Here is a 72,089-nt window from a genome sequence, read left to right as displayed (position 1 = left end):
TAGTTGTGTTCTTGAGAATGCTACATGTGATCTTGTTTTATTAATCTGATATTGCTACGACTCAAAAAGAAATTAGTCAAGGATCCGAGAGAGGGACGAAAAGCAGAGTAAGTTATTGAAAACTAACGCTCAGAGGACAGTAGAAGATCAAGAACATTTTATCAGATATATGCATGTAAGCAGTTCAAATGTCAACGTATTTCATATTCTGATATTATGCGAACTTACTCTGTAGATAGGTTAACATTTATTTTTATAATTTATTTAGTTACAAAATGTTACGCTTCTTCTTACCACGTATTTCAGTCATCTCCTGAACAACTGCCTTAGACCTGCCGCTCTCGTCGCGCAACATTTGCGTTAATTCTTCCAATCCCGCCAGTACTGTTTTGTCCATCTCTCCCCAGTCTTCAAGTAGTTGATCATATCGCTCTTGTGTTTCTTCGTCAACAGTGTCAGTTTTAAAAGCATCTATTTTTGCTTGCAGATTTGAAATGCTATTTGTATTATTACCATTTAATCTTAAAAGTACCTGAGAAATATAAACTAGAATTTCAGTATCATTTTAAGAGGACAATAAATACACAGTGCATAGTATTTAAAAAGTAACTTTTAACAACTTCTCCTCCTTTAAACATTCTGCCTTTTATTTCTAATTACGTTATATCAATATTTTCATTTTTGGTATAAGCAATTATCATTCATATATAAAAGTGCTTGAAAATATAAAAAAAACGTATGGCCAAACATAAAATGTATCCCATACACATATGTAAAACATAGTACTGTGAAATCATTTTTATTCGCGTAGGACTAATTTTCGCGTATTTCGCGCTAGGACCGATGCGCGAATTTAAGACCGCGCTATTATTATTTTTTTTTTCATTTCTTAAATTGAAAATGCGCGAATTAAAACCCGCGCGAAACAGTCCTTCTTTTACGTTTGTGCGAAATTTCATGCCAGCGAATTTTAATGATTTCACAGTATTTAACACAATGTTATCGCATATGCTTTTCTTATCGTTTTATTATCTAATATCGGTAAGAAAAAAAGAACAGTTACCGTCTCAATTTCGCTCCACATAGTACTGAAATCTTGCTGTGAAAGCGGGATAGACATTTTGTGTGCAAGCTGTAACAGAAGCATTTTAAGACTTTGGTGATCGGAACATAAAACACAGGTATGAAACAAGCTTTATGGAACTTTGAAGTGTGCGTGCCTCAGAAATAGCCTCAATTCTCTGACAAATCTCTTTTACATATTGTTTTTCATTCTACTACTGAATGGTAAAAAAGCGATAATTCCGAACAACTAAACCCTTATATAATATCCGATGTTTATATTGGCTCTATCACTACTATTAATAGATGTAAAGCGTTAAATGACCTAGATTGTGTCGTGGTGAGTGAAACCAAACAAAAACTAATATTCCATGCTCATTTGATAACATTCCATCATTTTTACTAAAATTATGTAACAGAAAACAACATTTGAAAAGCTTATCTGACTTACCATAACACAATATTTTCATTGGGGAAACTTCTTTCATTTTCAAAATTTCAATTTGGCTACTTTTATCATATAATGGTCTCTCCAGAAAAATATTTTGTACAAAATTTGACTTAATGTTTCAGTCTTACCCACAAATGTTTGTCTTTTGACCGTCTTTCCACTTATGCAAATACTGATACTTTTACTTGCATAAACTAGTCCGAAAGTAGTTCCTTCCTTGTAACTACGAATGAGAAAAATTGCTGCTTAAAATTCCCAGCCATATCAGAGTGGTCATATTTCAAAAAGCATAAAACACATACCTCATTTCGAAAATGTCTCATTCTGACAATTTCAGCTTCAAGTGATGTATCAGTCTGGGCAGGAGTTGAAAACCAAACACTGTTTGGTGTACTTTTTTGAAGACCACATGTATGCTGTAACAAACAGGTCAACAACGTTATGTCTAGGTCTGCAGACGTCAGTGTCTTCGGAAGACTAGGTGTTGAGAACAACGTATCATATTGCTTTTTATTAATAATCCGTTTTTCTTCAGTTGTAGTATGGTGGTGTGATTTTTGGTTAGGTGGAGAGTTAAAGGCATGTTGATCTTCTGGTCAAAAACATTTCTGATAACTTCTGTTCCGCCATCAATTAAGAGGGTTTGAAGACGGTAGTAATACACGCGCTTTTGTTTTTGTGTATGAGACTGTACTGTTGCCATCTTGAAAACAAGTCAGTTTCACAATGAATCTGTAATTACAAAATTGATATATCGAATGAAAAAAAATAAATTTATTTGATAGAGATATATATAAAAACATTTTTGTTGCAACATTATGTAGAACGATTAACATTTTACATTGTGTAAAATATACTGAAAGTAGATTAGAAATTACAAATTATATCAACGTAGCGTTACGACGTTAATACATCGAGAATTTACCTGGAACGTATAATTACACGTTGAGGTAAAACACGTTTTATAACAGATCAATAACAGAGCAATGTCAGTCCGCTCTCAAAACATGTATGTATTCCAACGCATAGGAAGAAAACTGAAAATGTTGCAACATAAAATGTAAACACAATATTCTCCTATGTTTATTAGCTTCTAAAGATAAGCACACAGGTAATCAGACAGTATAAAGTCTATTTAGAGTACATGCAGTTTAAATATTTGTTCTAATCACAGCTAAAATCAAATAGCAGCCGATAATTTAGGTCAGATATTTGTATTGAAACGCGGCTTTGGATTGTTTAAAAAAAGTGTAGGGTCAATGAGACGTAAGCTGACTGGATAAAAAAGTAATGTTGACAATTATAAAATTTGTGTCAAAATCAAGCAATACTACGTTTCCTGTCAAGTGTCTGGCTGAATGCTTGACTTTTTAATTCTCTCTTTAGAATAGTGGGTGTCAGTGGGCATTTTGCGAGCAAAGGGGTTAGGTTTGTCTGAAGAAAAATGGATTGGATAATCCAATATAAAATTAATATTTTTATGTGTCTGAAATGCTGTCTTACTAAAAAAAAGTCACATTTTAATGGTCATTTCTCAATTCTAGGGTATGTGGCAGGGTCATTTCCTATAATGAAAGTCTATGGAAAAACAATAATAGCTCTGCCTAACCATGATAGATTGTCCACCGGTCCAGTAACTGTAAGATTTATCCGGAAACCAGCCATTTATTACTAAATACGTTTTAAACTAAACAATTATCATTTCTATAAATACATTTCTGCGACATTTCATTCTGCAAAACGCTTACTCTTAAGAAAATAATGTGCAGACTGAATCTTTTTAAATTTCTTTGCAGTCGGTACGAGGAAAGTATTATTCTGCAGTTTTTGATATAATATGTTTCTTAGAAATATATTCAAATCTCCAAACTTGCATATGTCGCAGTTAATCCACAATATATAGGTATCTATAACGTATCGCGTCAATGAGCTACGGAAAGCATAAAATGGGCTTTTATTAGGCTTTGCATCGGCAAGTGGCCAGATTACGATGCGGCTGCGGATCATGTAACAATTAGAAAATGCTTGTCAAGAACAGTGAGCGGGTATCCCGGGAAAGTATCGCTACTGTGATATCCATGTTAGTGATCGAGGATCACTGGTGTGTAATGTCTCTCGAGAGTCATTGAAATGCGTGTGCCGCGATGGGAGTACCCGAAGTCCAGTGCATATACCTCACTTTTCTCATAAATATTACGTATAAGTTTGTTTGTTTGTATTGGGTTTAACGCCGTTTTTCAACAGTATTTCAGTCATGTAACGGCGGGCAGTTAACCTAACCAGTGTTCCTGGATTCTGTACCAGTACAAACCTGTAATTGCCAACTTCCCCACATGAATCAGAGGTGGAGGACTAATGATTTCAGACACAATGTCGTTTATCAAATAGTCACGGAGAACATACGCCCCGCCCGAGGATCGAACTCGCGATCCCGCGATCCGTAGACCGACGCTCTTCCTACTGAGATAAGCGGGCGAGTTTATTTCGTATAAGGTACATGATCGATGTTTTGCAAAACAAATTATAACCCATATTGCTTTCTAAAATAGTTCGACAGTGTATGATATAATGTCAAAGCTTGCACTGATTTGGGTACCACTGAAGTGCGTGTGAATAGCTGAGCATGTCAGATGTCCCGAAGATCACTGAAGAGCGTTTACCAAGGTAAACGTGTCTGAAACCTAGCGATTTATAATCGTAATTTTTAATTCTCTTCACGGCATTGCTTCGTCCGATTCATGCCAGTATGTCGTGAATGAGGTCTCTGGGTGGTTTCAAAATGAGTGTGCCCGACTTATTAAATACAGCGTACATGGACCTTTATTAACGTGCCAATAGCATAAAGCCGATAGTTATTCGTAGTAAATTACTTCGCCATTTGTATTGTATTGGAGAAATCCATGATGGCAACCTCAACCTGGCTTCGCTGTACTGACCGAGCTAAACCATGAATTAAACCCACAAGTTGGGTTTCGCAAGACCGCTGGGTTCGGAAACCATGCTGTGTGTCCACCAGGATATTAAATTTATCTAACTGATCTAAAATATTACTAACTACTACGTGCTCTAAGATCTTACAAGCTATGCAGATTAAAGAACCTGGCTTATAACCTGAAGTTTGAAAATTTTCACCTTTTTTTAACAAGAGGGTCATGATGACCCTGGATCGCTCACCTGAGTAATATAACTACATGTTTCAAATGTCAAACTGATGCTAAAATATTAAGAAAGTAGGTCAGTAGGTCACATTCATGGCCACTGAAAGTTTTAAGATCGGTGTGCAAAACTGTACATGTCATCCAAATTTCAAGGCTGTATCTTAAAAAACAAGAAAGTAGGTCAGTAGGTCAAGGTCATAGTCAGGTGACCCCTAATTACTTGGGATCATCAGGTAATTATAATTAAACAGTCTAGGAAATATGATCTGATAATTATTGAAGTATTTTTTCCTATATAAATCATATACAAGTGACCCCAGGGGCAGGGCCTCTTTTCACCCCAGGGGCATAATTTGAACAGTCTTGTTAGAGATTCACTAGGCAATGCTACATACCAAATATCAAAGGCATAGGCCTTGAACTTTCAGACCAGAACATTTAAAAATAAATCCTATATAAGTCTATGTAAAACTTAGGACCCCCAGGGCAGGGCCTCTTTTCACCCCAGGGGCATAATTTGAATAATTTTGGTAGGGGACTACAAGGCAATGCTACATACCAAATATCAAAGGCCTAGGTCTTGTGATTTCAGACAAGAATTTTTTCCTATATAAGTCTATGTAAAACTTGGGACCCCCCTGGGTGGGGCCTCTTTTCAACTAAGGGGCATAATTTGAATAATCTTGGTAGAGGACCACTATGCAATGCAACATACCAAATATCAAAAGCCTATGCCTTGCAGTTTCAGCCAAGAAGATTTAAAAAAAATCATGTGTGTCTATGTAAAATTTGGGACCCCCGGGGCGGGGCCTCTTTTCATCCCAGGGTAATAATTTGAACAATCTTGGTAGAGGACCACAAGGCAATGCTACATACTAAATCCAAAAGGCCTAGGACTTGTGGTTTCAGACAAGAAGATTGTTAAAGATTTTTCTTATATAAGTCTATGTAAAACTTGGGACCCCCGGGGCGGGGCATCTTTTTACCCCTGGGGCATAATTTGAATAATCTTCATAGAGGATCATTTAATCATTTAATGATGTCACATTCGAAATATTGAGGCTCTATGCCTTGCGGATTTGGACAAGAAGATTTTTAAAGTTTTTCCTTTCGGTTGCCATGGCAACCAGAGTTCTGTGTGGAATACAATTCTTTGAATAACTTTGGAAGGGGACCACCCAAGGAATATCCAGGCCATGTTTCAACAACTTCCACCAAACGGTTTCAGAGGAGATGTTGTTTAAAGGAAAGTGTGGACGGACGGACGACGGACGGACAGACGACGGACGGTGAGTGATCACAATAGCTCATCCCAAGCACTTTGTGCTCAGGTGAGCTAAAAACAGGCGGTACATAGGCCTCGGACCAATGTGAGGGTACAGAACCAGTTTTAAGGAATTTATTGAATAAGGCAGTAAAACTTGATGCTATCTCATTTGCACATTCCTTTACAATTTTAGGTTTAATCTGATCTGGACCTGATGCTTCGTATGGATTTAAGTTTTTGAGAATTTTCCTAAAACCATTTTCTGTTACTTTTATTTCAGACATGCTGGCAAAAGGGCTAGGTTCAAGGTTCGGTAGATTATGATCTGGATCATTTGTGAAAACAGAAGAATAATGTCTGTTCAAAATTTCAGACATATCCTTGGAGCTAGATTTTAAAACACCATTTTCTCTTAATGGAGCAACGCCACAAGAATCATTTCGTAAACTTTTTTATAAAACCCCGATCGTTTGGTTGTGCCATGTTAATGTTCTTCAGGACTAAAAATATATTTATGTAATCCCAGTAAGCATTTCGAGTTTTCTTCTGAATCATAGATTTTATCTTTTTACGTTAGGAAAAACAAGTGAGATGTTTACTTTTCATAACTGTACTGTGTAGCCTGTCACGTTTCTTCACCAACTTTTTAATTTCAAAATTCAGCCGTGAAAGGTTTTGTTTACCAGAAAAAATCTTACTCGATACATGACTTAATTCGGATACTGATGCTTCTTTTTTAGATTTACATCCCTCTATTTATGCCAATATTATACATACCAAAATTTATGACAAGAGGGATAATTTTAATTTTAGCATTGTAAATTTTCCCCGTTTGGATGGGGATGTACCTCAGGCTACATCTTATGGGGTATATATTTCTCAATTAATTCGGTTTGCCAGAGCGTGTAGTCATGTCAAGGATTTCAATGAACGTAATCAATTCATTACAAGTAAAGTTCTTCAGCAACGCTACCGTTATTACAAATTGCGTAAATATTTTGCTAAATTTTACTATCGTAATTCTGATTTGGTTTTAAAATTCACTAGTAATTTAAAGACACTTCTGCGAGAAGGTATTTCAAAACCCGTTTTTATGGGGATGTGGTTTACAAACCTCGTAAGATCTTGAGTTATGGTAATTTTCCAACTGTATTTGGTAAAATTATAAAACGTTTTATTAAAAGAGGTTACAACCCAACTGTTTTCAGACATACCGCATGTGTAGTGTTCAACCCGTTTACAGTTGGACCCTACGCTTCCCTCTTTGATTGTGTCTGACGGAAGCTGGGGAGGACTCTATGATAAGCAGTTTTTAAATCCCACCAGGACTGAACTGTTTTGATATCTGTCTTCAGTCCTGTTTCGTCGGGCCCTTAAGTGTGCTTCTCTTGTTGCTCTGTCTTCTGCCATGGCATTGAGTACATACGTTTTGGGGTCTTAAGGTTTGCTTTTTATATATTTATACACGAGCATTTTTGTGTTTTACATGCCATGCCTTTTTGTTTCCATTACGTGTGTTAGAGATTCACCTGGAGGGGATTACTTTTATTTACACTGTCCCGTGTCTTGGGAACATGGTGGGGGTAAGAGTGAGGTTGGGTGCGCACTATAAACCGGTTTAAGCTCCCCAGTGGTGTTTTTGCCACTGACCGTTCCAAGGCGGTGCCCCACTGTGTTCCTTTGTGTGTTCGTTTTGTCCTCGTGTGTTGGCTTTGTGTGCAAGTATCTGTGTGTGTATGTGTTTGTGTTTGTGGTGTGCACGTCTGCGTGCTGTGGGTTTCGTTTTGGGGAGGCTGCGTTTTTGGTACGTGGCATTCCCTATTTGATATTTGTTTTTGTTTTTTTTTAGACTAATTCTTCTAACTTATTCTTAAAGGAGTTCCATAAATCTTGTTCATTTTAAGCTTGCAGACAATTTTGAGTGGCAATATTTCTAAAGCCTCTTTTGAATCCGGACCAGTTTGCCTTATCAAACCGTAAAATTCTGTGTTTTGCTTTTGGCTGATGAAAGAATGCCAACAAAAGGAATGCAGTTTCCGCTAAAGTAGGATTTGACAAGAGTACAATGTCAAGTAGATAACTAGTAGCATCAGTTATCATCGGAGTGAAACAATAGGAATGAACAAAATCTAAAAATTTGTTACATTGCTCTGGGTGGGGGTACCTGTGTTTACAGTTTTTGATTGCCAGTTTATATCGCCAAGTTCAGGTCCCCGCCGATGATAGATGTGCTGTTTAGTTGATCTGTAAGGTTAATTGCACGTTCTAATTCATCTATGAATAGGCCTGTATGCACAACAAGCAAGCAAATCTTTCTTTCTTTTTGAATTAAGATACCAGGATGGATGTGCCTCTGCATTTGGGATTCCATGAAGTCTGTTTGCGATGACAAACGTGTCAAAAGCCGCTATCATTACTGCAACCCATGTGCCGAGATGAATGTGCCTAATGTTTCTAGTATTGTAACAAGTCAAAAGATTTTCTGCCGCCAGAAATGTATATTCAGATCACTCATAATGAATGTCCTTTTAATGATCTCAAAAAGAATTGGGGTCATCTGTAGGTCATGGCAATCTAAATATATTAAATTATATCCTAAAAAATCTAATATCTATAGTTTATGCAAACTAACCACACTCCTAACAAAAGTAATGTAAACACATTGCCATTTACTCATCTCTATCTAAGGTTATCAGCTCACTGAACAGCTGATTATTTGTTAACATGTTATGAACGCGATATTGATGACGTCATACACAACCTGTTTTTACAATTTAATACATGTGTTAAGAAAAAGCATAATTTCACAAATCTCCGATAATCGTGGTAATCCTACATCACCACCAAATTACAAAATTCTTGTATCTAAGTCAAATGTACCACATGAAAGGCGAAAATTGTAGAAATAAAAACGTAAACAAAAGGATCGTATGAATTAGGTCACGGTCATCCGAGATGGTCGTAACTTGCGGTGTGTTACGAAGATGGTCGAAACGTGTCACGTGACCCAAGTTTTTTCTTATTTAAAAAAAAAATATATAGATCTCTCTCTCTCTCTCTCTCTCTCTCTCTCTCTCTCTCTCTATATATATATATATATATATATATATATATATAGAATATTTTATCATTTAAATAAAGTATTAGTGTATCACACATCTACGAACAAAAACAATCTGTACAGGGTCGAAAACCTGTCACGTGACTTGCTCCATGTCCCACACGCGAAAATGTTTTAGCATACCTGCGGCGGGTAATAAATTAATAGTTTCCACCTAAACATTTAGGGGTGCTTAAGGTTAGTGAAATGACAACGCAAGCTCCTCAGTCGATCATCATACAACCTATCATACAGTGTCTACTCATGCGATTGCATCTAGTGTGCACAAAATTTCGCGGGATTCTATTTTTACTTTTTGTTAAATTGGTACTATAATATTGAGGCATATTTCTGCCAAAAGATAGCTAGGTAGCTATTGCGATACTTCAAAATATTATATTGAAAAAAGAGAAGTTGTCTGAAAAGTTATCTCAATAGTCGAAAGTTTCCTTGAAATATTATTTTGATAATATACATTATTATTTCGAGACCTTGTGTGTATGTGCCCACAGCTGTCATTTATTATCTAGATACATTTTGTAGCTATCTCGATACTTTCAGAAATTATCTTGATAATCTTGATAATTTCGAACTTTTCTGAAAAGTTTTTCTCAAAAGCCTTAAGTTTTATTGAAATAAAAAGCATATCTAGAAAACGAAATATTGCAATAATGTTTTCAGACAAATGTACAACATTGAAACATTATTGTGATAGCTACCAAGCATCTCCTGGCAGTTCCAAGCATTGACGAGAATTTCACGCTGAATAAAAAATCTAACAAATAATATTTACTACGGAAACGTTTATGGGCCTCGCAATGTCGTGTAAGATAACGCAAATATCGACATATTTTCGCGAGAAATCAACATATTATCACAACAAGTCGTTATATTTTATTGACATATTGCATTCATTTTTTCATCGTTTAATCATTTTTTCTCGAGATCCGCGTAAGCTGTAATGATATCTCGACATATTATGTCGATATAAACCATCCATTTCTTGATTTTCTAACGCAAGTTCTCGACTTAACCCGACTATATGTATACAAAGTCACTTCAATAACAGTGAGCAGGGGCGTAGGAAAGGTGTGTTTGGTTAGGATTCAGTATGTATGCGTGGATCAGGGGTCTCGTCAAGCAGATTATACGAATACACAGTGAACATAAACATAAAATAAAAACGTGTAGTATCTCTAGAAAAAAATGCGGATTCACTGTATAGGCAGTTTACGAGTACTTAGGTACCAAATTTTAAGTGCTGATTTATAATTGTAAAAGTACAGTCTAACCTGCCCTACGGTCACTTTATACTGGCGGTAAGCCAGGCATCTAGGAACAGGGTCAGTGCAACAATTCCCGAAATAATTTCCAAAATTGCGTTTATTCTACTGATTAAACTTCCAGCTAGTTGATTTGTCTTACTAGCACGGTATTGGAAAAATCCACCCAATATGAAAATACTTCGTACGGGCCTGTAAACCCAAATTCCATATTTCAAAAGAGAGCAATTATTATATATAACGAGAACTCATTTAGTAAATCAAGAAAAGGTCGTTTCATATCGTCATTATATGTCGAAATATCTTTATAGCTTACGCGGATCACGAGAAAAAATGGTTAAACATTGGAAAAATGAATGCAATATGTCAATAAAATATATCGACTTGTTGTGCATGATAATATGTTGATTTCTCGCGAAAATATGTCGATATTTGCGTTATCTAAAGCGACATTGCGAGGCCCATAAACGTTTCCGTAATTTACTGCTGAAATGTTTTCGGAAAAAAGGCACGCATTTTCTGGAAAGTTTACTATATTATCGTGAAAGCTACCTATCTCGTGGCAGAAATATGCCCGCTATTAATCGCGAGACCGGTAAATATAACTATGATAAACTTCGGATGTATAAAGAAACTATGCAAAAAATAAACAATAACCAATTTATGCCATAAACAAGAAATAATTATGGAATTGATTTACTTACCATAAAGGCCCCGAACTAGACTAAAGTCGACTATTCACCATTACATGGTTATATGAACACGTTCTTTTTTGCCGTTCAGTAACCACGTATACGCTTTATCGTTCTCAAACAGACTGAAAATATAAATTATAAACCATTATAATCATTATTTATCAACAAAAATTTTCAAGTTCAAGCCATTGGTTCTTCCCCAAAATGACCTCCATTTGCTAAGAATGTTAAATTATCCAAATAAATATAGATATGGTACAATGGAAAAAAATATTTGAACTATATAACATGCAAAATCAGATTCACAGGAAATGCCACATGCATTAACATCGACCTTTTTTAGAAAGATAACCAAACCCTCAATCTAGAAAAACACAAAACAGAAATTGCAAACTATAAAAATTAATTGTTTTCAAATCGGATAAAAATATGAAACTGTTAAAACTATATAAAACCAAGTAAAAAAGCATCCTTTTGACCTTGTGTTTTGTTAACCTAGAGTATACAAGTAATATAAAACCAAAATTATTTTTAAAGGAACAGCAAAACATCAAAATGAATCTAAATTTAAAATGTCGTCATAACTATACTACTTACTGACGATATATAACTTAGAAACAAAATATTATTTAACTAATACCAAAAAAAAAAATGAGTGAGCAGATAACAATGTACCGGATATTTACAAACATTACCATTCAACAACTAAACCTCTCCATACTACCAGAAAAAAAAGAGGAAAAAGAAACAGAATTAAATACTCAATCGGACCTTTGAGAAGTCCGATGAAAAGTGCATTTCTAACATGTATTGGTCTACCACTTGAACAAGGAAGAAACTCAAGCCGTGTGTAGTTCTGCGATATATAATGGGAAGAGAAATAAATAACGTATATAACGACGTCAAATCGCCACATGACGTCATCAGATGAATAAAGTTCAGTATATCTTAAGCGTTATATTTCAATGAGCACGTAAGAAGGAAACATACAAATGTAAGTCCTTCTCGTGGTTTATTGTCTGATATATCACCGTGGTTATTTCAATATCCTTCGTTCAAATGCTTGGTTATCTATTCATACGGATTTACGCCCTCGTAGCTCTTTCCTACGTATTTTAACTCAGAACCGTGGGAATCAGACACTAATCCCAGCAAATACCTAGATTATTTCATAAAAACAGTCACAACTTAGGGCGGAAGAGACAGCATCGTGCAACTCCAGTCCTGTCGGGGATTTACTAAGAAACGATTCATTGAGTCTTAATTACCTTTAGCCGTCGGAATGTAAGAAAATTGGTAAGAAACACTTTCATGAACTGTATTGGAATCCGTTGCACTTCTAGTCTACACAACTGATTTGTAACATCATTTTAAAGGAATCAGTGTGAAGAATTCTATTTTGAAATTCAATGCAAACTGTATTCAGTCTTCCTAATGACTGACCACGAACACCAAACAGCAAATTGCTTAAAACGAACTTACTTGCTTCCGTATTTCAGTTGTTGTGTACATTATTATGAAAATTTACTCAAGACCATATATAAAAGCGTTATCAATCTACGATGAGGTAATATCAGTGCGTTGAGATTATGCTATGCAGGAATGTAGTAGAGCTACATATCATTTTAATAGCAACTAGCGTTACATCGTGAAGATAAATGCACGAGAAATGGCATATCAAATACATCTGAAACACAGAAGGTCCTCGTTTCATGTGCTTTTTACTGCATTTTCTGCATTTTGGCATAATATGAAATATGGTTTCCCTCATATTATGTTGAAAACATATTTGTTTAAAAATTTTGTGTTGTCCAAAGACAATATGATTAAGGATAGTAACTGTTATTGACTCTCATAGGTCAGCTACTTTTATCCCCCGCCGAAGGCAGAGGAATATACTTCTGGCGTTGTTCGTTCGTCCGTCCGATACCATATCTAAGACATGATGTTGAGTATTTAAATAAAACATGGTAGAAATGTAAACTGCTATAGGGAAATGCAGCCCTGCAAGTTTCGGTCAGATTAAATGAGTATGACAAAAGTTATGGCCCTTTGTAAATTAGTAATATAGCGTTTTTATCCGTCTGGAGATAAATCTCAGACGTGTTTAGAAGGATTTCAGAAAACATGGTAGAAATGATTGGCTGAGGACAAAATGTATGGCCCTTTTTACTTGTATATGTTATTTCAGACAGTATATTATGATATTTTCCAACTCAGCAAAATAAGCCTGTCGTTATTGAAATGTCGTTAACATAACTATTAAATCCAATTTAAAGGTGATGCATGGGTTATTATTATTATCAGGGGATCTCCACCTACATTGACTCTTGGCTATCCGAATTAAATAATCTAACTAACTTTTATCATTTTGTTTATTAAAGATTACACAGTATTTTCCGTAAGTATTAACATGACACTTATGAATATTCCGTAAATAATTTTTCGGTATACATATGAATGTGAAAAATCAATAAAAGATAAACGTTTCTTTAGCACCAGGTCGTATCCATAGGTATAGTTGTGAGGACAAAACGTTAAGCTACCAATCTCGAGGTTGTGAGTTCGAGATACCTGTCTGACCATATAGCTTTTTTCATTGCATCTGTAAACTTAAAAGGCGGGAAAATTGCCACACTTTTCAGATTTATTGTTCATTTATGGAAAGAAATACACAAGTATTCGACATTTTTCAACGTACATGTTACTATTAGATATATATCTAACAAACCATTGTAATATCAAAAGCAATATCGCACTGCATTAATGAAAATAGGTTGAATTGAATTCAAACTTGTTTACTTGTATTGAAATTCTAAGTAAAAAGGGAGATAATGCATGAAATATTGGTGTTAGAGTTATGGCCCTTGTGTCATATGATGTGAGTAATGGTGAGGAATACCTATTTCAAATTAGAAGCAAATCCATCGACTAATAACAGAAATAAAGAGGAAGTGCATCTAACCTTTAACCAAGGTGCGGACGCTGAGGTTCGAGTAGGATAGCTCTCCATACTTCGTATAGTCGAGCTAAAAACGAAAACTTAGATGCATCATACAGTTTTGTGTTAGAAAAATATCAAATAATCTAAAATGTCAACTTCATGACCATTTAGGGGCCCCACGATGAATACTATTTTCATTACCCACCCATAACTTTAACATCAGCTTGATTAAACTTAACACTCATTAAAAGTTTAACTGAACAATCAGCTAAGGATAGAATGGACACAACCTGTAATTACATTTCCCAAAGAAAGTGTATTCGCTGCTAATATTTAATTATAATTCAGGTAAACTAATTTATGAAATTAGCCAAAAGTTTTTAAACCAAGTGTTACAGTTGACTGTTGATAATTTTAGTCACACCATTTTCTTCAGTGGGAATCCGAATTTCAAATAAGATAGATGATTATCCAGAGGACTGGTATCTCATTCTGTTTGACCTGCAGCAAGAAAACAACACAGGTTAAAACTGTCTAGTACCGTAATTCTATATTCAGATTTTATACTGTATGGACAATAAAATCTGGCCTAGCCTGGCCCGGTCGAAAATTTGGCTCATCGGGCAAGGCCGGGCCAGGCAAATCCAGCCTAGGCCAGTCCAGAGATCAGAACGTGTAAGTTTTAATAGGTTCTGAATGTGATACTGAACATGCCAAATATTTTGCTTTATTATACTAAATTCATCTTGTTAACCATGATTTAATCGAAGCAAACGACCCACATCCCTTAGAAGACCCTGGTCCCTGTCCCTTTAGCGAAAAGGACTGCCCTGTCACATCAACTATCTTTGAGATACCAATGAATAACACAAAGACAGTTGTTATACATCAGTTAAAACGTTTTTCTGCTGTTTTCGAAGGTGAATTTAATCCATTAATTATAAAGTTTTAGTCAAAAACGAAAGAGGAAGTAACGTTGTGTTGTGTGCTTTATAAATGGTTTAATTGATATTTGATTTACTTAAAATTATTTAGTTTTAAAACAAAAACTAGAATGATTGAGGATACATATTTATTAAAATCGAGAAAATGCATTTACAACTTACCTGTGTAAAATGTATTGTTTGAAGGCTGACATCTTACCTGGTTTAAATAATCTTATCCTGTGAAACATATCAGCTGCGCATACTTTAAAGATATGCTCAAAAATTGTTTTCCGCCTATGACAAACAATTATCTCCGCATGACAAATACGTGATACATGGACATGTCCACAGAGCAAACTGAAATCTACAGAAAACAAACAAGTAAACCTACAGCAAAAAATCTGAAATGCACATAACAAACTGTTTGGTTTACGTAACGAACTAAGATTTGCACAGAATATATTGCAAAAATTACATGACGAATCATTAAGTGGACAACACAAACTACTGAATGCACAGCACAAACTAAAAAATGTACAGGATAAACTAGTAGACGTACATAAAAACTGTTTTATCTACATAACTAATCATAATTTGTACCGAATATATTGGAAAAAACTCATAACGAACTACTATTTGGACAACACAAACTAGCGAATGCACAGCACAATGTAAGAAATGTACTGGACAAGCTAGTAAATGTACATAACAAACACTTTCATCTACAAGACAGATTATTATTTGTACCGAATATATTGGAATATGCACATGACGAACTATTAACTTGACAGCACAAACTAGTGAATGCACAGCACAGACTAAAAAATGTACCGGACAAACTAGTAAATGTACATAACAAACACCTTTATCTACAAGCCAAATTATGATTTGTACCGAATATATTGGAAAATGCACATGACGAACTATTAATTGTACAGCAAAAACTAGCGAACGTACAGCACAAACTAAGAAATGTACAGGACAAACTAGTAAATGTACATAACAAACTGCTTTATCTACAAGACAAATTATGATTTGTACCGAATATATTGGAAAATGCACATGACGAACTAATAATTGTACAGCACAAACCAGTGAATGCACAGCACTAACTAAAAAATGTACAGGACAAACAAGTAAATGTACACAACAAACTGCTTTATCTACATAACAAATTATGATTTGTACCGAATATATTGGAAAATGCACATGACGAACTATTAATTGTACAGCACAAACTATTGAATGCACAGCACAAACTAAGAAATGTACAGGACAAACTAGTGAATGTACATAACAAACTGCTTTATCTACAAGACAAATTATGATTTGTACCGAATAAATTGGAAAATGCACATGACGAGCTAATAATTGTACAGCACAAACTAGCGAATGCACAGCACAAACTAAGAAATGTACAGGACAAACTAGTAAATGTACATAACAAACTGTTTTATCTACAAGACAAATTATGATTTGTACCGAATAAATTGGAAAATGCACATGACGAGCTAATAATTGTACAGCACAAACTAGCGAATGCACGGCACAAACTAAGAAATGTGCTGGACAAACTAGTAAATGTACATAACAAACTGCTTTATCTACAAGACAAATTATGATTTGCACCGAACATATTGAAAAATGCACATGACGAACTATTAATTGTACAGCACAAACTGGTAAATGTACACAACAAACTGCTTTATCTACATAACAAATTATGATTTGTACCGAATATATTGGAAAATGCACATGACGAACTATTAATTGTACAGAATAAACTAGTGAATGCACAGCACAAACTAAGAAATATATAGGACAAACTAGTAAATGTACAAAACAAACTGCTTTATCTACAAGACAAATTATGATTTGTACCGAATATATTGGAAAATGCACATGACGAAGTATTAATTGGACAGCACAAACTAGTAAATATACACAACAAACTGCTTTTTCTACATAAAAAACTTTTCCTTTGATTTGACCGGTTGACCTCGTTTTCGACCCTACATGACTAATAATTATCATGCCAAGGCAGTCTAGGCGTTCCATATATGCTTGTAATCAATTTTGGTGTTTAGATGATATATCATGTATTACAATTACAAGTGGGTCATGATGACCATGGATTGCTCACCTGAGTAACTGGGCCTACAGCCTCTAGAATGCTAACAGGGTTTTCCCTCGATTTGACCAGGTGACCCAGTTTTTGACACCAAATGACCCAGTTTCCAACTTGGTCTAGGGATCATCAAGATAAACTTTCTGAACGAGTGTAATGAGGATAGGGTGATAAATATGGCCTCTAGTGTTAACAAGCTTTTCCTTTGATTTGTGCGAGTGACCTTGTTTTTTATTCAAATCACCCAGATTCAAACTTCGAATCATCAAGGTACACATTCTGACCAAGTTTCATGAAGAGTGGGTCAGAAATATGGCAACAACAAGCTTTTCCATTGATTTGAGCGGGTGACCTAGTTTAAGACCCTACATGACTCAGTTTCAAACTTGGCCTAGGAGTCACCAAGGTAAAGTTTCTGACCGAGTTTAATGAGGATAGGGTAATAAATATGGCCTCTAGTGTTTACAAGCTTTTCCTTTAATTTGAGCGAGTGACCTTGTTTTTTTTTTAATTCAAATCACTCAGATTCAAACTTGGAATCATCAAGGTAACATTCTGACCAAGTTTCATGAAGAGTGGGTCAGAAATATGGCAACTACAAGCTTTTCCTTTGATTTGAGCGGGTGACCTAGTTTTTGATCCAACGTGACCCAGTTTCAAACTTGACCTAGGAGTATCAAGATAAATATTCTGACCAAGTTTCATGACGATAGTGTCATAAATATGGCCTCTAGAGTGTAAGCAATCTTTTCCTTTGATTTGACCGGTTGACCTCGTTTTCGACCCTACATGACTAAGATTCGAACTTGACTTAGAGGTCATCAAGAAAAACATTCTGGGAACCACCGTGGCCGAGTGGTTAATGTCACTGACTTCAAATCACTTGCCCCTCGCCGATGTGGGTTCGAGCCTCACTCGGGGCATTGGAATTCTTCATGCGAGGAAGCCATCCAACTGGCTTACGGAAAGTCGGTGGTTCTACCCAGATGCCCGCTCGTAATGAAATAATGCACAGAGGGGCACCTGGGCTCTTCCTCCACCATCAAAGCTGGGAAGTCGCCATATAACCTGTTATTATGTCGGTGCGAAGTTAAACTCGGAAAATACAAAAAAAAACATTCTGACCATTTCTCATGAGTTTCAAACTTAAACAGTGGACTCTAGAGTGTTATGATCTTCCATAGTGACCTATTTTATTTTACCCCATATAACCCAGTTTCAAACTTGACCTAAAGATCATCAAGACAAACATACTGACCAAGTTTCATAAAGAATGAGTCAGAATTGTGGCATCTGGAGTGTTAACAACCGGTCACATTAAGAATGACATCAGAGATTTATTTATAGAATGACATCAGTTTCTCACTTATAAAAAATGAATGACATCCCCCCGCGACTTAATGATCAATCACGGGGACATGTAGGCTGACAACAATAATAATTGATGTTCATTAATTGTCTCTGTTTCTTTATTATGAAAAGCACCAAACTGACTTTTTATCAAATAAGGTTGAAATTATAATGCTCTGCAAATTTATTTGATTGCATCTTTTATTACATAAAAGAAATTACACTGACTAATCGTTTTATTTTGAGTAGAGAAGCCATATTACGAAAAAAAAAGAAACACATTAACTGGTAGAATATCTGACAGAGATAGAACAAACATAGTACTGTAATAAACATTACAAATAATTTTCTCTCCAGGTAGCTGGCACGAGTACAGTAAGAAAATCTGTCACAGTACTTGAATTTAAAGACCCACCACGACCTACTTTTTTCGCCCACAAAAACTTCATGAAAATCATTATTATAATACAGGTAATATACAGCTTTACTACAAGTTGTTTTCAGGTGGACAATTTAGGCCCTTCCTGAATAAATGTGTTTTCACAACTTTATCTGCAAACTTATTCAGTCAATCTCTTTTCAGCATAGTTTTAAGAATATAGATGAATAACTGTCTTACACTGTAGAAACAAAATGTGATTGAAATTTAACTACATACGCTGATTTATGTACATATTGCTATATTAATTCAATAAAATGTTAAGACATTAAACACATTGTCTTGGCCAAATATATGTCACTGTCAATTTTTAACTAAATTCTTGTATATCTCATATTTTTCATGCAAATAATGTATAATTACCATCATGGAAATACAAAAGAATACAGTTATTTTGTGGTGCCTCTTTAATGACACATTAAATTAAATACAATATCTAACGGTTCCAGTCTTGTACCAAAATGGTCACATTCAATTCATGCTGTTTTATAACATGATGATTAATTATTAATAAACAGACTGCGGGTAAGATCCAATCTGATAGCAACAAAAACATTTAAAAAATGAGATGTAGTTATAAAAAGTTATAATTTACCTGTACATATATTCAGAAATAAAGAAAACATGTTTTTCATAAAATTAGAAAAAAATTGCCATGGCAAAATGATAATATTTCTTGCCGTGGCATGGCAAAAGGCCGATTTGCCATGGCAAAATTGTTTTTGCCATGGCAAATGCAATCTTTCCATACACATTTACAAAAAACTAGTACTGATATGAAATCAATTTATACTAACTTTGAAGCAGGCTAGTGAATACAACAATTTAAAACAGTTTTCATTTTTGTGAAGCGCGTATAAAAATAGGCTGAATTTGCCAAATACCGGCTCATACAAAGATAATGTGTTTAATTACGACATACAAACATCTTTCAAAGTTTCAAAGATACCGGGGAGGAAGTGCTATACCATATCTGAACTGAATTTTCAGTCTGTTTTATAAAAAAAACTTTTCAGAATCAAAATTATATAATAGAACTGTGTTGAACTTAACTGACACTCTCTAAACCGATTATTTGGAAAAATGGTCTCACCTGAGAGGTTATTCTTAAAGGTGGTTACTCAGATTTTCCGCAAGAAACGGATTTGTTCGAAACTTTAGCAGCTGATCATTTACACTTGTATGTGTTCATTGAGTGGAAGTATTTTGAAAATTTGATTCTCCTATCCTAGTTGCCTAACCAAGACAGAGTTATTTTAGCATAAGTTTTAATTTGATAAACACACTTTGCATGAGGAATGATTTAGATATAAGAACTATTTAATTGTATTTTTCAAAGAATTGCATTTATATTCATATATTTAGCTAGAATTCATTAGAAATACAAGTTTGTAATATTATTGTTACCTCCGTTTGCCAATCTTGGTTGCGCAGCCAAGAAAGGAGAGGCTGCAAATCAATAAATTCTAAGCATACTTACAGTTTCTGTACTTCCTTTTTGTCTGGCATTTATTTCTCCACATAATTTCATCACCAAAATGATGAGACGTAGTAATACTTTTGTATAATACTGGAGGCAGAAATCCGGTTAAAAGTTGAAAACCGAACAGTTTGAATGACATTTCAAGATCATGGGTGCGTCCCTTGCTGATTATTTCGTATAACACGTGCATGTTTAAATACTGAAATAACTTGAAAGTCTAGAATGTAAATAATTAACTGACGATACAAAGATAATGAGTTATCGACTACATTTTGTAAACTATGGTTAAATGCTTATTGGTGGATTTCCTTTAATAAACTTTCCAGTATCTGTTAAATGCAGATGAAAAGCTAAACATTACATTGTATATTGAAATTTGAAATAAAAAAGGTCTGTTTTTAAATTAATTTAATATCAAAGAGTGTAATTACAAAACTTCATAAAAATAAAAATGAAACTCACATTTCTAATAGGGATGTTACTCTATACAATGTTTTTTTTTTTTTTTTGTTCCTTAGATAAATTTGTAAACTGAGAAAATCCTAAAATGATGCTTAAATTTGAGTGACCAGTCCTTTAATGAGGGTTGTAGCAATATGTTCCACCCAGGCATGTCGTCAAATTTGTTATTTTACGTGTATTCGATGAATGTCGATAATTGTGGTATATTTCAGATAACATCAATGTCCACAAGTGTTAGACTAGCCACTAGAAAGATAGCTCTAATAAAGAAATTGTAATATGATATTGGACATAGGATATAGACTGGCTATATTCCCAACTTTAGAAATAAAAATTAAAAAAATAATATATCATAGTCTATGAGCTAGTCTACACCAGTGTCACAGAGACGTTTTATCAACAGCCATTGATCTGTCACAAAAGAACAGAGCCTGAAGAAAATGTGTTACTGTTGTACATGTTAATATGTATCTATTCTTAAATTGAAGTTATATTGTAAGGCATGGATGTGATGTGACATGTAATGGCTAATGGCCACATATTTGTGTGTAAAATTTTTTAAATATTCACTGTGCTAGAACTTGTTTCACAGATCATACAGTTCTTGGGCTAAAAAAAGTTGCACTTGCTTTAAACTATTTTCTATTGACTTTATGTTGCAAGAAATCCTATTTACTTCATGTTTAAAGAAATCATTGAACACCGTTTCATTTTCACCCTAGACAAGCCCAGTAAAGTTAGAGAGAAATAGAGAGATGTTACTGCAATAAACTGAGGAATGATTGTGGTTCATTGCGCCCTTTCTCTGATTTTCATCCATTATATGTGAATGAAATGGCGCCATTAGATTCTCTTATGAAGTCCAATATTTTCAAAGTTATTGCTAAAAGTTGAAGAAAAATATAAGTACAAAAACTTAGTCAGCACTTCTTGTTAATAACTGTCTTTTTTCCAAGTTTCATTGAAGTCTCTTCAGAACTGATGATTTTGACATGGTGCTACTGTATGTATATCCTTATTGAATGGCTTGCCAGTCTGTAGTCAGAACTGTTGGCTGAGATCCAATTCAATGAGTGTTTAATTACATGACATCAGAGTTTTATTTTCAGTTCTATTTTTAATTATTTGAATTATTAGCACATTAAACATGTGTTAACTATAAACAGATCATATCTAGCATAAACTATGGACCTGTGGCTATTTATATAAGAAGTCATGTAATAATAAGTTATATGAAGCAACATCAAAGCTAATGATATGTGCACCAGCTTTGATAGTGAGGTTCGATGAAATACTCAGTGAGAACTATTAAGTCTCTGTGTAAAATATAAAAATCAAAGGGCCATAATTCCGTAAATATTATTTCACCGTAAAACCCATAACGTATGTGCAACAAGGCTTTATATCAGTTTCATTAAAGTTCACACAGTAGTAAAGGAGCAGAGCATACAATATTTTTAAGAAGGAGCTGTTTGTAAAACACCTATGACCCCATGGTGAGCTGGGTCACATCAGACGACAAGCAAACATCCTTTGAAATTAGACAGTCAAATCTAAAAAAATCAAAGGGCCATAATTCAGTAAATATTATTTCACCGTGAAACACGTAACATATGCGCAACAAGGCTTTATATCAGTTTCATTAAAGTTCACACAGTAGTTAAATGTAGTGTATTCATTTTTTGAAGGAGCTGTTTGTAAAACACCTATAACTCCATGATGACCTATGTCACATCAGACAACAAGCAGACATCCTTTGAAACTAGACAGTAATAAGAAAAAAGGGGCTCCAGATATAGATTGGAAAGCATTTTCAGTTTCAAGGTCAGTTTAACCATGACCTTTTACACGCTGGCCCTTGAATAACCAAGGCTCATGTACTGACCAAAGACAATAATTACATGAAGTTGGGTAGCTATAGTAATCAGTTACTGGTCAGACGCTATTTCGACTTTTAACCTTATGATCCCCAAAACATAAGGGGTTACCTGTTGATCATGGGCGATCATCCTATGAAATTTGAAGTTAGAAGACGGAAGCTCTCTTATGTTTTCAGTCTTGGGTCAACATGACTTGAACCTTGACCTACTTACCCCTAAAACAATATCGACCAACCAGGCATCTACTGACCATAGACAGTCAAAAAGCAGTTGGCACTTGTAAGCGAATAGACACTTTTTCGGATGGAGACACTCGAAAGCATCTCGGGGGAATTTCTAGTGGCAGCGAAATGGGGGGTTCAAGATTGAAATCCCATTAACAGAACAAGATAAATATTGCTACATGAATTGATTGTTTTAGCTAACCTGAGCAAGCTGTCGTGATCGCTCACCGTCCGTCCGTCTGTCGTACGTCCGTCCGTCCGTCCACACTTTCATTTAAACAACATCACCTCCTAAACCACCAGACCAATTTTAATGAAATTTCATAGGGATGTTCCTCTTTAAAAATTGTTCAAAGAATTGATTTCCACACAGAACTCTGGTTGCCATGGCAACCGAAAGGAAAAACTTAAAAAATCTTCTTGTCCAAAACCGCAAGGCGTAGAGCTTCGATACTTGGCATGTGACATAATCTAATGGTCCTCTATAAAGATTGTTCAAATTTATGCCCCTGGGGTGAAAAGAGGCCCCGCCCCGGGGGTCACAAACTTTAAATAGACATATATTAGGAAAAAATAAAAAAATATTCCTGCCTGAAACCACAAGACCTAGGACTTTGATATGTTGTATGTAGCATTGCCTTGTGGTCCTCTACCAAGATTGTTCAAATTATTACCCTTAGATTAAAAGAGGCCAAGCCCCGGGGTCCGAAGTTTTACACAGACTTATATAGGAAAAAAATTAAAAATCTTCTTTTCTAAAACTGCAAGGACTAGGCTTTTGATATTTGGTATGTTGCATTGCCTAGTGATCCTCTACCAAGATTGTTCAAATTATGCGTCTGAGATGAAAAGAGGCCTCACCCAGGGAGTCCTAAGTTTTACAAAGACTTATATAGGAAAACACTTTAAAAATCTTCCTGCCTAAAACCACAAGACCTAGGCCTTTGATATTTGTTATGTAGCATTGCTTTGTAGTCCTCTACCAAGATTCAAATTATTACCCTGGGGTGAAAAGAGGCCCCGTCCGGGGGGTTACAAGTTTTACATAGGCTTATATAGGAAACAACTTAAAAACTCTTCTTGTCTGAAATTTCAAGGCCTAGGCCTTTGATATTTAGTATGTATTATGTTAGTATGTTGCTTAGTGGTTTTCTATCAAGATTGTTCAAATTATGCCCCTGTGGTAAAAAGAGGCCCTGCCCCGGGGGTCACTTGTTATACGAGTTATGTAGTAAAAAATATTTCAAAAATTATCTGACCATATTTCCTAGACTATTTAATTATAATTACCTGATGACCCCAAGTAATTAGGGGGTCACTTGACTATGACCTACTTTTTTGTTTTTTTAAGAGACAGCCTTGAAATTTGGATGACATATACAGTTTTGCACACCGATCTTAAAACTGACTTTCAGTGACCATGAATGTGACCTACTGACCTACTTTCTTAATATTTTAGTATCAGTTTGACATTTGAAACATGTAGCTCATATTACTCAGGTAAGCGATCAAGGGCCATCATGACCCTCTTGTTTCAAAGATTACATTTTAGGGATTCGGCAATAAACAAATGCCAAGCAGGATATCCCAATGATATGCAAAACTTTGTTTAAATTAAATACAAATCACTTCTCTGAAGTTTAAAAAAAGTCCTGCCAAAAAAATGTTTTGGGAAGTATAATGGATTAGTAGACTGAAAAAAACCTTACAATCATAATAAAGTTTCATATGGATATAACAAGAGGGCCATAATGGCCCTATATCGCTCACCTGTCATCATTGCATTTAAGGACAAGAAGGTCAAAAAATCATAATCAAGATCGATCAAAAGAATCATGAGAAAATATAGTTGAAATTTTCTTAAAGATACAGATATGTGAAAATACACTTATAAATTGGAGATACCATCCATGTTGTACCACAGGAAAGTGGTCTCGGTTTTTCCCTACGGCCAATAATAAAAATGTTACTAAATAAGCTATTTATAGTAACATAAATTGGAAGTAATTAAAAAAAAATATTGCAAGTGAACAAAAGGATCTGCCAAATAAAAACAAGAGCACTGCAATGCAACGCAAATGCAGAAAATATACACACAAAACAAAGTCATATGACCTTTGATCCCTAAGTGTGACCTAGACCTTGAAGTGAGCCATCCAAAACATGCGCTTTGCACATCGTTTTGATGAGGTGAACATTTGTGTCAGGTTTCTTTGAAATCCTTCAAAGGGTTCAAGAGTTACAGAGCAGAAGGGAAATTGCTAACCAACAGACAGACAGACAGACAGACGGACACCGAGGCGATAACATAATACGTCTCTTAGGGTGTATAAAAAGGAATCGAGATCTTTTGGTGATACAAGTTGTGTGCAAGTTTGGTTAAAATCAAATCATAAATGAAGCTGCTATTGTGCAGACAAAGTCAAAATAGCTAATTCTGGCCCTATCAGGGGCCATAACTCTGGAACCCATAATGGAATCTGGCCAGTTCAAGAAAGGAATCAAGATCTTGTGGTGATACAAATTGTGTGCAAGTTTGGTTAAAATCAAATCATAAATGAAGCTGCTATTGCACAGACAAGGTCAAAATAGCTTATTTTGGCCCTTGCAGGGGCCATAACTCTGGAACCCATTAAGGGAACTGGCTGGTTCAAGAAAGGAAACGAGATCTTACTGTAACACAAGTTTTGTGCAAGTTTGATTAAATTCAAATCATAAATGAAGCTGCTATTGTGCAGACAACGTCAAAATAGCTAATTTTGGCCCTTTCAGGGGCCATAACTCTGGAACCCATTTAAGGATCTGGCCAGTTCCAGAAAGGAACCAAGATCTTATGGTGATACAAGTTGTGTGCAAGTTTGGTAAAAATCAAATCATAAATAAAGTTGCTATTGTGCAGACAACGTCAAAATAGCTAATTTAGGTCCTTTCAGAGGCCATAACTCTGGAACCCATAATGGGATCTGGCCAGTTCAAGAAAGGAACCAAGATCTTATGATGATACAAGTTGTGTGCAAGTTTGGTTAAAATAAAATTATAAATGAAACCACGATCGTGCAGACAAGAAATTGTGGACGGACGGATGGACGACGGACGATCACAAAAGCTCACCCTGTCACTACGTGACAGGTGAGCTAAAAATCATGACAAAATCTCATAAGAAAATATTATTTTATTGAGAGTTTCAGTGCATACAAAGAACATAGTTATGATATGTCAGCTTAATAAAAGACCAATATAACAAAAGAAGGCATACTAAAATAAATATATAATGAATACGAATCTCTGGAATGTTTAAAGTAAATATTAGAATACTGCAAAATTATCAATTCGTAGAAAACATATGAAGAAAGAAACTGCAAATGACTGAAAAAAAAACAACAAAAAAACAATTACATAATACTTTAAAATCATATATTTTCATGAAGAATTAATTTTCGCGGATTTATGGTTGTGTCAATTCATGAAATTAAATCCTAATTAATAAACAGAGTTTCTTTCATTTAACCATGAAAAACCAAATTCCACGATTTCACATCCCCAAGAATAGCTATTTTGGCCAAAATCACAAAATTGTGTTCCCACGAAATTAAATGATTCAACAGTACGTAAAATATTTATTGAAAAAATACAAAAGACTTGCAAAATTGCAAAGATTGTCTAGTTTCTAAATAACAGTAAACATAATATTACTACAAGGCAGTAAGTGATCTTTTTCTATTTAGTTTTGTCACTGGTTTAAACGTTAAATACTGAATGAAAATTCTTCAACTTGATTAAGGCGTAAAAAAATCGACCTCCACTAAAAGCATTGCCTTAAATGGTGCTTTTCCCCCAATTTAAGTTTCTCACATATTCTGACTCTTCTGAACCTTATAAATGGTAATTGATTTCGAACATGCAATACCATCATCACTGTGAAATTTTCTTAAGTTTGAAAAAAAAAACACACAAAAAAAAACCCACAAAAAACATAGCAGATGTTAAATAACATGCGAGGCAATCTTGCCAAAACAAATTAGTAATTATTTCCCCTAACTGAAAAACCTACTTACCTTGGCTAGAAAACTTTATGTAAGTTTGTTCAAAACAATATAAATTTGCTATAAGAAATCTGTATTTAGCATCACCATACCACATTTATAGATGTTTAGAAACAACAAATTTTAATTTTCTATCAAGAAAATATACATTTGCCTGAAACTTCAATATTTACAAGTAATTTTTGAAAACATCTCTGAAACATACATTCTGTGAAACTAAATACCTTAAAATCAACAAATCATAAACCGGTGGTCTTAGAAATAAAATTTCATAGCAAAATACAAGTAAGAAAAAATGTATATCACAGACAATAGAAACTGAGACATGGTTATCAATACATAGTGTAATATTATGCTATAAGATTGCAAAATTATTAAATGTTTGTGTACAAATGTACAGGTACTTTGTGCAATATATGTATATGGCACATTGACTAAATCTGATTTACATTTTTTCTGTCTTCTCAACACTTCTCATGCAAATAACAGTTTTTTTTTATCGCCATTATTTGTTAACATGTAGGCCATTACTTGTTTCTCCAGCTCTCCATCATGTGTAAAGAAGTTGGCCATTCATGTTTTTATACTTGGCCATTATTTGTTAACATGTAGGCCATTACTTGTTTCTCCAGCTCTCCATCATGTGTAAAGAAGTTGGCCATTCATGTTTCATACTTGGCCATTATTTGTTAACATGTAGGCCATTACTTGTTTCTCCAGCTCTCCATCATGTGTAAAGAAGTTGGCCATTGATGTTTTTATACTTGGCCATTATTTGTTAACATGTAGGCCATTACTAGTTTCTCCACCTCTCCATCATGTGTAAAGAAGTTGGCAATTGGTGTTTTTATACTTGGCCATTATTTGTTAACATGTAGGCCATTACTTGTTTCTCCAGCTCTCCATCATGTGTAAAGAAGTTGGCCATTGATGTTTTTATACTTGGCCATTATTTGTTAACATGTAGGCCATTTGTGTTTCTCCACCCCTCCATCACGTTTTAACAAGTCGGCCATCTAGTGTTTTTTTTACACTTGGCCATTATCAGTTAGCATATAGGCTATTAATGTTTTTATACTTGGCCATTATTTGTTAACATGAAGGCCATTACTGTTTCTCCATCTCTCCATCATGTGTTAACAAGTTGGCCATCTAATGTCTTTTATACTTGGCCAATTTCTGTTTTCATGTCAGCCATTACTGTTTTTTCTGACCATTATCTACTAACATGTAAGCCATTGATGTTATTCTTCATGGCCATTACTTGTTAACTGTTAGGCCACTAATGTTTTTTTACACTTGGCAATTAAGCTATTCATGTCTTTAATAATCCTTTTACAATTTACAGACTGAAACATTATACGGTGGTGATTTTGATTAAGTAAATAATATCAACATTATCAATTTTCTGTTATTAACTATTAATCTTTTAAATATGCTTAACAATTTTAGCAAATACTTTAAAATCGAATTGTCAAAATAAACACCCTGGTTTCAAAAATAGGTTTCTCCCCACAATTTTCATTAGTTAAAGCTGAAGGTAAGTTTTTTGTGGTTTAATGCAACATAGGTGCTGATTTTTTTTTTTGTATTGGTATTTATTTTGTATAGCTCATTAACACCAACAGCCAGCTAATTTACAATTTCCAGTTCAATGCAGGTGAACATATTTTGATTATATTGTTATTATTGACTAGATGTGAGATACTGTATCATTTCTTAGACCAAACACTCCATAAATCCTGCCTGTACAAAGAAGTACGAGTTGTGTCCATTACTCCAGAGTTTAGTTTTCTCTTGAATACTTTTAATATCAGTGAAGTCTGGTAATAAATAACTGCAGAGCAAAATAAAAATAACGTCTATAAAAACTTGTAACCTAAATGTACATAATGATCGAACCAAAAAAATTCTTTTGTATTCTTTACAAAATATGACTAATAATTCACACAAACATAAACAAGTTTGGTATAAAAAATTCCTTTAAACATAAAAAGATATGTTATTATTGCCTACAAAAATGTATCAGAAATCTATCAGATCTTAATTTCCAAGCTTTACAGTTTACTTAAATATAATTATAATCAATTATTAAAGAATCAGATTTTCACATTCATGTAAACGAGACTGAAAAATACAAATACTATAATTTCAAGCATTCAAAAGTGTTATATTAACATTAAGTTAACATGACTATATATATAAATATAGAAAATTCACGCAGAAAACCTAAAAAATTTAAAAACTAAATCAATGATTTGCAGAAATATAGGCAGTGGTATGATTTCACTCCAATCTTATGCCACATTGCATATAAATATATTAAGTAACAATAACAAAAATGAAAAATAGATATATGTAATACTACTTATTACAGCCATGGAAATGGTACTGTTACAGTGTTAGTGTTTGCAGGATTATAAACCTTGTCAAGGAATCATACATTTTAAAGATAGCTATTATGGCAATGTTAAACCAATGTTCAACTTTCTAAACATTTAATAACTCCATAACACCAATCTACTGCACATCTACAAAGATTTTCAACATTTTGATTATAAATAAACCATGACATGTAAAATGAATAAAAAGAAAACAGCTGATTAGAAGTAAACAAAATACAGAAGACAAGCTACAAATTGTCTCGTTTTAAAAGACCTTTTGCTACCTACATGTAATACTCAAATTGCTTTAAACAAATATACTTGGTATAAAATCAATATGCATCCTTTAACTTTTTTCAAACTTACTGATTTCTTAATATCAATCAACTCGTTAATATTCATTAATTTATGATATAAAGTCTATTGTGAAAAAGAGAAATTACTGCATAAAATATATGCCAATTTAAAGGCATAACTCTTAATATACTTGATATTCATGTTGTTTTTGTACTTTTGAGAGGGAAACAAAGAAAAGACACTTGAATAAAAATAAAATCAATCAACTTTTGAAACACAGTTACAAAATTATACAAGAATCTTAAGTTGTACCAGCAATTGAATAAAAGATGTCACTCTTTCACAGCTTTTCAATCAAAGAATACGTTCTTAACAGTTGAGCAATCAAAGAGTATTTTTATAGCCTCACATGCACATCTATGCATGCACTTGGATCATCCTGGGAAGAGATCATCTGTGACAGTCCGAGAACAAGATACAGAGTTTAATGCAGCCCTTCATAATAGGCGTTGTACCAAATCTCTCCAGAATCCTCTAAAGATCTGTAGAAAATAAATACCAGAAATTACTTGTAGTTCTATACATTTTGTTTTATGTCAGTCAAACAGCTTGAAATTTATTTGCATTTAGACAAACACTTATGTTATTCCCAGTTTCAAAAAACCTTTCACCAAAGTAACCTACTCTCCCAATCAGTATCCCACTCCTATTTGAAGAGTTTTTCAGGGGAGACTATAAGAAGATCTTACATTTCTTACTGTTTAAGACAGGGTTTTCCCTACCTGAGTGACAGTGTAGAATGAAAAACCAAGCATTAGCCAGGTGTTTATCCATGCTGTACCAAGGGTTGGGATAACAGCTGTCATTTACAGGCAGATATGTAAGATAATTTTTCTTGCCTATCACGTTTGAAATATATTGCAATGACAAACAGATCATAGTATTTCTTGGCATTATGTATAGTTTACTGCATCGTAACAGAGCAAGTATTATGTGAGTCATTTAAGTGCACACTATTTCAGAAAGCAAGGACAGGAATATCCTTAACTTGTAAATGATTGGACAAATATATACTTTCTCCACTAGGCTGTGTTCCTTTACAGGCTGGACTTTAAAAGGGGCTTTTCCTTTTTGTAATTTACATGTACAATGTAATTACACTAATTCCAAAAACAATTCTGATAGTCTGAGTTTAGACAACATGGAGAATTTCTAACGTTTTTAAATGAATTTTGTTTCATTACATTGTGGATGCTATTTCCACTACATGACGGCTTAACATTAAGTTAGTGGAGCAGTAATGATAATCGGCAAATAATGTGTTCCCCATAAGCAATTTCAGCATTTTCTGTTTTTATATGGACAGTTATATATGCGCTGAAGTATTTTACATCCGAAGAATGCTGAATCGTCTAACTCGAAATGCTGAATCGCCTAACTCGAAATGCTGAATAACTCGAAATGCTGAATCGCCGAACTCGAAATGCTGAATCACCTAACTTGAAATGCTGAATCACCTAACTCGAAATGCTGAATCGCCTAACTAGAATAGGTAAGTGTCATTACAGGCCCACTACCTTAATATGAGAATCTATGTAATTTGATTCAACTCCTAATTTCAATCCACCCCCACCCACTCAAAAAATGAAAGTTTGTGCCAAAGCAGTACAACTACCTCAGGCAAGTGATATACCCCAGGAAGGCTGGAAAATTCTCCAGGTAATATTGCTAGCAATAATTGGCAGCAGGAAATTGTATCTAACTTACTATGAAGTGTTAATGTATTTTTAGTAACATTTCTGTTAAACTGACCTAAGGCTTTCATATAAGATGGTAAAGCTTATCTTTAACAATTCATAATTTTTTTTAAAAACATGTCCGAAACAGAACGATACTAATTTCACTTGTGTAAAGGTTAAATTTTTCACAGACTTTTACATAAACTCTGTGTGTAAATATTAAAGTCAAAATATCAAATCCAAATAATTATAAAATGAAAATTAAATGCTTTGTTTTACCCAGGTGCAGGTACTTGAAAATGCAGCTCTCTGACTGGTCAGTTAGAATTCCTAATGTCATGTTCAAATTATGAATATGTAACTTATTCTTTTTCCATACCTGACCACATCACCAAATGCACTCAGCAGCGATGGTTTACATCTGTATTGTATGTCATGTTTCTTGCATAGTGACTCAACCAGAGGTGCAATCTTCTTAAAGTTGTGTCTTGGCATCATTGGCCACAAACTGAAAAGAATATATTTATACATATATATATATATTTTGGCATCACTGGCCACAAACTGAAAAGGATATATATATAATATAAAAAAAATTCTGGCATCATGGGCCTCAAACCGAAAAGGATAAAATTATATATATTTTTCTGACATCATTGACCATAAACAGGGAAGGATATATAAATACTTAAGTTGGTTATAACTGATACAGATACCTTCTGATATCTTTATTTAAAAGGGGTATGACTCAAGATGTGCTGCAAAGCAGATTGTTTGTTTGTTTTGGGTTTTACGCCATTTTTCAACAGTATTTCAGTCATGTAACGGTGGGCAGTTAACCTAACCAGTGCTCCTGGATTCTGTACCAGTACAAACTTGTTCTCCGCAAGTAACTGCCAACTTCCCCACATGAATTAGAGGTGGAGGACTAATGATTTCAGACACAATGTCGTTTATCAAATAGTCACCGAGAACATACGCCCCGCCTGAGGATCGAACTCGCGACCCCGCGATCCGTAGACCGATGCTCTACCTACTGAGCTAAGAGGGCGGGTTGAAACGTCTATAAAATATCAAAAATCATAATTGTTCATATTAAAGTATTTTGAGTTAGCCTTAAGGTAGTTCTGCACATTGTCTATGAGAAAACCACAATTCACAAAACAGTTTCAGTCTCAGTTAAAGCTGATAATGAAACTTTATTTTTCACATATATCAGAATTGCATGTATAAAGTTAATTTTAAATTAATGACTGTTTTCAAATGACTATCCAGTATTGATGGTATTTATATTATATTTATATGAACCATGGATACACACAATATAATAAACATATGTTTCTCTATACTAGTCCATAATGAGAAGTGCTTACTGGTGTTCAATCTGGTAGTTTAAGTGTCCTGAGAACCAGTCATTGAAAAAGCTTGGTGCCACATTACATGTTGAGTCCAACTGAAGCTTGAACCAATCTTTTGAAGCATCAAAGTCAACTTCATTAGGTATATGAGACATCTGAGTACACCAAACAAACCAGTGACTCTCTATTGTCCTGAAATGAAAAATCACAGAAGTTTAGATCTGGGTACACCATACAAACCAGCGACTTTAATTTTTCTGAAGGAAAGTAAAAGACAGGTTTGCATAATTATTTGTTTGATTCAAGTTTAAATGTACTTTTCAAAACTTGAAGACGCTTATGTAGAAAAGCACGTGTCTCCCGCAAAGCATAGTAGTAATAGGCAAGAAGAGTATAGGGGACAGGAGCGAAAATAAAAGAGACACTGATGGTTGGCTTAGTGACTGAAATGCAATCATCTACTCGGCATGTCCTGGATCACTCCGTGAAGTTTCAATGTTCTGGGTCCTCAAGTGTTTCTCAAGTTATGGAATGGAAATGGTTTTCCATGTCTGGACCCTGTGGCCTTGACCTTTGATGGAGTGATGCTAAAATCAATAGGGGTCATCTACTCTGTATGTCCAATCATACTATGACGTTTCTGGGTCAAATGGTTCTATTGATCGGAAACAGTTTCCCATGTTCAGGTCCCTGTGACCTTGAACTTTTGAAGGAGTGACCCCAAAAACAAGAGGGGACATCTACTCTGTAAGTCCTATCAACCTATGAAGCTTGAAGGTTCTGGGTCAAATGGTTAACAAGTTATTGATCGGAAACGGTTTTCCATGTTCTGGACCCTGTGACCTTGAGCTTTGATCGAGTGATCTCAAAATCAATACGGGTCTTTTGCTCTGCATGTCCAGTCATCCTATGAAGTTTCAACATTCTACGTCAAGTGGTTGTCAAGTTGTTGATCAGATATGGATTTCCATGTTCAGACCTCTGTGACCTTGACCTTTGATGGAGTGACCAAAAATCATTAGTGGTCATCTGCTCTGCATGTCCAATCATCCTATGAAGTTTCCACATACTGGATCAAGCGGTTCTCAAGTTATTGATCAGAAACGGTTTTCCATGTTCAGGCCCCTGTGACCTTGACCTTTGATGGAGTGACACAAAATCATTAGGAGCCATCTGCTCTGGATGTCCAATCATCCTATGAAGTTTCCAGATTCTGGGTCAAGTGGTTCCCAAATGGAAATGGTTTTCCATGTTCAGGCCCCTGTGACCTTGACCTTTGATGGAATGACTCCAAAAGCGAAAGGGGCAATATATTATGTAAGTCCTATCATCCTATGAAGTTTGAAGGTTCTAGATCAAATGGTTCCCCAGTAGGGGGGAGACATAAATATTTCAGCTGAGTGTTAGCAGTCAGTTAACATAACTAGTGTTCCTGTATTCCTACCAAGACTAACTTATTCACCATAAAATTAAGTATAATTATGACAATATTGCCCAAATGAATCAGAGGAGGAGGACAAATGGCTTTAAACAGAGACATTGTCTTCTGTCAAATTGTCTATGGTAAATATAAGACAATTAAGTGAAATTTAAATGTCTTCATTTTATCTTTTAACCGTTAGCCTGCTGGCGGCAAGTGATTCTGCCTTTGCGACCAGTGCAGACCAAGATCAGCCTGCACATCCGTGCAGTCTGATCATGGTCTGCACTGTTCGCTATCCAGTCAGTAAATTTTTAGTAAACACCCCTTCATATGATAAATGGTACTGCCCAAATTGAATGATGAACCAGTCCATTATAGAAATTTAGCTGGCTAAAGGTAATATTAATCACATTTTTTCATAACATACTTAAGCCATATCTACATTTTTCTTTCTAAAAGCGATGTCAATAATCGGCAACATATATTAAAATATAGAATCTGCTTAAACTACTGAACTTTTAGCCTGCTGGCGGCAAGTGATTCTGCATTTGCGAACCAGGGCAGACCATGATCCGCATGCATGGACGTGCAAGCTGATCATAGTCTGTAAAGTTCACTCGCTATTCAGTCAGTTAATTTTCTGTGAACACCCCTTTGAATAATAAATGATACAGCCCAAACTGAATGATGGACCAGTCCATTTTAGTTAAGCAAGCTAAAGGTTAAGGTGGCAATTTGGGTCTCTGAACTGTAAGGGAGTCCACTTTGAAGGAGACTGGACTAAAACTGTCAAGAATTTAAACTTTTAAACTTTGTAGTGAGAATTTACTGATTTGTCTTATCTTATTTATTCACAGAATGTTGAATTAGCAGTGTTTTGAAGTGAAACTTGAAAGGTGTTTGGGTGCACAATGTATATAAAGTCAAATCTTTCATGAAAACTTTGAATACACAAGTGATTAAATATTACCAAACTTTTCAGGAAATGAGGTTCACTTGAAAAAGAAATGTTTTACAGTAAGTTATACAAATTCATTTTGCTATGTATAATATTCCTGAAAATCTTGAAAGTACCATAATGTACCTTTGTCATAATGAAAAGAATATGTCTATATATTTACCTTTCAAACACAAAAAGTCCAATTACACCCCACACTCCAAGAATTGGCGTCAGTGTGGCAAACATTCGGTAGAAAAATGTAAGAGTGAAGAACAGGTCCTGTTATAAAAGAAAGTATATTTATTAGTAAGTACTGTCAATTATTATCATTTAATTTCTTTCTTTTGTAAGGTTTTTAGTCCACAGATCAAATGCAGGTCATATGGTAACTTTCCTGCTTTTGCGGCGCAGGAAGACCCCAGATGCCACACAAGGCATTATTTCAAGCAGGGGCTAATATCTTGGCTTAATCAGTGACAATTTGCAAGCCAGTTGGTTGGATTCCTCATATGAGGACATAATGAACCTACTTTAATGTTCAACTTGTCTTAAGCATCCACCTGTCTCAAGCAGTCATCTGATCTCAGCAGCCACCTGTCTCAAGAAGCCATCTGTCTTAACCAGCCACCTGTCTCAAGATGCCACCTCCTGTCTTAAGCATCCACCTGTCTCAAGCAGCCATCTGTCTTAACCAGCCACCTGTCTCAAGATGCCACCTCCTGTCTTAAGCATCCACCTGTCTCAAGCAGCCATCTGTCTTAACCAGCCACCTGTCTCAAGCAGCCATCTGTCTTAACCAGCCACCTGTCTCAAGATGCCACCTCCTGTCTTAAGCATCCACCTGTCTCAAGCAGCCAGATTGTGTCGCTCCCTTGGCTGACCGCTTAATAAAGGTTTGACTGTATTCATTTACAATTTTTTGTAATATGTGTTCAGCAAAAGTTTGACAAGGATTTTATCAAAAGCAACATAAATGGCTGTATCAATGCTAGTTTGAAATTAGATTATAGATGTATTATGGATTTTAGAAAAACTGTGAACTCACCCAATAATCTCTTCTTTTGACAACAAAATACAGGTTCTCATACACAAAGTAAGTCGGCAGTAGAAGGGGTGTAACTGTGAAACAGATAAACATTTAAATAGACAGTGTGCGTGAATGTGTGTTCAGGCTCAGTGTCTTTTTCAACAATTTTTCAGTCGTATAAATGACATTGTTTTTTTTTTGTAGCAGTGAGCACAATGCCAAACTTTATAGTGCTGCCTCACAGGAATATCACACCACAGACATACAACATGATACCCCACCCAGTCACATTATACTGACACTGAGCTGACCAGTCCTAGAACTATCCTCTTAATGCTCAGTGCCAAGCGAGGAAGCTACTAATATTGTCTAACACCAATTTTCACATATAACGCAGCAGTGTAGCAAACCAATGATATTCCACACTCATAGCAGGTGCTCAACTACTTGGCTACCGAGGCAGTGAAATTCTACATTAAATAAAATTGCAAGTCTCAGACTCAGCACATCACCATATTTACAACCATGCTGAGGTGACTTACGTTGATTGGGGTATTATCAGACAAAGGGGTCCCCAATCAACATTAACCATTACCCTGCTGAAGTTCTATAATGAACTTGTCCATCTTTCAATTTGGACAGTACCATTAACTGTTAAAAGGGGTGCTTACCAAAAATATACTGACTGAAAGGCAAACAGTGCAGATCATGATCAGACTGCATGGATGTGCAGGCTGATCTTGATCTACACTAGTCTCAAAGGCAGAATAAATCATGTTTTGGGATTTTAAGATGAAGCACGGACAAGCTACATATGGAAGGACAGATATATATACAGAGAGACAGCAAAGCAAACAAGAGATCACAGAGTGATCTTGGCGCCCACCAATGTGCCATTTTTGAGTGTTCCAAATTTCAAGACTTTCTGACTAGCTCAAGGTCAAATTTCATTTCCGTACACAACACTGTGCATGTGGTCCATGCATGAAAGTTCTTTGTACACAAGACTATGCATGTGCATCAAGTTTGAAGGCTGTAGTTTGAGAAATTTGAAAGTAGGTCACTAGGTCAATCTTAAGGTCAAAGTTTATTTCGGTATACAAAACTATGCAAGTGGTCCAAATTTGAAGGCTGTAGCTTGAGAAATGTGAAAGTGGGTCATTGGGTCAAAATCAAGGTCAAATTTTATTTTGGAACACAGAACTATGCATGTGGTCCAAATTTGAAGCCTGTACCTTCAAAAGTGTGAAAGTAGGTCACTAGGTCAATGTCAAGGTCAAAGTTTTTTTTCGGTGTACAAAACTATGCATGTGGTCCAAATTTGAAAGCTGTACAGGTCACTAGGACAAAATCAAGGTCAACTCATGTCAAGGTTCATCTTGCCACTCAAAACCATACATATGGTCCAAATTTGAATGTTGTAGGTTATTGACAAGAAGATTTTAAAAGCTTTTACCCTATATAAGTCTATATGAACAATGTGACCCCCAGGGCGGGGCCATATTTGACCCTAGGGGGATAGTTTGAAAAAACTTGGTAGAGAACCACTAGATGATGCTACATTATAAATATCAAAGCCCTAGGCCCTGTGGTTTTGGACAAGAGGTTTTTCAAAGTTTTCCCCTATATAAGTCTATGTAAACCATGTGACCCCCGGGGCAGGGCCGTATTTCACCCTAGGGGGATTATTTGAACAATCTTAGCAGAAGACCACTAGAGGATGCTTCATACCAAATATCAAAGCCCTAGGCCCTGTTGTTTTGAACAAGAAGATTTAAAAAAAATTTCCCTGTATAAATCTATGTAAATTATAAAAATAAACAAAGGGCCATAACTCACTCAAAAATTGTTGAACCAGTCTGATTTTCAGGGGGACACAACTAGGGTACCAATACATCATTCTGATAAAGTTTGTGCAAAATCCCCCTGGTAGTTTCTGAGGAGGTGCGATAACGAGAAATTGTTAACGGACGGAAAGACGGACTATGGACGCAGAGTGATTTGAATAGTCCACCATCTGATGATGGTGGGCTAAAAACAAATTGTCTCCCACAAAATGGGAAGACTTAATCATAGGCTTAAATCTAGAGGGATGAATGCCAACAAAGTCTAAGTGCTTCTTTATCAACATGCACTTAGACTTTTTTCGCATTCACCCCTGAATTATAATTTTTATATTTCTCTTATCAAATTGTATAAACCTTATTCAGTTTTCATCAAGCTTTCTCAACTCAGGGGAGGTAATGGTACAGGCACTAATTTCAAAGTAACTTGTAAGAGTTCAGCTCCTTCTCCAACAAATAATTTACTTTGAAATTGATAGTTCATTTAAACAGCTGTGATTTTATTTCAAAAGAAAATTCAAAGACCTTGAACTCTTGTGCCGAAACTAATGGATGAAATACTTACGTAAGAAGAAATAAATATGCTGAAAATTATATGGCATGAATCCACGTTTCTTTTGTCCGAACAGTTTCGGCAATGTTTCTCCAAGCAAGAATAAGTTGGCCACCTCAACATCTGGGTCAACCTTGATAATATTTGGTTTCGCATGATGAAGAAAATGTCTAAAATTCCACCAATGAGATGAAGCTCCCTATAAAGAAAAATATTTGTGGCACTGATCATTGACTAAATTTAATGAAGTCTATATAAAATGTAGTTTTTGTTTTAGGACCGTCAGCTGGCTGTTTCAGGGGAACAGATTTTACACTGTGCCACAACAAGTTTGTTGTATAATCCAAATTCATCTATCTGTTTAAAATTTGTATGTACCTGTTTCAATGCTAATGGTGACAGTAGCATATCTGTTATAATAATAAAGATTAAATATCAAAGCAATAACAGATGATCAACATCCTTACTGCCAGCCATTTTATATAATCATACACAATGTGCTATATGCTTCAACTCCCCACTTCAACACATTTTCAACATGTGAAGGCAAGAGATGATTCTCACACAAAACAAGAACTGTTTGATGACAGCAAAGCTCAACTATTCGAAAGCCTTATCACTAGAAAAGTTAAATTCATGAATGCCAAAAGTCGAAAATGGGGCATAACTTAGTTAAAAAAAATAATAAAGTTATGGAACCTGTGCAAGGCAAGTCAGAATGCTACAGTGAAAAAGTGTGTTAAGTTTCAATGTATCCATTCCTGCAAGTTGCTACTGAATTACCAGATTACAGACAAAAAATTAACAAAAAATAAATGCAATGTCCAAAAAGGGTAAACTTTGTGAAATATAAACTAGAATTGTGTCCATAAAATTTGCTATGTTCAAACAGGGGCATAACTTAGTAAAAATGCATGACAGAGTTAATTCATGAAACCTGTGCACTGCATGCACAACAAGAGCTGTCGGAGGACAGCAACCCTCGACTATTCAACAGCCTTGTCAATTGAATGAATACAAAAGTTGAAAAAGGGGCATAATTTTGTAAAATGCAAAGTAGAGGTATTGAACCTCTGTACTGCATGTCATATCATGACAGTGAACAAGTGTGTGAAGTTTCAATCCTTTCCAATTTGTGGATACTGAGATACCAGCTTACATACAAAAACTTAACAAAAAACTGCTAAGTCAAAGGGGCATAATTTTGTAAAAATGCCAAGTAGAGTTATGGGACCTTCACAGTGCATGTTAGATCATGACAGTGAACAAGTGTGTGAAGTTTCAATCCATTCCAATTAGTGGATACTGAGATATCAGATTACATACAAAAATTTAACCAAAAACTGCTAAGTCGAAAAAGGGGCATAATTTTGAAAAAAAAGAGAGTAGAGTTATGGGACTTGCTTAGTGCATGTCAGATCATGATAGTGAACAAGTATGTGAAGTTTCAATCCATTCCCATTAGTAAGTACTGAGATACCAGCTTACATACAAAACCTTAACCAAAAATTTCTAAGTCGAAAAAGGGGCATAATTTTGTAAAAAAGCAAAATAGAGTTATGGAACCTGTGCAAGGTAGATCAGTTCATCACAGTGAATAAGTGTGTGAAGTTTCAATCCATTCCCACAAGTGGTTACTGAGTTACCAGCTTACATACAAAACCTTAACCAAAAATTTCTAAGTCGAAAAAGGGGCATAAATTTGTAAAAAAGCAAAATAGAGTTATGGAACCTGTGCAATGTAAGTCAGTTTGTCACAGTGAATAAGTGTGTGAAGTTTCAATCCATTCCCACAAGTGGTTACTGAGATACCAGCTTACATACAAAACCTTAACCAAAATCGGGACACGGACGCGGACGCCGACACATGGGCGAGTGCAATAGCTCACTATTCTATGAATAGTCGCGCTAAAAATGTGTGATGATTCAATCCATTTCTACATGTGTATTATACCAGCTTAACCAATAACTGCTAAGTCCAAAACGGGCATATCATTACGCAAATGTAATAAAGAGTTATGGATCCTGTGCACTGCAGGTCAGATCATCATAGTGAACAACAGTTGAAGATTCAATCCATTCCCACTAATGCTTTTAAATTACATACCAGCTTACATATGAAAACTTAACCGTAACGCTCGCGATGCTGATGCTGACGCAGATGACTTGGTGCATGCAATAGCTCTATCTATTCCAACTGTCATGCCAAAAAATGGCTTTGACCTGGTTTTGTTGCAATACAAAGTTAACTTACCTTTATATGACCAATAATGAGATGATGTGCGATATGATTTAATTTTCGACTGTTGAATACTGACAGATGACCAAAGTCATGTTGTAACCATCCTGCTTGAGCCTGAAATGTAAAAATGACACATTAACCTTTACCCTGCTAAATTTCTAAAATGAACTTGTCCATCATTCAATTTGGGCAGTACCACTTACCATTCAAAGGGGTGTTCACTGAAAATTTACTGACTGAACAGCGATTGATACAGTGCAGACCAATGTCACCATGATCAGACTGCATACGTGCAGTCTGATCATGGTATGCACTGGTCGCAAAGGCAAAACCACTTGCTGCCAGCAGGCTAAAGGTAACTGAAGATTAAAAAAAAAATCTTTTCTATTAAGAAACTGAAAGTACATATTTGTGCATGCACTGTTATTTACGTTTAACAAAATAAGAAACCTAAAAGCACTTCAGTGTCAAACTATATACGAGCCGCGCCATGAGAAAACCAACATAGTGGCTTTGCGACCAGCATGGATCCAGACCAGCCTGCGCATCCGCGCAGTCTGGTCAGGATCCATGCTGCTTTTAGCCTACTGCAATTAGAGAAACCGTTAGCGAACAGCACGCATCCGCGCAGGCTGGTCTGGATCCATGCTGGTCGCAAAGCCACTATGTTGGTTTTCCCATGGCACGGCTCATACAACAAACACACTGAAGTGTTCCCAGCTGTGTTAATTCTACACGTAACAACCTCTCAGGCTTTAAATAACAAATTAACTCTAGATGTTGTACAGTATTTACCATTTTAATTAACCCCCAATCAAGCATAACCAACCAGCTTTTTATCATTAGTGTGCATAGGGGTTTCTCACTTTCTATAATATGACAGTGTATGTACAGATGGTTTCTCCTTAAAATTTATTATATCAAGCTTCACAGAAGTTGCTGGACTGTCAGACATGTCTGGCAACTTTGTAGCCGTTCCGGTATTTTTCTGCAGGTTAACTTAACGGGCCTGATGTCAGACATTTTACACCTGACCCTGTACATGTCCCAAAAGACAGTAATTCAGAACACCATTCATTAGTTTTCAGCGTTGTCCTATATTAAGCAGTCTAATACATGGCTTGTGTTTGGTCTGTCAGTCAAACATAGAAGAGGGTTGTTCATTATTTTGTGATAAACCATGGGTAAAATGGCTGGATGTAAATCTGGACATTTCTATGATTATAATATTGTAAGAAAAAGTTACAGTTCAGAATTTCTAAGTACAAAAAGGGCCATTATTCTGACAAAATATAATCAGTGTTATGGTTCTTGGCCTATGATGATAAACAAGTGTGCAAAGTTTCAAAAGTGTAGCTCTTATAGTTTTTGAGAAAAGGTGGACCTAAACAAAAATTTTAACCAAAAACTAAAATTTTCTAAGTACAAAAAGGGCCATAATTTTGACAAATTGCATTTCAGAGTTATGGTTCCTGGCCAACATATTCAACTAATGATGATAAACAAGTGTGCAAAGTTTTAAAGCTGTAGCTCTTACAGTTTTTGAGATAAGATGGACCTAAACAAGAATTTTAACCAACACCGACAATCCAGTGACGACAATACCTCGTAGATTTTTTCAAAAATCAGACAAGCTAAAAATGCAAGGCCTTCTTGTGGTTTATCACCTGATATATTATAGTCCACTTATTCAGGTGTTTAGATATTCAACTTGGGCTAACGCTCTTAGGTTAGTGGTTAAATTTTACATATTTGAACTCCAACCTGTGGTATATCAAAATATAACTCACATAAAGGAATTCACTTTATTTGATTTATTTATAATAATATACAATACCTGAGAGACTACAAAGCACATGACGGCAGCTAGATATGGCAACCATGAAGTTCCCAGCCGAGACAGTATCAGATACCCGGCAACTTCTAACAGAAGAATGCTCACAAGATGTGCTACATAAAACATGGGCTTCACTCGTAGAAGATTGTTATTCTCTACATACTTCTGTAACTCTCTGAAGTCCTTTTGCACCTCCGTCTGAAAAAGTAAATTAATGAAATAAGAAAGACAACAATTTATGCAAAATGTAGGTGGTAATTGTATCACTGGTGAAATAGATTTTATGTAGATTTGCTGAGTGGGTCTCTCTTTTGTTAACCCTTACCCTGCTAAATTTCTATAATGAACTTGTCCATCTATCAACTGTTAAAAGGGGTGCATACCAAAAAGATACTGACTGAATGCCCAGCAGTGTAGGTCATGATCAGACTGCACAGATGTGCAGGTTGATCATGATCTGCACTCACTGGTAGCAAAAGCAGAATCAATCGTGTCCAGCAAGATAAGGGTTAAAGTTATACCAACAGGGAAAAATTATTCCTTTACTTAGTCTGGTATCCTTTTTGTTGTGTTTTTGTTTCACAAAGTTTTAGAAAAAAACTTGTGCGACCAATATTGAAATGACATTAAACATCAGGCTTTATTTAGATGTCAAAACACAAACAAGTGAATATGGAATTTCCACCAATCTTTGATGATATATTGATATACATGTACGTTTTTGTATATATGAGATAAGTAAATTTCCTGCTTCTCAAACAAAGGCAAAATATCTGAGAAGTTTATCAAACATGTTTAAATCTCTATGATTCTATAGTTTCTTCTCTAAGACAATTGTGTTCAAGGTTGTAAAATTAAGACAATCTGAGGATGCAGCAATGCCACTGGACAATTTTAAAAGTGTGCTCAGGATGCAGCAATGTCATTGGACAATTTTAAAAGTGTGCTCAGGATGCAGCATTTCCACTGGACTATTTTAAAAAAATTTCCCCGGGTGTAGACTTTAATAGTAAATAACTATTTTAAGTTTCTAACACACAGAGATATGTGACTTTTATCAAAAACTTCAACCAAAAAATTCTAAGTTAAAAAGGGACATAACTCTGTCAAAATTCAAACCAAAGTTATTGGGATTGTTTCTCCTGGTGTAGACTTTAATAGTAAATAACTGTTTTAAGTTTCAAGTCAATAGATTTGATAGTAACAGAGATATCTGACTTTATCAAAAACTTTAACCAATGGCAACGCCAGGGCGAGTGCAATATATTAAGCTCTACTTTTCCTTCGAAAAGTCGAGCTAAAAAACATGTAAAGTGGTGCCTCCTGTGTGTTGAGGATGTGAGGGAGGGAGGAGAATACAATGCCATCAAGAAACACAAGATGCAAGAAACTGATAGTTTAAGAAAACATTTTTTTATTGGAGGGGGTCACAGTGGCTGGATAGTTAAATCTATAATTAAGTTCCATGTGCAATTTTAACCTTAACATGCTAAATACTATTTCTATCATGTTTTTTTTTTACTCTAGGTCAAATACCCCTTGAAGTACAACATGCAACACAAACTTTAAGGTCTTCCGCGCATATTTTGGACTAAGTCAAGGGCCATAACTCTTGTCCATAAATTACAAAGTGAAGTCTAAAACAAACCCTTGTAGCACAAATTTATATGGCGAATAACAATATCATTAAGCTTGTCAGATGACTCGAGGTAAAATACTTTAGAACTGAGACTTGTAAGTGTCACAAAAATGTTTGACAAACAGACTTCTGGATGTACTAAGGCAAATCTAAATGCCACCCCAAATATTTTGTGACGCAAAATTAGCTTTCAAATGTCAACAGTATCTGATACTTACAACATTGTAATCCAGAACATCTCCGATGTACAACGGCTTTAAATATTTTCCAACAAAGTCTTTGTCATTATGCATGGCAGTCCATACATCCTGAAAAAAAAGTGATGATATAGTTCAGATATTTTTACCATTTAAAAAATATAATGATCTTTCTATCATTTTTTTTTGCCAAAAAAACATAAACATGGTCCTAAAGTAGTAAGTGAATAAACTTTTAACCTTTACCTGCTAAATGTCTAAAATGGATTGGTCCATCATTCAATTTGGGCAATACCATTTATTATTCAAAGGGGTGTTCACTGAAAATTTACTAACTGAATAGCGAACAGCGCAGAGCATGATCAGCCTGCATAACTTTTCTCCTGCAGTTGTTTATACCGTAAAGCGGCAATCATTATACATGTCTGACATAAAATACGGTATTAACTCCAAATACATCCTTTTATAAATCTGTACAAAGCTATAAATATGGGGCAGGGCCACTGCGATTTTTACACATTCTAGCATATAACTGTTCTTGTCACTTTTCAGGGGTGTTTCAACAAGGTAGAAAACATGACTTTGTTAACAGAGAGATTCTCGTGGTCACGTGCTGTAATAACACCATTCCGTGGCAAAGCGTAAAACGTATTACAGCCCCATAATTGATAATTCAAATGGAAATTTAAATGACGTCAACGTGAAAAAACAACCCAGATATTCCCACGCATTTCATGGAAATTTAATGAGGTTGAGGGAGAAAGTTTTTTTTTGCGCTTTATGCTAGAATAGCGTTAGTGCATGTTCATTTTGTGTTATAACATCGTCAGAATCCTTCGGGATACGTTGGTACCCTCGTCCTAACGGCTCGGGCACCAAACAATCCCTCAGGATTTTGCACACATTATAACACAAAAAAAACATGCATTATTTTTACATTAACAAACATATCATCCAAAAAAAATTCCAGGTTTTTGACAGCTTAGAATAAACAAGATGTAAATTATATATAGGAGCAGAGCCCGCGATAGCCTTATGGTAATATATAGTGTAAAATTTTCTAAATGCCGTACCATAAGCAGCTGACCATACGGCTACTGTATGGTACAGCCTCACGCTAAGCAATCAATTAATCCACATATTGGGAGAGAGCGGGGAAGTTCCTGGCATGTGCAGGCATTATCATTGCAAAACCAGGCTCAATCCACTTCTGTTGATTGAAAAAATGGCGTGAGAAACTACCTTGTCCTTTTTTTTATTATTTTTAAGCAAATTCTGAATATATTTTTTTTAAGAAGCATTTAAATCGAAGATTGTGGGTTATTTGGTCAATGGCAGTGGCTAGAGAACCAGAAACAGTTCCCTAGACAGCGAACTTATTCGTCCGGAACCAATTCTCTAACCAAATTACTGTGCATAGGCTAGGGAACCAGAATTTTATTTCTATGCATTAAAAGCTGCCAAAATTCACTTTGTTTATTGGGAAGTGTCATGCATATTATTATCTTAGTTAATTTTACCATATGCCCTTGCATTTATCTGTGTTTACCGTGTCCGCCATAACTAGTACAAATGAAAATGCGTGAAAACTACTTTGCCGGTTTCAAATGTTATTTGCTTTAAACATGTACTTTGTTTAAATTATTTAAATATAAAATAATATTGATTTGTATTTGCGTCATTACATGTTTATATATGTACAAACTAATTTAATTGCCATTAAAACTTCATGCGGATTCTTTGATCACTTTAAATACTGGTTTGTAACACCTCGGCATTTCACGTTCAAAGACATGTGATCAATACTTAAACTGACAGAAATTAGTTTTAGTTCTGGCTACCATAACTTAACTGATCCTGTTTTTATTTTCTGATGGTCGCGTCCATTAAGTTATTGAGAAACCCCATTTGGTTAACTAACCAGTATCAAACCGCAACATCTCGCACAGTCTCCCGTGAGAAACTGATGACGTCATGCAACAGTTCAAAGCAGTGCACGAGGTTATTTTTGAAAATCAAGATCAAAATTTCACCTATTTATGAAATTTAATTTAATCATAAACATAACCATTTTCGATAAAATTCATAGAAAACCTACCTTATAAGGTTTAAATTCTCAGAAAAGGTCAATAAATAATTATTCTATATGGTCTATTGGTTTTCAAAATGAAGAGTACCCTGATCAGGTTACAACTGTAATGGCCTAAAAAATATTGCAGACAGGGGTACCAGTTTGAAACTTGAGTGTATAACTTGTGTTCAAATTATGTTGCATAGATTATTTTATGCCAGATCAAAAGAAAAATGGATTAGAAATATTTTAAAGTAAAAGGTGAGTCCATTGCATTTCATTTGATGAAATTACAGCGTGACAGACTTCTGGCATGATTCCTGGTTAGGTTTCAGTACGGGATTCATTTCAGCTCAGTGATCCTAACAGCATATAAACATCTTCTTTGAGCTGAAATATTTCAGCTATTTTAGTTTAAGTTGTGGCGGACAATATATGGCTGGTACACTTTTGGAGACACAGTAAACGGGCATGGCTTGCCGAAATGGTAAAAATAATTAAGATAATAACATGCATGATACTTACCAAAAGAAAAAAGGCAGTGGCTAGGATTACGGTACCGTAATCCTAGCCTCCGAGTCTAGGATTACGGAAGTTCCGTATTTCTAGACAACCCTACGAGGATAGGCTAGGATTACGGAAGTATTTAAGAGGCATCAAATACATGTTAGGACATGCATAAATGATGTTTTAAACATTTTTTTTCAGTTAAAATAGCGATTTTTTCATGCCTGTGGTATCGTGTTATGATCCGCCATTTAGGGTTAACGATATATTAATGGCGGCACTCGCTACCGGGTGTATAAACAGAGTAACAGCTGTTAAAAATCTGTAGTCAAGTGTTAAAAAAAGAGAGACCCCCCAAAAAGAAGGAAAAAATCAATAAAAAGGCAGAAAAGAAAGAAAAATCATTAATATGAAATAATAACATGCTCTTAACAAAAAACAAAATTACAACACTATTTTTTAAAAAGAAACAAAAGAAAAAAAACACAATATTTTTTATGGAAATTGTAAAATATGGGCATGTAGTCGCCACCATTAATATATCGTAACCCAAAATAACAGATCGATAACACAAAATAGTATGACAGGCATGAAAATCGATATTATGTTTACAGCATAATTTATACATGTCCTTAAATATATCTGATGCCTCTTAAATACTTCCGTAATCCTACCCTATCCTCGTAGGGTTGTCTAGAAATACGGAACTTCCTTAATCCTAGACTCGGAGGCTAGGATTACGGTACCGTAATCCTAGCCACTGCCAAGAAAAAAAGTGAATTTCGGGGGCTTTATGCATAGAAATAAAATTCCAGTTCCCTCTAGCCTATGCACGGTACTTTGGCTAGAGAACCGATTCCGGACGAATAAGTTCGCTGCCCAGGGAACCGATTATATTGGTCAAATCACAGCGACGTGTCCTGCCACAAAGTAGCTATCTGTGCACCAATCCTCGAGAGCTGAAGTCCAAATAAGCTAGAATTCTCTGGATCAAGTCTTATATTAGGTTTCCATGTTTCATGCATTTGTAGTCATAAGTTTGATGTCTCTAACATGCTGTTAATAAAAAAGTGTAAAAAATACCGTAGCATCTTGACCGCCGTAACTTGACAACACTCTCGCACCACCGGGATGTTTTTTCATGAAATTTGTCACGTTGTACACTTTTCCGTTTAGGACGATCCAACTGTCTGTCTTTTTGTTGTGTTTCTGAATTTCATCCCAAGAAAAGCTTTTAACTGAAGTAGTATCATATCCATTTTCTACTTTTCTTCCACCTTTTCCCATGTTTTCAGCTTAGATCTAGATATGAATATGAATTTTTCTACAATAAACTTCGCGGAAGTGATCAAAAGGACTTAGTCTGAATCAAACCAAACGCTCTTTGAGATTTTACTGTATCAAGCGTTAAATGAGAAGATTAAACAGGTGCTCGTGTGTATTTGTTTACGGTTGCTAAGACGACATGGTCTGATTTCTGCGGTCAAGTTCAAACTAAGATACTTATGAAATGAACGTTTATATAAGCGAAATATCATGTCAAGGACGCAAATATTACATATTCGGTAGAAAATATAGACAAGAGTACTCTAATAAAACATTTTCTTATAAATCTAACGTTCCAGATCATGTGACAGTGCAGTCGTTTGAAGCTTAGATAGATTCTAGATCTAGTCCAAATAAAAGGACGTATAGGAACTACGTGATAACATTTGACTGTCGCTGTCCCGTTAGAGGGATGACAACTAATATGAATTAAGGCACCGCCTAGCATGGGGATTTATCTTTTTATATATCCGCTTACAAAGAAATATTCAACATTCAAAAGAAAGTGAAACACTCTAAACAGTGAAGTTTACATTTAGTGTCATAATACCTCTTACAGCGAATATCATACTTTGCAAAATTTACGGGAAGCCGTGACGGTGACGTCATTCAGCGCGTTCACGCACTAGGTTATAACACACTAAATAGTTGTTGTTCTTTATTCTATATAAAACTGACCTATTTCCAATGACCGCAGCACACATCAGGACCCATTTTAAATTTCTGTAACTTACATTTTCTTGAAGAATATTGTCAGTGCTAACTAAAAATCAAAAGAAAAGTGGGGGTCATGTTTGATGCAAGAAAAATAATTTCAGTCAAACACACAAACTGCAAAATCAGCTAAAAAATGAGACCCCAAATTATACTGGTGGTGTATGATCTAAGTTTCCATGAAAAATTTTGTCATGTTGTTATTTCATTATGAAAATGCTACCTACATGTCAAGCATAGATCTGTCATGTGATTTTAGCAAAAAAGATGCAAAGAAAATAAGGAAAATAGCTCTACAGAGCAAAAAAACTAAGGACTATTTGTGTCCGCCATTATGCGACTAACATTAGGATTATTTTTTTTGTTTGTTTGCAGTCCACGCAGAAACCTGACGGCCTTTACACTTCCTAATTGTTTCAAAAGTGTTTTTCACTTGCATACATGTACAGTTTTCATTACGAAAAAGAAGTAAAACGAATCAAGTTGGCGAGGTTTACTAATTTCTGTGACTGATTCGGGGTGCTCGGATGTTCACGCAGACAACCAGTCTACACGCCGTACATAAACCGGAACCGGAACACATCGGAAAAAATGCCTCAGTATATGCAGATAACAAAGACGAATAACTATATACGGACGTTACCCTCTCGGGGATTTTCATCCCCTATAAAATAACAGAACATAAAATAGGTCATCCCTATAAGCCAAATAAATAAGGCTAAGATAGATCTAGATCTTTTCTTTTAAAAATACATGTATATAGAATCTACGCACATGCGGGAGGAGATAGTGGGATGGTACATCCCCCTGGCCTCCCGCTGGTCGGGTAGATCTACGCGGATTTTTTTTTAAATATCGACTTCAAATGATGCATTTTGGCTACTTTTGGAAATAGGTATGATTTGCTGAGCACTGTGGAACTACATGATTAGGTTAAATCATAGAAAAGGGCGTATCTACACGATTGTCCATTTTTAAATAGATCTAATGGTCAGGATCCATGCTGTTCGCTAACAGTTTCTCTAATTGCAATAGGCTTTGAAAGCGAACAGCATGGATCCTGATCAGACTGCGCACTATATTGGTTTTCTCATGGCGCGGCTCTAATGAGTTTGTTCATGAATGTTGGTCAGAAGGTTGGTAGATATACTAATATTCAGTTCTTGGTTCTTTCCGATAATAGACAATAAACTAGGCCATCAGTAGATCTATAATCAATAAAAAAAAAACAATAATAACCAATTAATAATACTCTTGATGGAACTCCTCGTTACTTTTATGACCGATTATAGCCCATTTACAAAAAAGTGATGAAACTCATAGACTTACAATTTAAAGGATAATCATATCTGAAAAATAATAGTACAAAGTTGTACATTCATCTCTGAAGAGAAACTGGATGTGTTTATAGCTAATTTTTGCCTTGTGCTGACAAGTAGTTGAATAATTTGACCTACGAACTGAAGGTAGCCTACTACAGATTGTATGGAATTCTTAAAGACACTGTCGTTTGTTTTTGTTTTTTCGTTCTTTTTATTTTTGCCTGAGTAACTGTAGATCATTTAAGACAAGACATTCAGCAGGTTTTACACCTAATGCAAATCTTTTTCACTATACAGCCGAGTTCAATGAAAAAGTAGGCCTACCGAAGCAAAAGAGTTTACCGGAACGTGCTTTTTATTAATAATGATAATAATAATAATAATAATCTTTCATTGCTTACACTTTTGATTTAGCCCACCCTTAAAGATATTATGATTGCTACCTCCAACTTAGCACTTCAAAGAGTTAGTCGGATATGGTCGGCTTTTTTTTTCGCTACGCTACAGGAAATGAAAAATATATATACAATATGCAGAGTATACGGCCTACACCTGCGAAAGAATTTCACGAGTCTTGTCCGAGTGAATTATCCACGCAGCGTGTAGCTGATTAGTATTGATTGGATAATTAAAACATGGTTCTGCTGTTTATTATTTCGATCGATTGTAATATGTTTTTCCTTATGTAAAAACGTAGATGGAAGAATGGGGAAGCACTAGTTCACGTCTCATTTAAGGCACCAAATATTGTAGGTGGACGCGTCACCGTGCAACGTGTAATTGTGCTAACAACGCTGAACAAGAAATATCTTTAAAAAAGATGGTCAGCGTGATGTAACTGAAGCACAAGTTATATATGGGCAGAAACCTGTATTTTAATTTTTTTGGCAATGTTGAAAGGGGCCTCTGTGAAGTTTTGTATAAATGAGGACAGTAGTTCTGAAGAAGACTGTGTTTAGAAATTGTGGAGAGACACACGGCGGACACCAAACAATCACAAAAGCTCACTTTGAGCCTTTGGTGCTTTAAAAGATGGTAACAGTAAGCAAACAATATTGAAATACGTTCTATACTTTATTTCTGGAATTGTTCGAAGCAACATGATCCCTTACCCTACTTAAGCTTATTATCAAATTTGTTTATCATTCAGAATATGTACAGTACTGTTTTCACCGGAAAGATTAATTTAAAATTTAGAGTCTAAAATTTAACAGTATCGGACATGTTGTTGCAAGTTAGTAATGATTTGCACTGGGTAGTAAGTGTTGCTGTAAAGCAAGGTAAGAGTTAATGACTGTATAAAACAAATAACCATTTTATAAAAACAAAACTTTAGGAAATGAAACTTAACAAAACAGAAATAAATTAACAAGACAACTTAACAAAACAGAAATATGTCCGGATGAGCAGATGAATATCTGGTTACGCACACCTTTTCAAATGGTACGCATACAAGCCGATGGTGCTGTACTTATAGAGGTTATAGACGACGAACGCGTTGTCATTTCACTCAGTGTCACACATGACTCAGAGTTAAGCATTTTCAGCCTTTCCTCCAATCAGCGCCACTCTTACTAAATCTCTCATTATGGTTGAAAATAAAGAGAATACCTTACCAAGCAATCCGATTGGTACATTATTTAGGCGGCATAAGGTCATACGAGGTCATAAAAGCGTGCTTGATACGGCACGCCGAAAAAACGTAGGGTTCTATCCAGCGTATCTAGTAATCAATATACTGTGCGTAAATTAGCTTTTAAGTGTAACAAGCCTTATATGAAATAGAAGATTAACAATATATATAGCAGCACTCTTTATTCGTACCTGTTAAATGTTATTTTCATATTAGAATCAAACTATCATGAATAGCTTCACCAACGATTGTCAGTGTGCCAGATACCTAATTATAAAATGTGCACATATTTAGTGCTCTGTTACTATACAGCACTAAAAAGCCTTTTTTTCAGAAACAGGTTGGTTCATGTTGAAAAATGTTTACAGTTTCAGGCAATCAACTGCTGGAGGCGAAATGGCGTTCTCGAGCGTTCCCGGCCAAAAACCAAAGTCCACCCTTGCTCGGAAACCAGACCTTAACCAGGATGGCCACCACCCTGGCGTTTCGGGCGTCAACCCTCTCTACAACGACCACCTGGTGGCACCCCAGTTTCTTCTACTGTTGCGGGACTGCACCCCGACACCGAAACTCGCCATTTTACGTTCTGCCCAGACTTTGACGCACGCATTTGGCTTCTTGTCATACATTATGTATATTCTTTTTACCTCTCCTTTGTTAAATTATCAATGTACCCTTGGTCCGTTACGGACCCTTGTGGGATTTCTGTTTATCCAGAGCTAAAATATTGTTTCGTAGATTAAAAGCTGACATGCTGTACTAAAGCCCAGGTAATTTCAATTCGTAATAAAGGGCTGAAAATTGACTCCCAAATAGCAAAAAAAAAAAAAAAAAAAAAAAAAAAAACCCGACACCGAAACTCGCCATTTTACGTTCTGCCCAGACTTTGACGCACGCCCACTCATTTGGCTTCTTGTCATACATTATGTTTATTCTTTTTACCTCTCCTTTGTTCAATTATAATGATAAATAACTACTTGAATATAAATGCATGTAAAATGCATATACGTCTTATATCCTTTCCGCAGCCTTAACGTACTAAAACGTATAAGCGTCTGATGGCCCTTTCACGCTTCCGTAGAAACAACATTTATTACATAAAACTTATTTTGAAAATATTTCTGAAATGTCAAGGTCTGCAGTTCTCAAATACGGTTATATCTTACATCTGAGGCATACACTTACCTTCTCAGACAACATCAAAAATGACATTTTGAGCGATTTCATGAAGTTCCAAAATTATCAGTACACTTGGTCCGTTACGGACCCCTTTGGGATTTCTGTTTATCCAGAGCTAAAATATTGTGTCGTAGATTAAAAGCTGACATGTTGTACTAAAAAAAAAAAAAAAGAAGTCCACGCGCATACATTTAGACGGGGTGACCCCTGCGCGTTACCCCTGACTATCTACGAATCAAAATGCGGCTTTCATTTTCAAGTTTGGCATTTCTACTTTCATTTTATTTACTTCAGGCAATAGCTGAAGGTTGAGTGACGTCATTTTCTGTGTTGTCCAAAACATACATATGCCTGGCGAGATTGCATAAATAGGTGCTGGCCGTCCTAAGGATATATAAATTTAGTGCCCGGGACACATGAAAAACTATCAAAATCTTTCCACTTTAGTATTTGGAATTCCCTACTTTCGTTTTAGTGAAAGATAATTATAAGGAAAGGCAATTCCGAGGAATTCATTCTGATTAATTTCCCTTTGATGAACAATAACTTATGGGGGCAAGGGACAGTAAATTTGAAAACTCCACAACTCTGCGCTGATACCAGTGCAAAAAAAACTCATCAAAATCCAATTTCGACAAATTCAAAGTACTTGTTGAACGAATGTCATGCGTAGACATAGCACTTCGTTATGTGACATTTTCAGTCTGCGATTCTGTTGCTTCTTTGATAAAAACGAGTAAAACGCAGGCTTCAGGACACTAAATTTTTAGACAAAAATGGCCCAAAATGCACACCTTGCGCGAACTGTACCGTATTATCTGCAAATGACTGACCTAAAACACATGCATATTTTTAAAGCATGTGGCCAAACGAAAATAATGGTGGGAAGAAAAGTGTCTCATAACCGTTTACTTTTTCCGTAAATTTGAGCTGAAGCTGGACGGATGGATAACCGTTTCCAATTCGTCTGACTTCCGTTACCTCAGGTAAAGTTTTAGACCCGACCGTCTACATGGAGCTGAAAAGTGTCTCATCACCGTTTACTTTTTCCGTAAATTTGAGCTAAAGCTGGACGGATGGATAACCGTTTCCAATTCGTCTGATTCAGGTAAAGTTTTAGACCCGACCGTCTACATGGAGCTAGGAAAATCGATACATGCACATATTTATTTTACACAATTATCACTCGTACACAGGAATCCTTAGTTCTATAAACATCATAAATAACCAGTTGAATATATATGCCTGTAAAGTACATATGTCTCATTTATTTAAAAAACGTACCCGGGCCAAATGCGAAACTGGTCCCTGCCACTTTAAAACTGGTAATACAGGTAGCTGTAAACTGCTGCAACTGCCAGCAGTTGTAGCAGTTAACTGTTGTAACTGCTGCAACTGCTAACTGCTCACTTCACACCGAATTGTTGCAGATCCGTCTTTTGGTCGAAAATTGGATATGTCTGAGATATAAATGTTGACCAGTATCTACAGACAAATGTTTATTCTATAAAAAGATCAAACTCTAGACGCTCTAGACGTTTAAGCCTTAGTAGAAGTTGACCAACATTAACATGTTATTAGATATACAGCATTGGAAACTTGTGTCTAAAGTACGTTGCTGAATGCGGACAAAAGGAAGGATATTTTTTTCGATTCATAACTCGAGATACTTTGGACCTCTCGCCCTGAAAGACTTGGACCTCTCGCCCTGAAAGACTTGGACCTCTCGCCCTGAAAAACTAGTGTGTCAACCAGTAAGGATAGTGCAGATGGTTTAATAAGAAAATAAAAAGCCTTATGCGTACATATATTTCTGTTTTTAAAGTTTTAAGATTTTATATTTATTAAATAGCTAAAGTCCGTCATAAAAAACCGGCAAAAAGTATATGCACGAGCGTATTGTACGTAACGATAGTTACGCTCTTGAATTTTCTGTCATCTGATAGATAGACTATTTGATAATTTTGCTTACACTGTGCCTATTCCTTCATTTGTCAGTTTCTTGTGCAGAGCTGACACAGCAAATTTATTCTTGCACACCGTTTCCGGTGATTTTACCAAATGCCGGCAAAACCCATGTGGCACCCAGTGCCATATATACATTCAATGCCAAACTTTGTGGAAATGAATATGTTGAAAAATTTCACCAAAACTGTGGGGCGAGTAGCTTTGATATTGAGACGACATGTCACGATCAACACACAGATACCTAGCTAGCTCAAAGGTCAAGGTCACCCTTGAAAGTCAAAAGTCAACATCGATCTTTTCCTGACCAGTCTGTAAAATATTTTGTGTCCTGTGGACCCAGTAAAACTTGTTGGTGTATTTTCTCCAGAATTACTTCCCTTTAATATGATCTGATATTTTCCTACATATTTAAAAATGAAATGTTACTAATACTGAAATTAGAATATTTCTTTTTTTACAGCTGTTATAAAAAAATCAACAACTATAGATTTTTATATGAACATTTAATCCGAAACGTTGTGTGTTATAACATATTGTATATATATATAGTACAACATTGTATATACGTCATTGGCAGATATCAGATCGTAAGGTTAGGTTAATTAAACTGCAGTTAAGATAATTAGTCACCTTCTTGTAGGGGAGTGTATATTGCATGGCAATACTTCATTCACTTGTTTATTTTGCTATATGCACATTTTTCATCATAATTTTATGTAAAACATCGGGTATGTCCGTATCCTGTACCAGATTGGATGAAAACATTTAGACATAGAAGTAACAGGTGATAACAAAAGACACTAATTAATCTCAATCAGTATTTTGTTACTTTGATAAGTTAATAGATAATATTATTCTTTGGTGTCAAGTATTGAACTTGCAACAATGGTACATATTTTCCTTTATGTGCGGTGACAAGTCACGCTATCGCTCTCCATCTAACCGTTATAGGCGTGGAGGGTGGGGCGGACGGGGGGGGAGGGGGGTTCAGGGGATAGCAAATTTTTCAGGTCAAATAGGGTCATTTCAAGAATGAATTACACGTGTATCAGAAACGCCCGTTTTTCAGCACACTGTTTAATGTAATGCTGCTCACCTGTTCAGTGGTTAACTTCTTATATATTTCATTTCAAGCATACACGTTTTGTGTACAAAATATTTTAAGGTTTAGCAGTATATCACAAAACAAAAGTTTTTTTCAGTGAATGAACAGCATCTTGACACACAACTTATCTGTCCAATACATGTTTTACTGTTCTGTCCCATAGAGTTGGATACTTAAAATATTCTAAATGAGTTGCCCCCGTTTAAATAAGAATGCCATTTGTAAAGAAATAAATGTAAACAATTGTCAAAAACGATATTTTAGTTATGCAAAGTTTAAACACTCGCACGATGTTGCAAATGCATCAAAACGAAGACATGTAACAGCTTTTAAAAAAAATGGTGAGTTTTTAAAGGCGCTGAACTGTCCAGAAGTGTGGCCCCTTCATGCAGTCCCTTTCCGGAATTCAATACATATATCAGTAAATTGACAATGGTTTTGTAAAATAATATAAATGTTTCATATGCTGTTAAATTTTCATGTAAAACAATGCTCTCCGAAACATGGACCTATACCTTAATATAATACAAGGAATCCGAGTTAAATAATAAGGCCATTCGTTAATCTCAATCAATATTTCTTACTTTGATAAGTTAATAAATAATATTATTCTTTGGTGTCAAGTATTGAACTTGCAACAAGGGTAAATATTTTCCTTTATGTGCGGGGACAAGTCACGCTATCGCTCTCCATCTAACCGTTATGGGGGTGGAGGATGGGAGGGGTACAGGGGATAGCAAATTTGAAAATTTATTTCAGGTCAAATAGCGTCATTTCAAGAATGGATTACATGTGTATCCGAAACGCCCGTTTTTTAGCACACTGTTTAATGTAATGCTGCTCACCTGTTCAGTGTTTAACTTCATATATTTCATTTCAATCTTTCGTATTTTGTGTACCAAACATTTAACGAAATGCAAGGACAGCGAGTACAAGAATAAGGCCATTCGTTAAAGAGGCATTGTTAATACTGTTACAACTGCCGACCACCTTCATGTAGTCCTCTAAACACAAGTCATAGTCAAAACGGATTTCTTCTTTGTTGCTCCTCAAAGCATTGCGGAAACCCATTCCAGCTACAGTAATATCCCGTCCCTTTTCTCCGGACATTTCATCTTTGTTGATATTCTGCAGTCGTGTCTTACGTTTCACAGGTCCTCGGAATTCTGTTTGTTTTAGCAATATACTGTACTCAGTTTCATTCAGTGTCACTGTTGGGCAAACAGTTTCTCCATTAAAAGGCAAGGGCAAACTGCATAACTTTTTCTCGTCTTTTACTCTGTTTGAATGATGTAAATGATAGATGTACCTGGCAGTCAAATCAACATTTACTTTTGCCTTGTATACTAACTTCTTACTGTTTATATCGACGGTAATGAAGTTTTCTTGGTTCTGTGCGTAGGAATATGCACTTTCAAATAAAGTGTTGATATTGCACCTCAAATTGGTATGAAAAGTGACGAGTGCTTCCAAATGCCAGTCTGCGTCTTTTTCGGTTTTTGCAATGATTGTGTCACAAAAACCACAATTGTTCTTAAACTGATCTGTTGTGTTTGTGACTGCCCAGGCAAGTGTAATCATGTCATAATAGTTGTCCGGATAATCAAGTAAAACATCTCTTAAGCGGATATTCGAGTCGTTCAGGACGGGTTTCAGGTCAATCAACATGCTCATGCTGAACCCAAATGTATTCTCATATTTATTAAGGCATTCTCCATAAAACGCACTAGAGCTCATCGGACATGACAATCTACGGCACCTGTCCTGAAGAATATTAAATGAAAACGAGGTTATGTTGCATGATATGATACTACAGATGTAACCCCCCCCCCCCCCCCCCCCCACCCTCCCCTCACCACAGGCGGCTTAAGTGTGCGATATCTTTGTAGGGATAACGCGTTTTTTCGTGTTGTTTCGTGCCCGTGTCCGTTAGGGCGAGGGTACCAACGTATCCCGAGGGATTCTGCAGATGTTATATCACGAAATAAACATGTGCTAACGCTATTCTAGCATAAAACGCGTAAAAACTGATAAATGAATAATCAACGTCATTAATTTCCCACGAAATGCGTGGGAATGTCTGGGTTGTTTTTTACGTTGACGTCATTTTGCTTTGAATTATCCGTTTTGGGGCCGAATGACGTTTACGCTTTGCCACAGGTGTTATAACAGCACGCGAGAGCGAGAATCTCTCCGTTAACACACGTTTTGACTCCTGTAAAAATTATGACGTACCATTTGGGTCAAAAGTCTGAAATCGCTCTAACGGTACCATAATACACGGTAAGCGTGTAAATTTACACGCTCATTGTGTAAATTTATACGTTAAGCGTGTTTTTTACACGCTTAGCGTATAAATTACACGCTAAGCGGGTAAATTTACACGCTCACCGTGTAAATTTACACGCTCAACGTGTATTTTCGTTGACCCGATTCTAAATTTAGAATTCGAGCGAATAGACCAATCAAAATTTAGTTTAGAACTGCAAAAATGACTGCATTCACCGCGGACCAGTAGTGTGATCGTCTTGTGTATGGATCCATATGAACAAATGCAGACAGCAGTAGTTTCTTAAACGACTGTATATTATTAAATGGGTAATAATTCATAACTACAACCAAATGGAGAATAATTTCATTGAAGAAATACATAATATTTATTTCCGGGTAGCCAACGACCGGCTGCGCGAAGTCCCAGTAATGTATATGATGCGTACCTGTAACTAACAAACTTATACTGAAATGGATAATAATTTATAACTAGAGCGAAACGGAGAATTATTTCATTGAAGAAATACATAATATTTATTTCTGGGTAGCCAGCGACTGGCTACGCGAAGTCCCGCTAATGTATATGATGCGTACCTGTTACTAACAAACTTATAAATGAAATTGATAATAATTTATAACTACAACGAATGGAGAATAATTTCATTGACGAAATGGATAATATTTATTTCTGGGTAGCCGACGACCGGCCGCGCGAACCCCATGTAATATTTATCATGCGTACCTGTAACTAACAAAGTTATTACTGAAATGAATAATAATTTATAACTACAACGAAATAGAGAATAACTTCATTCACGAAATGGATAATATTTATTTCTGGGTAGCCGGCGACCGGCCGCGCGAAGCCTAGGAAATGTATATTATGCGTTTAATCTTTTTTATCAAACTTCGTGTTTAATAATATTTTACTGTTTATTACTGTTTACATTTATACTAATAAACATCAAAAATATACATGTACAGCCAAGAAAATAAGCAAATGGGTCGGGCCACAAGTACATGTAACTAACAAACTTATTACTAAAATGGATAATAAATACAACGAAATGGAGTATATTATTTCATAGCCGAAATGGCTAAAATTTGTACAATGTATTACCTAAATGGAAAATAATTATATATGGAACATTTGAAGATCAATTATTTAAACCAGTTTTTGTCTTATTTCCCTGCTCGATCTCGCAGAACTTACAACCTGCCGCAATAAGCTTGCATGATACTTGTAATATAATTAAAAGTGGAAGTTGAAAATGAAATATTCAATTAGTGGGGATCAATTCATTCCGTATTCAAAAATAGTAATCATCTTAAAATTGTTATTTATCATTTCTATTGATTCTTCGAATTGAAAGCTTTTATTTGAAAATATCAAATGGCAGCGGTCAGATTTAAGAGAGAGAGAGAGAGAGAGAGAGAGAGAGAGAGAGAAGGAGGGCGGTGGGGGCGTGTAGCAGGGAAGGGTGTTCTAGACTTGAAATCTTGTTCTATTTTTTTTTTTTGCAGAATTCAGCTTTATCATAATTATAATCTATTAAATTAAGGATAACGACTTTGCGCGCGATACATTTTCGATATGAAAATGATCCAGCATGTAAATATAAGAAATAAAAAATTATAGATTCATATTAGCAGGAAGGTCTAATACGTATCAAGTGTTCCAGATATTAGGTATTTCCCATCAGTAAGTTGTTTAAGTCCTTGATTCATATCTAACGAATTTACATTTTTTGTTACTACACTTTCATCGTTTTAAAAATAAATGTCCATTAAATTTCCAAATATATTCTTACAGATTTTAGAATACTAGATATCTTGTAAAATTTTTATTTTCATTTCACAAGACAGTTCCACCACGTGATATATTATTATCCGTGTGCGTTCATATATAGTGGCGTTGATGACCGAAGGCATTAAATTGTATCATATCAAAGGCATCTTATATGCTTCAGTAAATTTTATGATCCGCTCTAATTAGGGAACCTCGAAAGGATCTTGATAACCTAGGTGACATATGTTTTATTATGTCATTTTGCATAATAGTTACGTAATGATTTCCGGTAGATCACTTAAAACAGCAACTTCAGTGACATGGAGCCGCTCTACCCTCCCCCCTAACCCCAATTATGTACATGTCATTCAAGTTGGAGAAAAATAAATACTATTATTATTTATATATATATTATTTGAAGTTGTAGAAAAAGTAGATATATGATAACAAATGACATTTTAAAATGTAAAGTACAAGTTTTATATGTATATGATGTGTGGAATTAGACTGGAAATGCTTGTTCTTTTCTGACGAAAATAAGAATAAAGCAGGCTTTTCAGGTAAGATATGATAAAAAAATATACATGTCTTTAATCAAAGCATATATACTGTAGAATAAGTTACTGCTGAAATCATCTTTACAGTGGCAAAACAATTCGTAATATAATGAAAATATTATGTATGTTTCCTTAAAAGTAATAATTCAATCATAAACTTTATAAATATCTTCCTTTGTAACATGTATTTTGATTGCCGAAAAGGGACAAGAACAGCGGGTTTATGCTAGAATTAGTGTTGTTACACAAGCAAAATATATGTAATAACAAAGACGTAAAATGTTGCGTTAATTGTTAAATTTCTGTTATTTAATGCTATTTTTTGACAGTGATATAGAATTTAAACATGCAGCACGGGCATTGGTGACACTTGAGCATATCCCATACAAAGAAGAAATGAAAATATGAAATAAGCAAACAATTTACACTAGCCCCAACATAAACAAGAAATAAGCAAACAACTTACACCCCACATAAACTCTGTCAAGAAAACTCTTAAAATTACAAAGTAATTGTTTTAAGGGTCAACATGTTAAGTTGTAAGCAAGTTCTCCAGCCGTGAATTTAGAGTAAGTCCTTTGATAAAAAGCTTAAACACATCAAAAATCGAATAAGAAAAGAAATTCACTTACAAATAAAGGATCATATATTTGCCATTTCAAGCATCTTTTCCTGCAGGCTGGTTCAACCGGTCTACTCATAATGTTCAACGAAGCTGTGTTTAACACTCCTGAAAAGTCAATTATGACCGAGTCTCTGACATTTAACATTCCTAGTGGGCAAATATTCTGTGGCACAACGCCTTGCTGATTGCATAGAAAGCAATGCACATTTTGAAACAGCTGTGTGATTAGCCCACGTGTGTCAAAGTAATACAATGTGTATGCTTTACATGCATCTTCCAAAGCTGTACTGTACGACATCATTGCTCCAGTGATATTGCAAGTGTCCACTGTTTTGTAGCAAAGAGAGTTTTCGCCGATTCTGGGCTTCGGGGGTATTGACCATACCATACAGGGTTTATACTGATCAAGCGACTGGCTCATCTGAATTTTGATTTCATGATCTGTAGTCGGACATTTTATCTTCAAATTCCATGCTTTGTAATGTGTACTTCCATGACATTCGGCACAGTATTTGTTTTTATATACATATCCCTTCATGTCTGACACTAAGGTAAGATCAGTAAACTGTTTGGGAAAGCGTTCGCACTTTGCCTTAACATTGCCGTCTGGGTATGAGCTAGGGCATGCAACAAAAGCGTTGTATGAGTTGATTCCTATGAAATAATTTCTGTCAAAGTTATATAATGTTTTTTCGTCAGCATTGAAGACGGGAAAGTGACAAACTGGTGCAGGTAAAGTGTCGTCTGCTCTGTGCTGAACATCTGGACAACAGTTACCATAGAGATGACAATCAGCGGTACACATGCACGAAGCGCAACACGGTAGATCTGTTAATCCACTGGAATTTGATTTCGCTTTTTGTGTACAAAAGTCAGTGTACGGACAGATATCGGATAGATTTCCATAATTATAAATGTCAGTTGTACCGGAAGTTGTGTCGATGTGCAATTCAAAAATTGCCGCGAAAATCAAGTATTTGTTAATCGTACTCATAACGCAACTCTCCTTATAAACACAGAATATGAAATCGAGAATTGCCAAAAATATGGCAAGTCAGTCTTTTGATGAGCGCGACTCTCCTACTAATTAGGATGCTAGTCTGATCATTATTTATAAGAGCAAAGTAACAGAGAAGCTGTTAAAAGATCAGATTTCGGATACGTTATATAACTGCTATTCTATATCGCAATACAATATGGAAAATCAAAGTCGTGATAATTAGTTCCATAATCATTATGAGCGTGATACTTAGTCGTTTTACCAGTCACATCCTGGCATCTTTATGACGCATCAATCATCGGATTTCTTAATTATATATTCTCTTGAAGTGTATAATACTATATCATGTTGTCAAGGGATGTACCAGTTCACAAAAAAAAAAGAAAAAAAAGAAGAAAGAAACACAGGTTTGCTGACCCTAATACTCAGAATTGCTGACACTTGAAACTAAGAATTGCTGACCGTAGAAACTCTGGATTGAAAATATCAGAATTCAGTACTCTCTCTAAAATTCATTAAAATATATATATCCGCATTGTCAAAACTGTTTTGCAATAAAACATCAATGTCTTCATGAAAAATACACAGTCGTTCATACAACATAGAGAAATAATAGCCATACCAAAACATATTGAATATATTTTTTTAGATTTTCTTTAAGTTTCAAGCAACAACAACATTTAAAACAAAGTAATAAAAGTACTTGTACACACTTGCATTCATTGTTATTTCCAATCTGTCAGTTCGATGTACAATGTCATGGAATTTTCAATTAATTTATTTTAGCATTGCACTTTAATAATTGAGTATGAAACACACATTTTACTTGACTGCAATGAATAACAAGAAATACGTGACCATTGGCAATTTGATTCGTCTTGCAATTTAAGCCTTAAAGCATATTTGCCTAAAAACAAACTTTTTTGGAATTAAGATAGTTCTTGTTTAAGTGTTACGGGCGATTGAATAGTTCTGTTCTGTTCTGTTCCTTATCCATTCCTTACCAGAACATGATTCATCCATTTGTGGTAGAAATTTGAGTAGGCAGTAAGCGACGATCTAGATATAAAAAAAAGCTGTACGCAGTGGTATGACATATTTGATTCTTTTACTTTCATAATAAATGTACTGAGCTGTTGTAAATATAAGACTGAGTATATTTTAATTATGTTGTGTGTGAATGTAATTAATTATCATTGATATGTGGAACATTTTCCCCGATTGTGGTGCAAATGTGCATGATAAGTTAACACTTTTAAAGGTGTAAGCAATACCACAGTGACAGCGTAACTCATCTCTGGCTGTGCGATCACCCAGCATACCATATTGTTAATGATTCCTTATATAAATTGTCAGTCAACATTTTGTGCTATTGACCAATCTATAGTTGTATACACTTCATTATCTGAAAGAAATTCCTTTGAAATTTATTTCTGATGTCGTGTACTAAGATACTTATTGAAGGCTATCCAGTCAATAGTCAAAACCCTTAATAGTTTAAACTATTAATCGACAAGCCACATAAAAGTACATTATTACGTCAAATTTATTACAATAGGGATGATGAATCTCAACTTGTTAAAATGGTCATATAACAATTATGTCCATTTGTACCCCTATCAGCCGTTTATAAGTTCATTCGGCGATCGGTTTGTGGATTTTCTTTAGTACTTAAAACAGAAGGTACGTTGTTCTTTAAATATAATTTATTCATCCCAAAGCCCGACATTTCCCTGAATTAATTAATACAGATAATCTCTCTCTCTCTCTCTCTCTCTCTCTCTCTCTCTCCCTCTCTCTCTCTCTAGATGTACATTTAAAATGAATACGTACTCTATCTTTCATAAATTAATTTATCCATAATTCAGAAAATGTTTTTAAAAATAAAATAATTTTCATAAATTAAATAATAATTTAGCGTCGTAAATGCCGAAATCGAGACACATCCATGCTCTTACTGTCTGTCCAGAAGCTAAGGTGCTCTGCAGTCTGTCGAACAGACCAGGGTTATATAGCAAAACACATAACAATAAATACAGAATATTTATAAAAGAGATTATTTTTGGATTTTACGTCACACCGAAACAATATATATTCATATAATCATATATAGGGCATATGGCGACTTTCCAGCTTTTGTTGGTTGAGAAAGACCCAGGGTGTCTCCCCGAGCATTATTTCATTATAATCGGACACCTGGGTAATACCACCGACCTTCAGTAAGCCAGCTGGATGGCTTCCTCTCATGAAGAAATAAACGCATCAAGCGAGGCTGGAGCCCACATAGGTGAGGGGCAAGTGATTTGAAGTCAGCTACCTTTACCAATCGGCCACGAGGCCCCTGATAAAAAAAGATGCAATTTAAGGCGCACAAAACTATTTGTACAACTGATTTGACGTTAATCTGTGAAAGAAACATGCCTTCAGATGTGTATCATTACTTTTATCAGTTGTCAGTTCGTAATCACAAAAACAACACAACCCATATCACTCTATATTCAAGTTAACGAATTAACGAATATTATATAGACCTCCATGTACAATATTTGGTTTCACTGGCCAGTCCGTAATATTGTATATGGGCCTCTGAAAAATGTATAGTTTGATCAGTTAATGGTAAACTACATTCCATACAGGAAATGACACAAGTAATGAAACATTAATAATTACCAGGTCTCCTGGGGGTGGGGGTGGGGGTTTTGAAACCTTTATAAACTTTTTATTTCGTGTCATACCTAGCTGTAAAACCTTTCAAAGCCTTTAATTTAACATTTTCCCAATAAGCAAATGTAACGATTACAGTTGTTTTGAAAATGGCAAAAGAATTCAATTAACGAACATTTCAACAACGGACTGGATGTTAAAGGGAAATATAATGATTTTTCAGTCTTGAGTTGTTCAATATGTTGAAGTATTTCCCGTGCAATTGTTTATGTCCATGGTGTCTATTTGTTCTGATAGCCGGTAGGGATCAACAATGGTCTAGGAGAGATACAGCATTCCATTGACCTGAGTCTGTCCGTCAATGGCCCATCTGTCATCCACACATTCCTCCAACAACATTTCTGAAACCATTTGATGGGAAACTGATGAAACTTTGCTAGGATGTTCCATGCTTGGTCCGCTACCAAAGTTGTTAAACAAGTTCCAGTCCTTGTAGAAATCTGGTTGTCATGGCCATCTAAACGAAAAAATCTTTTTTTCAAAATCCATTTGCCCAGTTTTGAAATAGTTTCAAACAAATGTTCCTTGGTTTACCATCTACAAAGTTTTCTTCAGATTCTTCGGATTCGGTAAATCAATTTTGCCACCAGGGGCTTGGTCACGTCCTTGACCCTCTAAGAAGATTTTTCAAAATAATCATATTTGTAAAACTCATTGCCGTCAGATGGAGTTGTCTTTTTTCCTTTTATGTTGATAAAGCTACTGATGGGAAATGAAAAGTCTCTGCTGCCCATATATCAAAGTATAGGACAGATGTTTAGAGAAGAAAATAATTTTAGGACTAACAGAGGCATGACTGCGTTTTTTCTTTTTTTGCAAGTTACATAGATAGATTACTTGTCCATTGCATTGAAATACTTCGGATAGGATTAAGGCTGACATCACAAATTTACTTTCTATAATCAAGTTGTTTCCTTTGAGTGAGGAAGGTTTATACTATTTAAGACAAAAGGGTTGGATTTTTCAGAAAATGCAAGTATTATTGCAGCAGGGAACTGGAATAAGATCAGAAATTTAACCTTTATTTTCGCCCAAAAATGCCTGAGATAACCTTTATGTTTACAAGAAAAACTTTTATTTTCATCATACCCTGATGGGTGGCCTGAATTACTGTATACATTATAAACAAGAAATATCTTTAAAAATGATGGTCGGCGAATTGTAATAAGGAAATAAGTTTATGAATTTTTCATCTAACATTCATCTTTCATCTAACATTTTTCAAATTGCAAAACTAAATACCGCACTTTAACAATTTAAATGGTTCTCTTTTAATTTTTCGCAAAGGTTTCGTAGGGTTGCAATTTTGTTTCGTTTATCCTTAGACGAATAATTACAGCAGTAGTTTAATGAAGATTCATGAAGCGGTTTATGAGAAGAGGTCATTAAACGTGTTTATATTTTTAGCTAAATTGGTCCCTTTCCCCCCATTTGTAACAAAATAGCAGGAGACCTTATGATATTGTTACACATCGAGTTTGATAAAAATCCATTACATTTTAGTGGTTAATGCGAAGAAAGGCATATCTACTTTTAGCTATAGTGGTCCCTAATAGGGCCCAAGTTCCTATATAAATAAATTTGGAAGAGGACCTTATAATGATGCTCCAGACCAAGTATGACAAAGATCCACCAAGCTGTTCATGAGACGCTGTATAAAGGCATTTCTAGTTTTAGCTCTAGCAGCCCCTAAAAGGGGTTAAATGTCCAAGCTGAACAAAGTTCGCTGCGGACCTATAAAGATGCTACAAATCAAGTTTGATTAGAATACATGAGAAAAAAATCAATTAAAGGATTTTTTTATTTGGACAATGACGTCACACCTATAAAAAAGTGAAGGTCAAGCAAAACATAACAATTGTAATTATTTCAATATTTCTGTTTCATAAGCAAAGTTTGACCGTTGTCATATCACATAGATAAACTGTATGCAGCGTACTTTCATTTCAGAGTAATGAGATTCAGTCATTATAGGGCATATATATAATAAAACAGATTTCAACTGAGTTCAATATTTTCATACCATACTAAAGAAAAATATTCATATATAATAAATCAGTTAAATAATTTATAACAAATATATCAAAGCAAACAAGTACTCATTTTAATATGCAATCTGAATAAGTCAAAAAAGCAAGAAACCTTTACATTTTACAATTGTAACAAGGAAAATCTTTTAAAAAGCACTTCCCTACATAAAAGACTCTTATCACACCCTTATTCATGTGATACGCAGACCGTATTCAGCTCTTTCTTTAATTTGATATATGTTGGTATTTGAACAGGTTTTTATCATATTTATTAAACTTACTTATCATTTTGAGATATATCAATATTCTTGCTAAATATACTGAGCCAAAGTTAGCTTTAAAACTGTGAACAGCGTCGTTTAGGATTAAACGCTTTGTCTACATTTCACTCCGCGTAGCACAATCAACAGAGTGAAAGAATTTGACACTCTCGTCCAATCAGGCAGAGTGTTGCATAAATCTTCCATTTTGATAAATTATCTATAATGCGTTATCAAGTAGTTTGATTTGCAAACCGAAGTCACGTGGCATAGGTAACGAAAACGAATTTAGACGGCGTCGCCGAAAAAGCAATGGACAATACTCTTGACAAGCTGTTTTGAATTATAAATACTGTTGTCACCCTTTAATTCAGCTGAATATAGTCTTGCTTTAATAGAAAGCTACTGTAATTTTATTATGGTGGCATATTTCTCGATATGGCTAGGTAGTTATCACGATACTTCAAAAATTATCTTGATAAAGCGAAGTTTTCTGAAAAATTCATCTCAATAGTCGAAGATTTCCTGGAAATATTAGTACGATAATTTACATTATGATCCCGATACCTTTTTTCGTAAGTGCCCACAGCTACCATTTATAAACTAGATAGCTATTTCGATACTTTCAGAAGTTATTTTGATATTTCGAAGTTTTCTGAACAGTTTAATTATGCCGAAGTTTCCTGAAAATTAGAAGCAAACCTAGAAAAAATAATTTATTGCGAAAATGTTTTCAGAAAAATGCACAACTTTGCGTGAAACTTTAAAATATCATTGTGATAGTTATCAAGCATCGCGTGGCAGTTCCAAGCATTAACGCTTAATTTTGCGCTAAAATTTCAGGAAATAAATCAAAATATCTAGAAAATATAATTTATTGCTGAAATGTTTTCAGAAAAATGCACATATTTCCTGAAACATTTACAAAATTAGCATAATAGCTACCTAGCGGTCTTGTGACAGATATAATGCTACCATATCTTATGAAACTTTAATGCGCACTTATTTTATAAGGTTAATTAGAATCAAGAATTTTGCTGACAATGTACTTATTTGGATATAATGTATTAATTTATTCTTTATCGGAAACGTTGCGCAGTTGGTAGAGCCGTCAGGCTTTTGCACACGGTAGTATACATGAATATATAATCATGGTTGGGATTCTTTTAAATTTCAAATCCCCTTTTTAGCCTTAAGTTTTTCAACAACGTCTCTGTCAAAGCCGTCTAGAACAATTTAAGCGTATCGCTGTCCCTTCCTGTTCTTTGAGTTTTAATCACTTTTGTAAACAATGCAGTTGTTTCTGAAATCCCAGCGTAGAGTCTCAAAAGAATGCATAGAATGTTTTGTTAATTTCTAAAATAGGCTTAACAACATATTTAAAATGTACAACTTAAATTAACATAAAAAAGAAATGATATATATGAGATTCGAACCTACATCCAAAAAATTGTATTTCAATGACAGATATTGCTCGCCACCTTTGTTACTTTATTTCGTACGCCAGGAATTTTATATGAAAATCTACAATAATGTCCGAAAATCCCGGTTGTGGAGATAAGAAACTTGATTAAAATGTTCCCGCTAAAAAAATAATTTCTCTGCATCGGTAATAATATGAAGACACTCTCTCTGCGTTGGACCAGCTCCAAGTCTCTAGCTCATTCATGTATAAAACCAACATTGACATTTACAATAAAAACATTAAGACAAAATATACATGACCAATATATAAAGATTTACAGGAGACTAGAACATGCACATTTTATGACTTTGCATGTGGTTTTGAAAAACAATATACATGCATAAACTGCATAGAAGAAATCAATCAATCCTTTAGCATTTAATTTATTGTAATATTAATATCACTGACAGAATTTCAGAAATATGATATTCCCCAAACCATTAGAATTAGACAGCCTGTTGAAAATGTTAAGAATCAGCTAATAATCTACTAAATAAAACAGGCAACCTAAAGTTTCGCCAGGGTTCCAAACACCTCAATAGATTTATTAAAGTCTCATTCATGTATAAAACCAACACTGACAATTACAATTAAAGCATTAAGATAAAATATACATGACCAATCTATAAAGATTTGTAGAAGACTAAAAACATGTACATTTTATGACCTGGCATGTGATTTTGCAAAGATTATACATGCATAAACTGCATAAAAGAAATCAATCCTTTAACATTTAATATTGTAATATTAATATCACAGAATTTCAGAAATAGGATATTTCCCAAAACATTAGAATTAGATAGCCTGTTGAAAACGTTAAAAGTCAGATAAAGATCTACCAAATAAAACAGGCTACCTAAAATTTCGCCAAGGTTCCAAACAGCTCAATAAGTATTAACATGCTTCAGATGTATTCGAGATGTCTTAAAATGCAATCCCATATTATCTGTTAAGCTTATATCACATGTTATTTTCACACATAATTTGCCTAATCATTGGCAGCTAGTGTACCCAGTCGCACAGAAAGTGGCACGAAGGAGCCTACCACATGACAATACAAACGATGTAGTCAAATAATGGGCATTAATGTCATCTATATCATCTAAAATGTAAAATTTATATGGTACAATTTACATTCTAATATGATTTTCTCTGTTAAAACACACTTACGCTATAATGACGTCACGTTAACGTGCGGTGACGTCAATGTTTTTATTGCGACCAAGAAAGAGCGCTACTATATTTCATCTACTGTTTTAGATTAAGGGCATATTAGAATCGAAATAATTTATAGCAAAATCGTGTTTTAACAGTATTTATACACTCGGGCGGTAATACGCCGTACAAATAATGCGCCCTCGTGAAATTATTACGCCCGACGTATAACCGCCCACTCTTCTGTTATACATTATTTCTTAAATGAAATTCTTGTTACAGTGCATTAAACACCTTACACTGTAGATAAACCTGGCAGTTGACCTTCCTACCTCAAACATCTGCTGACTGCAACCCAAACTTACAAATAAGGAACAAGGGAGACAAAAGGAGAAACAGTTTTCCTAATTGTATCCCCTTGAATCAATTTCAAGAGGCAGTCAGTGTCTATTTCAGATACTAAGGTCAAGAACCAAACCATTTACAAGCAAATTATTGGCGACGTTGTAATATAAGATGGCAGCTTTTGGCTCAACAACGAATAATATCTGAATTTGTAAACAAAAAGATGAATTTATCTGTATCATTCATTTGATAGAAGTCTTAGTCTTTCGAATAAACTCACTCTCATTGCCTCTCTGTCTATCCTTCCGCAGGGTTCAAACACCAGAGCTCTTGATCCAGAGGCGAACACTCTGCCTGCACTGAGCTATCGTGGCACATGATTCCACTTTCGGTGAACTGATTTTGTTTAATGGTAGAGACTCCGCTTTCGGTGCGGAAAATCGCGGATTCGATCCCGATTGCGTACGAAGGATGTGAAAATTGGTACCAGTTGCTCCCTCAATATGGTCAGCATTATGCGGGTAGAATAACCTCTTCTCTCGAACTCGTAATCTCGCATGAATGAGATGTGGAGATGTCTAAATTGGCAAAATTTGTTTCAGGATTCACTTTATATCAATGATTGTAAAATAGTAATTTTGTATCAGATATATAATCCGATATACTATTTTCGTGCTGATTATACATGTAAAGAGGACAGGGTGGCCAACCCACGTGACTTTTTGATACCATACACACGGAGAAAACGTCTCGATTCGGGTAACATTCTCCCTATATTTTCCTTATTATTTGAAAGATTTTCATAAAATAAAGTGCGTAGAAGAAAGCAAAGTGAGTGCTTTCCTCTGCACAAAGCGTTTGCCGTCAGTTCACAGTACTTTTCTCAAACAGTGCGCCCGACTGCTTTTCGTTGACTAATTGTTTAGATAACATACACACTTTCTACGTTAGGTGGAGTGTTTGAGAACTGATTGCAGACGTTTTGTGCGGAGAAAACACTCATTTTGCTGTCTTCAAAGCTCTTTAGTTAGTGGCACGTTTAAATCAGACATAAGTAAACATGATCTCATCATATGTGAACAAGTCAATCAGTGTTACTGGGATGTAAACATGAGTCTTCTAACATCAGCATATCGTGCAAGTGTTCTGTTCATGAAAGTACCGGTTTCACGCCCAATATTAACATGCTAGGCAGAGAAATACACCATCTAACATCCCTGAAATATGGAGTAGTCAGTACCACGGAAGGGACCAAAAATGAGGGTGATTATATCGAAAATCTTTGTGACAAAATATTTCAAATATATACATTAGTCAAAGAAAACTTATCAAAAACAATAGAGAAGCAAAAGAAAGACTATGATACAAGAATAGCATTTACTTCATACAATGCTGGTGATCTAGTATATATGTTTGACAATTCAAGAAAAGCAATGGGTTGAGTCCAAAACTCAGACCAGATACCTGGAAAGGACCATTTGTTGTCATGAGAAACATCAGTGACATACTGTTCGAGATACGTGGAGAACAGAAAATGAAAGAAAGAGTTGTTTATCATGACAAATTAAAATGCTATACATCTGACATTGTACCATTTTGGGCTATGTCATTGAGAAAAACACTTTCAAGAAAGCCTTATATTAAGCAGCAGTCACAACAAAAACCAGT

At 35.2% G+C, this 72,089-nt stretch overlaps 2 protein-coding genes across 2 annotated transcripts in view; both read right to left on the bottom strand.

The window, feature by feature from the left end:
- Window positions 1-2,109, bottom strand: part of LOC123538044 (uncharacterized) — a gene marked incomplete at its 5' end in the record, with an annotated part of 4,361 nt that extends 2,252 nt beyond the window's left edge. The window contains 3 exons of the mRNA XM_053529726.1: window positions 295-532; window positions 1,064-1,132; window positions 1,816-2,109. Coding sequence (XP_053385701.1) covers window positions 295-532; window positions 1,064-1,132; window positions 1,816-2,109 — 601 coding nt within the window. The remainder of the gene's footprint in view (window positions 1-294; window positions 533-1,063; window positions 1,133-1,815) is intronic.
- Window positions 2,110-26,009: 23,900 nt separating this feature from the next.
- Window positions 26,010-48,343, bottom strand: LOC123538337 (fatty acid desaturase 2-like). The gene is made up of 10 exons (XM_053530183.1): window positions 48,037-48,343; window positions 44,397-44,486; window positions 42,540-42,737; window positions 40,715-40,816; window positions 38,473-38,659; window positions 36,082-36,155; window positions 35,218-35,315; window positions 32,689-32,865; window positions 31,695-31,823; window positions 26,010-30,118 (listed from the first exon to the last, which is right to left on the bottom strand). Exons 1-10 carry the CDS (start codon window positions 48,238-48,240, stop codon window positions 30,061-30,063), a joined length of 1,317 nt encoding a protein of 438 aa, XP_053386158.1. The 5' UTR covers window positions 48,241-48,343; the 3' UTR covers window positions 26,010-30,060.
- Window positions 48,344-72,089: the final 23,746 nt, after the last annotated feature.

The sequence above is a fragment of the Mercenaria mercenaria genome, chromosome 18 (assembly GCF_021730395.1).
Source record: "Mercenaria mercenaria strain notata chromosome 18, MADL_Memer_1, whole genome shotgun sequence".
NCBI classification, from domain to species: domain Eukaryota; kingdom Metazoa; phylum Mollusca; class Bivalvia; order Venerida; family Veneridae; genus Mercenaria; species Mercenaria mercenaria.
Note: the sequence above shows the minus strand (reverse complement) of the source record. Positions and strands in the feature narration are given on the sequence as shown.

Coding starts and splice junctions, on each gene's coding strand:
- LOC123538337 (XM_053530183.1), bottom strand. CDS start 48,240: ATGGGAAAAGGTGGAAGAAAAGTAGAAAATGGATATGATACTACTTCA. Junction 38,660..40,714: donor TCATTATTGGTCATATAAAG/GTAAGTTAACTT, acceptor TTTTCTTTATAG/GGAGCTTCATCTCATTGGTG. Junction 31,824..32,688: donor AACTACCAGATTGAACACCA/GTAAGCACTTCT, acceptor TATTCTTTTCAG/TTTGTGGCCAATGATGCCAA.